The sequence below is a fragment of the Puccinia triticina genome, chromosome 11A, assembly GCF_026914185.1.
Source record: "Puccinia triticina chromosome 11A, complete sequence".
In the NCBI taxonomy this organism is placed as follows: domain Eukaryota; kingdom Fungi; phylum Basidiomycota; class Pucciniomycetes; order Pucciniales; family Pucciniaceae; genus Puccinia; species Puccinia triticina.
The window spans coordinates 192,157-262,662 of record NC_070568.1 but is presented as its reverse complement, the minus strand read 5'-3'; the positions used below and the strand labels follow the sequence as shown (position 1 = coordinate 262,662).

The 70,506-nt window shown below is 45.8% G+C and overlaps 8 protein-coding genes across 8 annotated transcripts; 6 read left to right on the top strand and 2 right to left on the bottom strand.

Annotated features, from left to right (window-relative positions):
- Positions 1–911: 911 nt before the first annotated feature.
- Positions 912–2,504, top strand: PtA15_11A16 (uncharacterized protein; the record flags this gene model as incomplete). Its single annotated transcript, XM_053161050.1, has 9 exons — positions 912–960; positions 1,032–1,112; positions 1,188–1,226; positions 1,304–1,335; positions 1,411–1,453; positions 1,653–1,687; positions 1,757–2,005; positions 2,111–2,149; positions 2,238–2,504. 9 exons carry the CDS (start codon positions 912–914, stop codon positions 2,502–2,504), a joined length of 834 nt encoding a protein of 277 aa, XP_053024884.1.
- A 10,703-nt stretch (positions 2,505–13,207) lies between these two features.
- On the top strand, positions 13,208–15,929 carry PtA15_11A15 (uncharacterized protein; the record flags this gene model as incomplete). The annotated part of the gene is made up of 14 exons (XM_053161039.1): positions 13,208–13,281; positions 13,379–13,389; positions 13,458–13,515; positions 13,602–13,611; positions 13,705–13,852; positions 13,937–13,959; positions 14,041–14,163; positions 14,240–14,376; positions 14,456–14,863; positions 14,932–15,139; positions 15,239–15,315; positions 15,398–15,524; positions 15,613–15,716; positions 15,788–15,929. The coding sequence occupies 14 exons, from the start codon at positions 13,208–13,210 to the stop codon at positions 15,927–15,929; spliced, it is 1,650 nt and encodes a 549-aa protein (XP_053024883.1).
- An 11,223-nt stretch (positions 15,930–27,152) lies between these two features.
- PtA15_11A14 (uncharacterized protein) lies at positions 27,153–28,808 on the top strand (the record flags this gene model as incomplete). Its single annotated transcript, XM_053161029.1, has 4 exons — positions 27,153–27,201; positions 27,325–27,740; positions 27,862–28,146; positions 28,242–28,808. 4 exons carry the CDS (start codon positions 27,153–27,155, stop codon positions 28,806–28,808), a joined length of 1,317 nt encoding a protein of 438 aa, XP_053024882.1.
- A 780-nt stretch (positions 28,809–29,588) lies between these two features.
- PtA15_11A13 (uncharacterized protein) lies at positions 29,589–31,690 on the top strand (the record flags this gene model as incomplete). Its single annotated transcript, XM_053161018.1, has 9 exons — positions 29,589–29,681; positions 29,760–29,826; positions 29,902–30,071; positions 30,161–30,336; positions 30,419–30,620; positions 30,704–30,956; positions 31,026–31,147; positions 31,231–31,294; positions 31,413–31,690. 9 exons carry the CDS (start codon positions 29,589–29,591, stop codon positions 31,688–31,690), a joined length of 1,425 nt encoding a protein of 474 aa, XP_053024881.1.
- An 11,616-nt stretch (positions 31,691–43,306) lies between these two features.
- On the bottom strand, positions 43,307–43,718 carry PtA15_11A12 (uncharacterized protein; the record flags this gene model as incomplete). The annotated part of the gene is made up of 2 exons (XM_053161007.1): positions 43,307–43,426; positions 43,572–43,718. 2 exons carry the CDS (start codon positions 43,716–43,718, stop codon positions 43,307–43,309), a joined length of 267 nt encoding a protein of 88 aa, XP_053024880.1.
- Positions 43,719–47,683: 3,965 nt separating this feature from the next.
- Positions 47,684–48,004, bottom strand: PtA15_11A11 (uncharacterized protein; the record flags this gene model as incomplete). Its single annotated transcript, XM_053160996.1, has 2 exons — positions 47,684–47,917; positions 48,002–48,004. The coding sequence occupies 2 exons, from the start codon at positions 48,002–48,004 to the stop codon at positions 47,684–47,686; spliced, it is 237 nt and encodes a 78-aa protein (XP_053024879.1).
- Positions 48,005–51,986: 3,982 nt separating this feature from the next.
- PtA15_11A10 (uncharacterized protein) lies at positions 51,987–54,664 on the top strand (the record flags this gene model as incomplete). The annotated part of the gene is made up of 13 exons (XM_053160985.1): positions 51,987–52,037; positions 52,137–52,204; positions 52,297–52,306; positions 52,453–52,600; positions 52,680–52,702; positions 52,790–52,912; positions 52,995–53,131; positions 53,209–53,598; positions 53,675–53,876; positions 53,960–54,036; positions 54,126–54,252; positions 54,329–54,432; positions 54,517–54,664. The coding sequence occupies 13 exons, from the start codon at positions 51,987–51,989 to the stop codon at positions 54,662–54,664; spliced, it is 1,608 nt and encodes a 535-aa protein (XP_053024878.1).
- Positions 54,665–60,722: 6,058 nt separating this feature from the next.
- On the top strand, positions 60,723–61,344 carry PtA15_11A9 (uncharacterized protein; the record flags this gene model as incomplete). The annotated part of the gene is made up of 4 exons (XM_053161676.1): positions 60,723–60,814; positions 60,926–61,010; positions 61,153–61,229; positions 61,329–61,344. 4 exons carry the CDS (start codon positions 60,723–60,725, stop codon positions 61,342–61,344), a joined length of 270 nt encoding a protein of 89 aa, XP_053024877.1.
- Positions 61,345–70,506: the final 9,162 nt, after the last annotated feature.

Here is a 70,506-nt window from a genome sequence, read left to right as displayed (position 1 = left end):
ACGCCTTGGATGAATTTTTGCATCCATAGTGAGCCTTCCTTCGCACCTGAGGCGTATTTCAATAGCCCCTTCGATATATCTTGCCTGCAACTGACATATATTCGGTCCACATAAGTTTGATCTCTTCTCAGTAAAACCCATTGGATCAATCTCACTTACAGTCTCACTGCAACCTTCCTTGACCCTTATTATCAAAATTAGAAATAAGCAGTTAGAATCCGAAAACCGACTCCTCTTTCACGATTTTCACCACATAAACAGTCCATTTATTATCTTGAGGGGAAAAGTATGACTGGCATTTTAAACACTCTATGCATAGCTTTGGCATGCTTCAATGTCGAAAGCGTTGGGGGGTACGCAGCGCATACAAATCATGACCCTCGGGTGGCTAAACTTTTCACTCGCCAAGGTTTAACAAACAAGTATCCACCCCCAGACGTTCCAGGTCCCAGTCCTCGAGCAGAGTGGATAGAGGCGCTAAATAGAGAAAAAAAAGCAGGCCACATTCCCAACTTCAAGCCCTCCATCAAGACAGCCGATCAAAACGTGAAATACGAGGCCGGAGTTGATGGTTCTGATCCGAGCATTTGCAGTTGGACAATTGGCTGTCGTTCACCCACTGAGTATGCTTTCTATACAATTTTCATTTTTATTTTTCTACGTAGATGCATTTTGATAACTTTTGACTTATGCGGCGCCGTATGCTAATATTTTTCTTTGTGTAGTATTACTGATGCCCCTGCTGGGATGATGGGAATAAGCTTGTAAGGTTACTTTTCACTCGACATATTTGTGTGCTAGTTTGTGGATCACCAGTGACTATAGAAGTCTTGGGGTCTTACACGTTCTTTTTGTGTTCATCTCGCATAATGTGAAGTGACGACGGGCCAGAACCAGCTTCATCACAGTTGATGAAATTCCTGAAATCAGCTAATCTAAGCGCTACTCATTTCATGATTGGTAATATCGAGTTGCCCTTCTCATTTATGATGGGATGAAATGTACTAATCAACTTCTGTCACCCGTTGCAGGCAGCCGAATTCAGCAATCGCCCGGCGACTTTGCGGTTGCACTGGATCAAGGGGGACATGTCGGCGTCCATACATGGAGTCGTAAGTCAAGTTACAAATTGACGTGGTCTTGTGGGAACAAGTTTTTCTCATTGCCAAAACGTCCAAAACACAAAGATCCTCTCATGACAACCCTGAACGACACCGCTGTTTTGGGTGAGTCATCCATGAATGTCTCTCCTACCCTTCAAAATGATGACACCTAACCGATGGCTTGGTTTTTCAATGTAAAGGTGAACTCGGTTGGACTCTTCAAATCATATTTGTAAGTATCCCTGCGGCCTAATCACACCTTTGCAGTAATAACTTGGACCTTGATGGGAATCCATGTGCTTGGCAGGATTTGAGTGGCGGAAGGTTGCCCGCTTTTTGGAGACCTCCATGTTGGTATTGCTGGATGGACCCTTCTACAGATCTGTCACAGATTAATTAATTTTCCTTTATAATTGTCTTTTTTTTCTTACCCAATATCGATCCTACAATTGTGAACCATCTCGACATCTGTTCCTAAGTTGGTAAGCAACACCTACAAAAAACAAAAAGACCCTAATCTAATCAGGTTGAGTTCTTTCATTCCATAAGGGGACGTTGATAACCGAGTTCGGGCTATTGCAAAAGTAAGCCAAGGATTCCAAGCTTTCTTATCAAAAGGGAAATTCAAATAACACTCACCTTCATCATGGCAGAACGTTTTTGGCTTGCAGACGGTCATCTGGAATCAAGACACTAATGACTGGTGTTTAACTCCTCAAAACACAAACACATGTGGAGCCGAAGGACCTTCGAATGAAGCAGCTCTTGATCTTGAGATGTCACGTTTTGTAAACATGCCAAAGAACCCAGGATTGATAATACTAGAGCACGAGTTGACTATCCATTCAGTCCGCGGATTTACACATGCATGGCCAGCGATTCAAAAGGCCGGGTGGGATACGGTAAGCAGACACAATTTTGTGATCACGGATACCATAGAAGTGTGGAAGTTATGCATCATTCTCTGATCAGCCATCACTTTCTGATTCCGGATGCACCTCGCACAGCGACCCATCCCATCACTTTTTAACATGTCCTGGTATCAAGTAGGTCTATTTACAATCACCAACGTTTTTATAAAATCAACACAAGTGCAAGGGTCTGATCTTCGTACAAACTGACTGGATTTCGAAGAATGCGAACGGGGCTTTTGATGAGGCCATTCACCTCAACAGTTTATTGAACGCATCTGAAGTCGTGGCGTTCGCCCGGGCACGGTTGACGGACGCTTCTAATAACACATCTTCAAACTCTCAAATGAACTCCACCGTACCAGTTTCCGCTGGCACAAACCCTCCACAAGTTCGAGGAAGTATATCCGGGACATCGCATGAAGAATCGGCCTTTAGAATTCTACCATTGATAGTCTTACAAGCCGGCCTGATCCTTATCTTGATTTAGATTGTTGTAACCTCTATTTTCTTCCATTTATACATTACCTCTGCTTCCCATGTGTTCAATTCTTTGAATCTATATAGAATTCCACTCAACTGAGTGACTTAATCAAATGCAACAATTCCTCCCAGGTTTTTCCTGTAATTTGTCCTTTTGGTCTTATACTGGTGGAACCTTGAGGTCCTGCCTTGTCAATGGCCACATTTTCACCTCAAATCATCTTTGAAAAGATCATTAATAGTTCATGGTTAGTCTCATCTGGCATCTACTCTAGTGCTCCTACCAGCGTTGGATCTAAACTTATCTTGGTCAGTGACTCCTCAGTGGTGCCAAATCTTTTTCTCAACCCACATTTGACTTCTTTTAATGTGAATTTCAAAAACTTAGGGTGTTCAAAGTTGTCTTGCATAAAATCATAACACCATAAAATCATAAAAGTCTAAGCTGAAAAAATATGTTCCACACAAGCACTCACATTAGAGCAATATTTTTAGAATGGTACATATGAAATCATCACTTGGAAGTTTTATGATTTTATGGATTGAAAATTTATGATTTCAACTTTGAACACCATAACTAAATTATATATATATGTTGCATGTCTTGAGTTACAAGACTTATTGATGTCAATTTAGAATACTGGATTCTTTAACAAGTTTGTGTCCTACCTGATTCACTGAAAAACAGAACAGAAAAACTTATATGAAAAAAATTGATATGTACAGAGGTGCTAGCTAGTAGAGGGACAAAAATAACCAAAATAATGTTTTTATTTGTTAAATGACAACAAAGCCACACCAAAATGGACAGATGGAGCAATAATTTGGCCATTAAAAGGCTTTTGGAGCAAAAATCTGGAGATTTACAATGTTTCTCTGATGGCTTGTCTGGCCAGAAAAAATAGCCACCATGGCTCTGAGCCAACATTCCTCACAAATCATGGCCCCTGAGCCACCATTCCTGGCTAATCATGGCTCCTGAATCAACATTCCTAGACAGAAATGGCTCCGAAACAAGCAAAAAGGTCATTCATGACATCACGGATTGTGTTTCTACTCTAGCAATTTTGAATCAGTTCCCCTTTCAGCCCCCTCCAAAGATTTGGATCAGTATAAGGCTTTGTAAAGTATGATATGTTATAAAAAATGTGCGAGGGATTGGTTATACATGTAGGAGTATAATTAGTGCATAAGGCTGTAGGGAATTTCAATCCATCAAGTCTATCAGATGCCTCCCACTATAAGGAAAACTCTAGAAACTGCCAGCAGTTTAAATGTGGCATACTCAGTGTAACTTCCATTGTAACTCCACATAATTACATCTTGCCCTTTCATGCAAATTCACTATGAAATTTTCACAGTGAGTGTGCATTCAATATTGGTTGAAATAACTTTTGAGAAAGGCTTGAGTATCAACTCAAGCTTCTGTTGCGCGAGACAGAGGGTGAATAACCTGAATTTTACAGACTGACAGTCAAGTGACACTTGAGAGTGAAAGCTCTTTGATTTATGACTGCAGAACCATTGATCCCAAGTTGTTTTGAAGTATCAACACCAAAAAAGATTAGACAGCCCCACATTTATTACTTTTTGCTGTGATACATTCTCCCAAAATTATATGAGGTCAGCTTTTCAAGCACCTTTCTCCTCCGTGTGAATTCCCACACCGCACACCACTGTTGTGAGCCTTGAAGGACCCCATCTTTCTTCATTTGTCTCGGGTGGCCATGGAATCCATCAAGTGTGTCCTCCCGACAAGAGCAATTTGCTCTGGTTGGGCCATTGTCACAGACAGATTAGAACAACCTTGTTTCACCTCAAGATGGAGTCCAAGTTGTTCAAGAATGAAGACAAAGAGTCCAATTGTCTCTTGTTTCAGGTCTCACTCCAAAATAAGAGTAAACTTAAAACTAACCAGCTGCTGGATGGAGGCAGAGGGAGGAGCAGTGGAATTTTGGATTTTGCAGAGGGATTGGAGACTCAAGTAAGTTTTCTCCAATGTGCACCTCCATGAGATACCCACCGGTGTTTAAAAACTCTACAACCTGTCACTGTTGTGAGCAACCCCCCACTTTCTATTTGAGGACCCTTTGGAGTTGCAGACATGGAGCCTCCTTCAACATGGGCTCCAATCTTGGTCTCAGCTATCCCTGTTAAACACTTGTAAGAACAGGAGTTCTTGGCTCTGGCAGCCAAGTATGAAGTTGTTGCTTGAAAGATCCAGCCGGTAAAAACTTCAATGCTGCAAGGGCTCAACCCCTCCCCCCCCCCCCCCCCCCCCCCCTCCCCCCTGAAGCGGCAGCTCCTTTCTCAATACCCATACACTGCAAGAAAAATTCAGGCAAGTGACAGAAGTAAACATGAGGGATTCTCCTGTGTAACCTCCATCCTCCATTCTAGCTCCGCTCAAGTAGACATCAGTTTTTTTGGCACAGTCACTGTGCATCATGCACAGTGACTGTGAATTGAAGCTTAGTCAAAGGCTGAAGTTCTGTCAGACACTGAGACACTAAGTCCATGTGTCTACAATGCTTAGTACATGTCACTACAGGCATGTAGCTGTTGCTGCGGGATGCAGCGTTGGATATTCACTATGGGCGTGTAGAGTTTAGGATATTCACTATGAGTGTGAGAATTGGAAATGCTTGCTGCGTATTCACAATCGGAAGACGCAGTATTTCAACAAATGAAGGCCTGCTTCTTGTCTTTCTTTTGGTGTTATGTATCATGTTGTACTGGTCCTCACTGATTTTATAATGATTTTTGAAAACTGTCTGTTTTCAGCTACCTAGGTTTTGGTGTGCGCGGGGTGCTTGAACCACTCGTTTGAGCAAAAAAAAGTTTGAAGTGTGATTTCATAAAAATCATTATAAAATCACAAGATTATGTACTTGTTCTGAGTTTGGGTGGGATGAACAGGAAGATGCAGCTCTTCCACAAACCCTGACCAAACATCCTCAAAGTTTTGAGGAAAGTGAGCAACTTGAGGATGAAGTTTCCTCCCACCAAAAGGTGGGAAACTCATCACGCGGGCAAGCCGGCGTGACTGCGCAAGTAGGCGCAGTCACTGCGGCCGCGACCCCAAATGCAACGTCAGGTGACGCTGCGGGCCGCAACAACACCTATTTGCCCTTAGTGTGTCTTATAGCCTAATGGTTAAAGACTGCTTTAATGATTGACTCATGTACATAAAGTCAAGAGTTCAATTCCCTGTCATTACATTAATCATGTACCTTTTATTTCAATGTACTATTATTATGTATTTACTACATATTTCACACTTGTAATTAAACTTATTTCACATTGATTACATATTTGTTTATACAGAGAGAGATAATCTTATCTCTCTATCTTATCTCTCTATGTATTTGTCCTGATTAAGCCTAATATATGTACAAATAGGGAGATTACATACACATTTATGTAAATCCCCTTCTGAATTCCGTGATCACTCCTCTCCTTGAAGTTAAGGATCCCTCAGATCCTTGACTCGAAGGAGGGAGCTGATCCCTGCAATATAAAAGGGGAGGTCTCTCACCTGTAGAGATTCTCCCATCCAGATTATTGCCATACAAACCCGTGTACCTTACTGAAAATACAGTGAGTGGGGTTTTACATAATCTACTAACCTTCTTCTTCTTTTACAGTTCTTCTCCTCTCCTTGTGTATCCTTCCCCTACACCACAAGAGCGATTTGGGCTCCCTCAGACCGACAACCCAACGACAAAGGGGCCCACGTCGGGCTACCGTGTGAAAACAGGGCAGCCCGTTGTTGGGGTGTCGAGACAGTCAGTCCGCCGTACCTCTTGACGTCAAGAGGTACGGCGGACTGACTTTGGTCAATCCGCCGCCTGTCTGCCCAGGTGTTGCCGGCAGGACCCACGGTGGCTTGACCAAGGTTGATCCACCGCCGGTCTGCCGGTCTGTTGCTGGGCCGACAATTGCTGGCTCGATCGGACGGTCTGCTGCCCACTGGCTGACCTGGTCCGCACCCGGCAGACTGCCGCCAGGTGTTTCCCAGGCCTTTGACGGTCACCCGCCGGTTAACCAACGCCCAAGATTGTCGGCAGCCCGACAATCTCACAGGCTGTCGGTCAGCTGCCCAACATGCAAGCTGGCAGCCCGACCGTAAGAGTCCCTAAGGACAGCCGCTCGGTCATTGACCAGCTGAACCACGAAGCCTTGCATGGTCAGCTGCTGGGAAATTGAATCAAAGCAGTCCGCAGCACCCACTTTTTTCCCCCTTTGATCGGGACTTTATAATTTATGTCCCCCTGGTTTGCTCCCACCCTTGTCTCCTCCCCTTCATCTTACCTCATCTTCACCTCCCGAGGCTCCACTCATCTCCGAGAGAGCACTCACCCGTGCCCACGAGGCCGCACCAGCAACAAACGAGCAGCCGTGGATCAACCGCCGCACGGTCAAGGTACAATCTACAATGTTGTGAATCCTAAGGATTCAAGCTCCCAACCCCTGATGAGGTTGCGGCTGAGGTCGAACCGCACACCCGCCGCTTAACTCCCTCGCCAACATATCACTCAAGTCGTGCGAACTGGACCTGTCTGTTACCCCAACCAAATGTTGGGGTGTTGTATCTCTCTCTTTCCTTCTCGTTGTTACGCCTCTATATCACACAACTCAGGTCCCCATCCGGGGTCGTTTCTTTATCTCTTTTGTCCTGCCCTGTTATTTGACGGGGGTTGCTCACTTGTATATAGACATGGCCATAGCCTATGAAATGATTATCTGTCCGACCAAACGTTCAGCAGCAAGCAATCCGGACTGTTGAGCCGTATGGCATGCTCTGGTAGTCCGTCGGACATGAGTGAACGGTCCTCTAATCCTTGGACACTGGATCAGTCAAGCAGTTCCCCCATCTGTCCTATAATCCTCGGACAGCGGATCGGTCGAGCAGCACCCCCATCCGGTCAAGCTGTCTGGTTGGCTTGACGGCAAGCCCTGGGCGCCCCGACCGCAGGTCCCCATCTCACGGCCGTGTGAACAGGCCCCTCGGGATGGCGGCCTGACGATTGCCTGCCCATCCCATCGGGCGGGGTGACGCCATGGGCGGGGCAGCCCGACCGCAGGACGCCATCTCACAATGTCTCAGGCATCGCGAGATGGTATCTCACGAGGGTCGGGACATCGGCGGGCTGCCCCTGCTGCCGTCAGATATGCGGCAGCGCTTTTGGTCGGCCCAACACTGTGGCTGCAAACCGCGACACCACAACGGCGGCCAGCAGGAAGGTTTGGCCGGGTCGGGGAGGGTCAGGTTGCCGGCAGAAACAATCAGCAAACCGACGTCGGCGCACTCCCGTGGTGTAGGTACAGGTGTTGTTATCACACCTGTAACCTAGAAGATAAGTGATCTAATCCTTATACGCAACGGCGCTTGGCTGATTTTTGCCGCGTCCCCTTACATACGTAAGGGTGCCAGTCCCTCCGCCTTCCGGCGTCAAGTAGGACTTCTTTCCACTGGCCTTTAGGCTATAGTGTGACCCACTAAACCTGCTTCCGCTACATAACCGCAGCGGACCGCAACCAAAATCCCATCAGCACTGAGTCACATAAGAGACCGGCGCTGACAAGTTCCATGACCAGATTCCTCAGATCTCTCACATGTCAACTGGTGGCACTGGCTTGACTTTTTCTTGTAGTGATATCAGTGTCTTTCCCAATCACTGGTAGGGCCTTTTGTTCCTAAAGGCAGAGTTACCAAAGAGTGGCTGACAGTGATGAATTTCAGGTTCAAATGCTGGTTGTGGCCAGACAAGCTGAATGGCATCAAGAACTTCCTATCCAAACAGAACCGGTCCATTGCATTATACAAGGGCTTTTGAAGGAGACTTACGTACTTCTGTATATAATCATACCCTTTGTTGAGTGCAAACCATGGCAGAAAAAGAAAATCCTGATCCCTGCCACCAAGATGGAAGAATAAACAGAACATTCAATGTCATCATACTCTAGCCTGGTGATTTGTGTACTCAAGGGTAACAGTAAAATTTAAATTTTCCAAGATCTACAGCTGCTGAACAAAGTAACTGTGAAAGATGCTGGGATTCCTCCAGCCACTGAAGATTTCATAGAATTTTTTTCTGGGCAAGCATGCTGTGGCCTTGGCAACATTATGGGTGGCTACAACAAGCGCGCTCTAGATCCCATTTCTTGTCCCCTGACTACCTTCAATACTCCCTTTAGCGGTTTTCAGCTCACTTGTCTCCCGCAGGGTCAACAGTGGGCCAGCTACGCTAACATTAGCGCTAGCGTAGTGCAGTTTTAGCTTTTTTAAGCTACACTACGGCGGCGCTAGTGTTAGCGGCCGGATTTTCCCGCTAACACTACAAGATAAAAAAAGCGCTTGTGTAGCGTAGTTGCTCGGGGAATCCTTATTGTGAAACCCCCTTCAAATCACAATCATGTATGTAGTTGGTGACAGGGATGAAACCTAACCATGTCACAACCGTGCACGTAAATACACTACGGCTCTAGTTGTTGAGCGGTGCCAACATTGTTTTTGCCCTGGCGTCGGATTATGGTCAGGCCGACCGGGCGCGACGTCGGACATGCCAAAGGGTCAGCCTGACCTGTCCGGCTGGGGTAAATTGACGCCAAAGTACCTTTGCCGACGGGAAGGTCAGTCCGACTCCGACCATGCCAATGCGCTGGTCATGAGGGTCGGCCCAGCGCATAGATTGAGCCAACAGTCCCAACGGGTGGGGCACAAGCGTCGGCTCGCCCAAAAGGTTGTCAGACAGTCGGCGGTCTGAGTAGACAAGCCAACCTGTCTGACAAGGCCCTCAGGCAGCTCAATTTGACTGGTTCCTGCTCAACCTGTCCGTCAGCAAGGTCAAGAAATCACCTGAAAAAAGTGACCCTTGACCTATACCAAAATGATCTGCAAGAGTATTGGCAGATCATACACAGATAGAAAAAATAAAAATAAAAAATAAACCAGCTGGTTTAACTTTACCACAAATTTCAGGAAGGTTTTTCTTGGTAAGGGGTTGGAGTGCGATTGTATAGGATTGTACAAGCTGACACTTTAAAGTGTCATTGGTGCAGTGGTATCCATTCATGTGATGTGACCATCCCTTGCTTCAGGCAGGTAGTTCAACCCCTGTGGGTAGCCGTCCTTTTTGCTTGATGAGGATGGGATTGGCTCCCATCGCTGCCGTCGGGGTCAGTACAGCCCAAACGGTTGGGTACACATCACACTTGACGTCAACATCAAACCAACTGCTCAGTTCAACACTGGGAGCCATCCGACTACCCCTTCAGACGCCGGGATCATGCTGATGCGTCCGACAAATTTCACCCCAACGTCAATCCCACGTTGGCTTAGTGCGGGGCCGGCAGGGTGTACACCGACGCAAGCGCCGACGTTGGCTAGACGTCAGAGTGCACCCATAGTGTACAGAACCGGCTCTGACGTTCCAGGGCTCTTTTTCCTCATTGAGAATGGTTGAGATCCGGGAGCAATACGAGCTTAGCGTCATGGGACTGTACTGTGCAGGTTAGTCAACTGTGTTTTATCAATAGCACTGTTCACGTAAGAAATCTATGACCATGTGAGAGATATACATCAGCATACTTTCCCAGCCAAATTGGCTGGCACAATGGGATAAACTTTATTTCAATCTTGCTGATGTTTAGCTTACGCGAACAGTGCTAATGTATCAATATTGCAGATCCAGGACCAATGCATGGAGAGCTTACCGTCATCGGACTGTACTGTGCAGCTTCCGTGACCTTTATACCAAGCTTATTGATCCCCAATTTCGTGATTCATTCTCATTAGATCCCCTAACTTAACACAAGACCCTCTTCGGAGGGCCTGGTGCAGCCTGGCTGGCACAGAGCGCCCCTCGCAAAGCAAGCCTCCAAAGGAGGGACTTGCGCCGTATACCCCCCTACCTGCCCTACTCTTTTTGGCATTTGGCAGGGCATTATTTTAGAAACACTATCAAATTTGATCCACTCAACCTTTTTTTTTCTTGTTCAGTGTGCCATGACCGCCTGCTTCTTCTCTACAAGCATGCCAAAAGTCAAGTGTCCCACTCACTTCAAAATTGGTCTTTTTCCTTGTTTTCCATGGGCAATACATCCGCAGGCTGCTTATGTAATGTAAAGCCACCAGTCAGAGTACAGGGAGTGGTGCCATCAAACCTGAGCACTTTGAAAGTCTTATTAGCACTCTTCACATAAGCTAAACATCAGCAAGATTGAAATAAAGTTTATCCCGCTGTGCCAGCCAATTTGGCTGGGAAAGTATGCTGATGTATATCTCTCACCATGGCCATAGATTTCTTACGTGAACAGTGCTATTATGACAGTAAAAAATGGTGAGAAGGTCCAAAAAAAATGTTACATATCCTACAAGATGCAGGAGAAGGAAGGGGTCATTTGGCTCAGCGGAACCTTCATGCTATTCCTCACGACTGAGGAGGTACCAGCAATAGAATGGAAAACAGCAAAAAAACAAGAAAGACTAGGGCAAGCACTGGCGCATAGTGTATAAGTCCCTCCTTCGGAGGGTCCCCGCGGGACGGCGTCCCCCCTCCACAAAGAGAGGGTCTTAGTTAAGTTAGTTAGAGCATTTCTACCGCGGGCGGTATTTTTGGGGCGCTAAAATTTGATCTCTGGCAGTGCGCAGCCAGTTTTAGCGCCCCAAACTGCTGCGGCATACACCGCAAGAGTCTGTAAAAAGTCATGAAAGGCATGCGTCGCCCCCGGTCCACTCCCCCGTCAAATCCACCCGGTTATCGAAGGGAGTTCTCTTGTTGATGATCGGAACAAAGCGGGTCGTTCCGGTCATCGTGCAGAGTATATACCCCTCTTGATAACTGGAACAAACCAGCCATCAAGGGGAGTAAATATGTACCTCCCTCAATGAGGTCGGAACAATCCGGGTTGTTCCGGTCATCGTGGGGAGTATATACTCCCCTCAATAATTGGAACGAACCAGCCAACTCCCCTCGATGATCAGAACAGACCAGTTTGTTCCGGTCATCATGGGGAGTATCCTCTTGATGACCAAAAGGAACCGGACATCAAGGGGAGTATGTACTCCTCTCAATGACCGGAGGAACCGGCCATCAAAGGGAGTATGTACCCCTCTCGATGACCGGAAGGAACCGGCCATTGAGGGGAGAATGTACTCCTCTCGATGACCAGAACAAACGGGCCATTGAGGGGAGTACCTCTTGATGGCCGGCCTGCCTTGGCCTGTGAAGGGATTGTACATTTGGGGGTGTGAGCTGTAGTTTCACGAGGAGTTTGGTGCTAACTTAACAAAGTCCCTCTATTTGAGGGGGGATGCTGTCCCGCAGGGACCCTCCAAAGGAGGGACTTACACCCAATGTCCAAGTTTGGGCTGACAGAATCAGAATTATGTCGTTTTTCAAACGTTTCTGGCTTCACCCTTTCCCATTGGGCAGCAAAGGTTTGGGGGAACAAAAGATTCCCAAGATCAAGGAGAATCTCTCCAAATTTTTCTTAATTTTTTGAGGCCTTCAGAATCCCTCATATCTATTTCTTGTGACTATCTGTGGTCTGCTTCATCCTATATTACAAAGTTCACACTGTACAGAATCCAAAACTCATGATGTTACAAGGGACATTGCACATCAAGAGGACAGGTTGGGGATAGGTGGGTATAGTACATGGATAAAGAAGACTTTGGTCATCATGGAAATCTAAACAAGAATGAAATTGGACAGGAAATGGATGGGTGAGAGCAGTTTTAAAAAAGTCCCCACCAAAAAACCAAATGCTGTCAGCCTGTAAGTCCGTTTAGCGCGTAAGTCCCTCCCTCCGGTCGGCGCAATGCGACCAGTGTTTTACCACTCCACCTGTAGGAGGGTGAGACTTAGTTAAGTTAGAGTTTGGTGTGTGAAAGGGAGTTGAGGTGGGGATGAATGAGTCCCTAGTGAGTCCCTCGGAGTCCCTACATGTAGGGACTCGAGGTCGATATTTAGGGACGGCCGTAAATTTTCAACACAAATAGCGCCCGCGGTGGGTCGGGTTGAGGCGGTAAACTCCTGAAATTTCCAACTAGGGCCCCGATTTAGGGCCCGCGGTGGAAATGCTCTTAGATCCTGTTAGATCCCCGCCTTTTGGCGCCAGCTCTTCTTCGCATACATCCTCAGAACAGCTCAGAACCCTCTTGACCTTCGGCTCGCTTTGAAAACTCAACTCAGAATATGCCGCTCCTCGGGCGTCGATCACCCTCTTCCCCTCTCTTTTCGATCACACCTCCGGCGCTATTGCCGACAATCTCCCTCTTTTCTTTCCAAACTAAAACCACCGCCTACGCGCTTCCGACGCCGTCGTAAAACTCGAAACAGATAACGAAGCAAACAGGACTGAAACATGGGCCCACCTGGGCTGGGCCGTTGTACTGACAACCAGGGGGAGCTAATGGTCCTGGACTATGCGAGGCCAACCAGGTTACCAGCCACAAAGTAGTGGTAGGGTATATAAGACAGCCCGACGGCTATACAAGACTAACCATATTCGGGCGATTAATATTTTATTTCTCTTTTTGCAGACAAATACTTAATTGCACTCACATCACTTCCTGCTCAACTCTCGAATATACTCAGGGAACCTATTTAACTTCAGTTAACCCAATCCAAGGCGTTTGACTTTTTCAACCTTCCCGCCGCAAAGCCCTTCATTCATCCCTCTCCCGGATCACCGTGCAAGATGATAACTAGTATTGTACTCCAAATCATCATCTTCGGCGGATTTGCCTACCTGGCCTATCTCCTACTTGAATTGTAAGTCACGTTCATTCTTATTCAATTTACGCTGGTGATATCTTTGAGCTGACATTCCATAGGAATTTTCTTGACAAAAAAACTTATCCTTTCACAGTCGTGACCGAGGTAAGTTTTATTAATCCCGACGCTAGCGGGAGGAGTGAATCCTTACAACTTTGCTTTCCTTTATCAAGCGATTGGGACCACCAAACGCAAAGATCCACTATTCAAAGACGTCCCTGGATGGCCATTGTACGTCTTTATGAATGTGAACTCTACCCAATCTGCAGCCAAAAGTTAAAACAACGTTCGATGCTTTGTATGCGTCCCTTGTAAAGAATTGGACAGGTGCGTGTTGGGCCGTATTTCCAAACAATTTCAACTGCTGAAGCGGATTCCAAATTCCGTTAACCCTTTACGTGTTTTGTTTATTCCATCAAGCTTGTTCAAGGTTTAGCAGACTCGTCCAACCATCTAGAGGCGTCGACACGCATGGCGCTAAAGCTTCGCCCAGGGTACAGCACCACGGTGCCAGGCGTCAGGATGATTGATGTCAGCAAACCGGAATGGCTTGAATATATCCAGAAGAGTCAGTCATTCAATTCGTTCTGCGAAATCAACAAAAATTGATATTGCTCATCTGCCTGGTGCCCTGTCCAAAATAAACGTACAGCCAACTTTGATAACTACGAAAAGGTGAGGCGGGACTCCAGCTGAACTAGCAAACGCACCCCAACTTTACTTTTTCTATAAACTCATACATGTTATTCTTGACAGGGTCCTTTGTATCGAGAGCTTATGGGCGATTTGTTTGGTAATGGTATTATCGTATTGGATGGTGCACAATGGAAAAGAGCCCGAACGGTCAACTCGAGAGTATTTCACACGCAAACCTTCAAGGTAAGAAAGCTGTTTTTTTTTTCTCCATTCAATGTCACGCGTACTCAATTGACCCGTTTCCCTTTGTTTTTATCAGACTGTGATAGAACCCAGTGTTGATCAAAGTTTGGATGGGCTTCTCAAAGTCTTACAAAGTGCGAGTGACGAGAGTCGAGGCGTTGACTTTTGCAATCTATTCACTCGCTTCACTCTGGCCTCCTTCGTCAAGATGACGTGAGTTCAGATTGCAGCAGCTCAACATCAAACCACAAAAGAGAGCAGCGGTGTACTAATTGGGTATCACATCGTAAAGTTTTGGAAGAGCTTTAGGTATCTATGGAGAGCAGTCTACAGCCGAGGCAGAAGCTCAAGCATCCAACAAGCATCTCTGTTCTCCCGAAGTTTTTGCAGAGGCGCTTGATTTTTCACAAAAGCAGATAGATTTCAGGTTTAATGTGATGATTGGATGGGAATTGTATGAAAAAATTATCCCCAGCGTCGGACAAAGAATGAAGCGCTCGTGCGATACGATCCACAACTACGCTTACACGTTAATCGATGAAAGAATGTCGAAACTCTCAAGCGATGGCGACTCTACCAACGGCAATGATTTTCAAAATGACTTTTTGGGGTTAATGATGGATTTCCATCGGCAGCAGGGACACACTATGGACCGTGAGGAGCTGAAGGATGCTACATTTGGCTTTCTTCTGGCTGGTCGGTAAGTTACTTTCCTTTTTGGGACCGTATCATAATAATTGCTGAAATTTTTGCTCTTTATTTCTCTAGTGATGCAACAGCACAATCGCTATCATGGTGCCTCTTCCATCTTTTGATGAACAAAGATATGATTTCTAAAATTCGGGAGGAAGTGGCTCAGCTTTTGGGCACAAACCCTTCCGACGAAAGCCGTGTAACTTACGAGAACTATAAGCAATTTACGATCACCTATGCAGCAATCCTTGAAGCAGTCAGATTACATCCTCCGGTACCCAAGGTTATTCACAATCCCAACTTTTGCTGCTAGGGAGTATTGAGAAGGCGTAAAAGCTAACATGATCGAATTTACCTATTGCTTTGCCCTCTTTCACATCAGAGCCTGAAATTTGCCAAGACTGATGACGTAATTCCCGGCGGACCAACTGTTGAGGCAGGTGACTGCGTTATTTGGAGGTGAGGCGCAGAGTTCAACTTGCGACGTCTTCGGGGTCCGTTAAAATGAGTAGCGTTTTTGAAACCTTCTTCTCACTTGCAGTGATTGGCAAATGGCCCGTGATCCTGAAACGTGGGGCTCAGATTGTGGGCAATTTAAACCGGACCGCTGGATTGATGAAGATGGGAAGATTCGAAACTTCGGGAATTTCATATACCACGCTTTCAACGTAAGTTCTCGTTGCGTTCTGTAAATTGCGGAATTCTGGAAAGCAACAAAACTTTCACAAACTTTTACAAATCTCATCGTGCGGATAGGGTGGGCCAAGACGCTGTGTGGGGATGACCATGGCGATCTTTGTCATGGTCAAAACTATCGTTGAGATGCTACAAAAATATGATCTGGAGTTTTCCGAAGGGTGGTCAGTTAAAAAGCGAAGCTTGCGAGGCGAAAGTTGATTACGCAGTACTAATCAATTGTGCTGCCTTTCAGGTTAGAAAACGTTCCAAAAAGCGCGGATATAGAAGGCATCAGAACAAACTATCCTACTCCGCAATATTTGGCCTCGATGACGCTCCCGATGGAAAATCCTATGATGGTCGCGGTGAAGCCCCGCCTAAATCAAGATAAGTAAACCCAAGTTGATGAAAGCGCGAGATGCCCTTTGATACCACAGATTGAAGTTGTGACATTGGTTCCAGCATCCAAATATCTCGTATCACTCCATGTTAATAATACTTATCACATATGCGTGAACATGTTAATAGTCCTTTGCATAGATCAACCTTTTATGTGTTCGGCATACATATTTATGTTTATCCTTCCAGAGCACACAACCACAACCCCCATTTGAGTGACATTACCCACTCCAGTTCTGTTCACAAAGAGTTCCAGAGCCCCTGGCATTTAGAGAGTATGCAAAAGTCTTCAGAGTCCAATAAAAGTGGGTTAACACGTAACCATGTGGAGCGGCCCACAGTGACAGAACAGGCATTCAAGCTATCAAGACCAATTGGTCTCATCAGAGTCAGTCAAATGAATCCCATTTCTGCACCCCTTGCATTCTGACACCACTCATGCACCCCTTGCATCAGGTACCCCTGTATTTGATGTTTCCCCACTTTGTTTATGCACTCCTTGCATTAGTATAACATCATCTTTCATTTCTCACCCCACTTTTTTGCCTGTATTTAGTATCTTCTGACACCACTTGTACGCAGCCCACCAGCTAAAATCCCTCATCCAGGGTCCCCCTTGTAGCCAAAATACCTCACATTTGTCTATATAAGGAGCTCTCTTCCCCCAGTTGTTTTTCCCTCAGTTCAGTACCCACCAGTTATTCAGACATCACCCATCAGCCATTATCTTTATCCTTATACTTTATATCATATAACATACCATATCATCCCTCTCATCTGCAATAACCACTGAACTCACTCTCATATTCTCAACTCTCATCTCTCTTGGTTGACATATCACATACCTGTCACAAGTCACCCGGTTCTCAGTATTCCCCAGTTATTTACACACCACCCATAGCTTTACCATTACCCTTATAAATACCCTTATGACACCTCATAACAGCCCTTACATTTGCAGATAACCACTGAGCTCACTCTCATAACTCTCACATCTCTTGCTTGACATATCACGTGCCTGTCACGAGTTACCTGGTTCCTGTTTCAACTCCCGACTGAGACATATACACTTCTCAGCCCAGGCACTCCTCTCAACTTTTTATATCACCCTCTTGAGGACCCGTGTTCAACCCCCACCGGAAACATCAAGTCAACTTTCACCCTTCCCACCCCTCATAAACTCTCTCATCTTTCACATACCTGTTGTCAGTCAACTTCATCTGGAACTAGACCAGACCTATCACTTGATTAAAACTTGCCAATCTTAGCTTGGTGGGTCTTGTTATCTGATAGTATAGAAGGGCAGAGTTTGCACCTCCATCATCCCCTTCTCCATTCAGCAAAAGGGTTTCACAACCGCTTTTGATTCTTACAACGGGTCCCACTGGCAATCTCTATTAATTAACCAGAAAAGGGGGTGGCTTGGGCATTAAAGGGGGGATAATGTTATGAGCCGTAGCGCGGGCTCCGCAGCGCAGACTCACATTTACATAGACTACAAGTACATGTCACAGACCATACTCAAGGTTTGAGAGGCTGGAGATCCAAGCCTCTTCCTCATCCTGCAATCTACCATCTTGGATCCAGAACCCCCAGAACCCCAGAAACCAGACTCCATCTTCCTCTTCCCAGAACAGACCATAACATGATTCTTATCTTCCCCATGTGAATAGTAATCACTCTGTTTTTATTAACTCCAAATATACCAATGGGGTCAAACCAATCCCCCCTCTGATTCAAGTTTAGTTCAAAAGATGTTAAAGGTTCACCACCCCAAAAAGGAAATGTACACACATTGTCATGATCAATACGTTGCTATTACATAGGTCTTACCTGGTCTTACCACCAAGTATAACCTTGTGATACAATCATTTAACTGAGATTTAAACTTGTTGTTACTTGGTTAACTGATCCCATCCCTCCATACTCATATTGCACATACATCCTGGAAGTGATTTTTGATGATTGTCCAAAATCCCTACTGAGCAGCCTGGCTCTACACTGGAATTATCCAAGTAAGAGAAGCTTTAGAGCATGGCAATAAGCACACATTACTGGGGTGGTGCCAGGTGTTTGAGGAAAGTAAGAGGTTTTTTTGAGGAAAGAAAGAGGTGTCTTTGAGGGAAGTAAGATACATGTAAGAGTTGTGTTAGATGAATGTTAGAGCATGGCAATGTGCACTCATTGCCATCCTTTTTGGGGTGGTGGTTGGTTTATTCAAATACAGAAGGGCCTGGAAATCTGTAACCAAGGTTTAATGGCTCAAATTAACTGTGGGACTTACCGTGCAACCTGGGACCCACACGGATGTTGGTTTAGACCCAAAAAGTTTAGCTTTTTGCAGGGAAATGTAGCTTTTTGGGCTCTAGATCACTTCTGGGAGGCATCCAAATCTTGATGGGAAGTCATCCACTGAGCTGCAGATAGATGATGTTATTTCTTTCTTTCTTTCTATCCTTCCTTCCAAGTAATACATGATTATTAAGCTCATTGATTTCTCTCATTTTGTACAGGGCTCTATATAGAGCTCTTCTTGGAGTATAATATTGCACACTCAACATACACCCCAATTCCTCTTAAAAAATGTAGTGCATGGAATTATTTTGGAGTGCACAAATGTGCAATCTAAGGCCCTGTTTGGAGCCAAAATAATCAGTGAAATAATCACTAGTGAAATAATCTGTGAAACTTCAATTATATCACATGAAATAAAAAATAATAGATATACCACCCAGCGTTTGACACATTATTAATGATACTTACAGTGCAGCCTGGCCAGCCAACCAACAACCAAAAAGCAACCCAGACAAAATTCTCAATACTCACTCAGCCAACAGTTTTGATGGACAAACCCAAACACGACATTGAAGATGAAGATTTCTTGCTTGAACAAGAACCTCTTGTTCTCATCATGGTGGCCCTTCTGCTAACGAGTGTGACTCGCGACACAACAATTCAAAGGCCCTACAACAACTTACTGCTCTTGGGTTCAGACTATACCTTGGCTATTCTTCAGGGTAATCCTTGCCGGACAGTCAATGTGTTTCAAGTATCAACATCAACTTTTCTTTTCTTAAGCAACGAGATCCTTAAAGTCCAAACTGAACAAGTCTCAAAACTGCTTCCAATCAAAGAACAACTTGCAATTTTTCTCTACATTGTTGGGCATAACAACTCCAATCAACAGGCTCAGGACCGCTTTCAGCATTCTGGGGAAAAAATATTGAGGTGAGTTCTTATCCTGTAGGACCTCAGCTTATTTGGAATGGAAACTAAGACAGTGGTTTTCCTCAGGGTGTTCCGAAACATACTCAAACTCATAGTGCAGCTGGCTGAGGAATACGTGACTCCTCCGTTGCCCAACCACACACATCACCACATTGAATCAAATCCAAAATATTCGCCTTTCTTCAACCAATGTCTTGGAGCAATTGATGGTGTGCATATCCTGGCCAGTGTAACTGTAGAAAGAGCAGCAGCCCATAGGAATCAAAAAGGATTCCTCTCGCAAAATGTGATGGGTGTTTGTGTTGAATTCTTGGCTGTCATTCTGTTGAATTCTTGGCTGTCATTCTGTTGAATTCTTGGCTGTCATTCTGTTGAATTCTTGGCTGTCATTCTCTTGAATTCTTGGCTGTCATTCTGTTGAATTCTTGGCTGTCATTCTGTTGAATTCTTGGCTGTCATTCTGTTGAATTCTTGGCTGTCATTCACCGGAAAGCGCACAGCGCGCACCTCGCAGCACAGAAAAACCGGTTAGGGTAATCACCAAACCTAAAAATTGGATGTCTAAAACTTGCTCCGTATCATCATTCAGTTTTCATCATCACTCTTCAACTTTATCAAAACGTTCAAACCCTTTCAATCAATCAATAACTTCCAACAAATCAAGATCAAGACACTCCTTGGCCCTCACGGTCAGATCTATCTCTTGCACGCTCAGCAAAGCCTTAACTCTGGACAGCCTTTGTGGCTTCCAACTTGGTGAGAAATGCATTCACATTTCCTTGTCATTCATCCTCTTGGTCTTGCTCCTCCTCCTCAATCAACAACACTAACACTCTCTTGCTCCAACTTTCCATCAGTCTTAGATCCTTGTTGTCTTTCCTTCTTTCTTCCCAATATTCTATTCCAGTTAACTTCGTTACAGTGTTTGTTGTTCCGCTCTCTTTATCATTCTCACTCACAAAATTCACTAACTCTTATCACCTCCATCTCAGTCTCTGGCCTGTTCTCCTCAGTGTCCTCAAGCCTATTGTCCATTAAAAATTTTCCACAGCAGCTCAGGGTTTGTTTGATCTACTCATCTTTCTGTTCCTAGTTCATCATTCTTACCTTCATTTGTTAGCTTCTGGTTTTTGGTTCTTAGAAATAAAGTCATAGATTTCTCAGTTTGTGACTTCAGCATGAAGTTCACTCACTTGCGAGTTGGTTGGGAGGGTAGTGCTCACAATGCCCGAGTTTTTCAAGACGCACAGGCTCATGATTTTGCAATTGATCCTGGCCACTTTTATCTTGCGGATGCGGGCTACTCCCTTGAACAAAATATACTGGTACCATACCGGGGCACACGTTATCATTTGCGAGAGCAAGCAGTCGTTGGAAAAAGGTGATTTTCCTTTCACTCTTATTTCATAAGCACTAGGTTTGCTTATGCTTTGATTTGTTTCTTTTCTACCTCGGCTTCTAGACCAGCAAACCAAGAGGAGATTTTTAATCTGCAACATTCTAGTCTCCGGAATGTCATAAAACGAGCTTTTGGTGTCTTAAAAAGACGATTCAAGATCATGATGCAGACAAGCGAGTACCGTCCAGAGCAGCAATATGACTTTGTCTTTGCATGCTGTTGTATTCAAAACATCAATATCATGCAGAAAGGTTGCACCAATGATATTTTCCAACAGGCGGACCTGGATACCAGCAAAAGTTATTTCCATGACCAAGAGGTGATTGATCCTCCACCCAAGGGCGTGTACACTAGAAATTGTGAAGGAGAAGAATGTGAAAACTGGAGAGACTCAATTGCTGAGGTTCTATGGCAACAATACACTTCAACTTCAGAAAGAAGGACTCAACAAATCTCTCTTGCTTGTTTGTAATATATACTCACATTTATCTCACATTTCATAGAAAACAACATTCATTTAATTGAGACAAACAACCTCTTCAGTGAGTAAGAGAAGTGAGATGAGTCATATTCCATTGGGCTTAAGTTTTTTTATGTCTCTTGTTCAGTGAAACAGGTGAGATAAGTTAGATTTGATCAGGGTTCAGTACAAGTGAGAAACTGTTTTTATGCATCTGGTGGAGCAAGAATAGTGTGCAATGTTAGACACCTCAGGTTTCAGTACGAGTGAGAATATGTTATTTATTGTCACCACGGATGTTTGCTCAGCACTTGCGTGCAAGTGCCTTCACCCCTCTCTTTAGGAACACCTTAAGATTTCTTGCAGAAATTGACACCAATTTATGCATAATTTTGGATTGAATTTATGCTCAAGTGTGTCTGAATTGATGCTGAATCTTGTATGAATTCATGTTGGACATGGTTTCATATCAACCTGATATCCACCCCAACTGGACTATTTGAGTAATTGTATCTTTTACAGAACCTGTGTTCAACTGCATTGCAAAGCAATCTCCATTTCTTGGCAGAAACCAGATTTTTCTTGATGTAATAATATATTTTCATTGATCATGTGCTTATTATGCCGTCCACACCACTCAAAATGTGTTTTCATATATGAAAAACAAAACTTTTAGCTTGGTAGATATACCTTTGTGATGAAAGTGTATAAATTCAATGAATCTTCTTTCTGTTTTTATCACTCAAGATATTTATAGACTTGTGGAAAAAAATTAACATAGTGGATACTTATATCTTTTGTATTGATTGATGCTATAAGCATCACATACTTTGAGAGAAAAGGTGATTTCCTTCTGAACTGAGCTAGCTTCACTCACTGGCTATCCCCTTGATGCTTTATTTTTGCATCAAATGATGAAAAATTGCTAACTGATCAATCACCATAACCACCTTGTGATCTTGCAGGTGGCAGATAGGCATCTGGGCTGCAAGCATTCTCACATAATTTTTTTTAGCAAATTTTATGATTTTTTTCACAAGAGAGTTGGAAGTCTTGGCTAAGTTCAGGGGAGCCCCAGATTATCCCGGGTTTCTTAATCACTTCAGAAAATCCTGACAAAAGAATGTGTGTACATATAGGTGAAAATATATATAACTCTTTTAAATATTTCATCTAATATTCCAGTGTTGTGTGGGCACTCAGCTCAGCATTGCTTGGCTGTGTGGTAATATAGGTGTCACACAAATGTACGGGCGTACAGTTTTGTGACAAATCCTTCCAGCTAGCCCCTCAGAAAATGCACACCAAATTCAAACCAGATTAAAATCATGATTTAAGAAAAACTGGCATATTTTTGGCAAGGATAATATACCTTCTCCATATTATACCTTGGCCCAAGGGGACCAAGTTCAAGCAGCATTGATAATTGCTCTGTCACCTCACACACCTCCTTTTGAATTCTGTGTGCGCTTAAAATTATAAAAAGAATTTTCCAGAGCAACCTGTAGGGTATGGGTTTACACAGAGGTTAAAAATTATCATGGTAAAAAAATTCTTATCTTTGGTCAAAATTATAGATTGAGTACAACTGATCATAAAGTTGGGCTGGGTTTCAACATAGTTATGGTGTACATTATACAGTTACATTACACAAAACATCTGGCATGATTCCAGGTAACATCAGTATAGATTGTGCATTACATGACCTGGTCTTCAAACCAAGATCAGACCAACTTCAAACCGACTTCAAACCAGTAACTAACAAGGATTGGACCAAACCTTGGCATGAATTGTGCAAAGGCACTCGTAAACAGGTTCTGAGCAAACATCCGTGGTGTGTGTTTCAGCAGCATGTTTTGATAGATGAGTAAAAGAGATTGGCATGTTTTGATAGAAAGACAAGCAAAGAGATTGATTTGGGAAAATCAAAGGCCGCACAAATGATCAATCTGCTGATCAAGCCATTGGGCTCTGAGGTCTTTATCGAGGATGCTGACAAACATTTGAGCGTTTGTGTCATCTCGGAATACCGCAAAAGCATCCAATTGCTCCATTTGACTTGCTTTGGGTGCATTGACCTCCTGATACAACGCCATCACATCCTGAAGATGAGTTGTAACAGCCACTTGCCTTTGTTCGAGTCGTTGAGAGTGCTGTTTGCGTTGATTATTCATGTAGCCAACCAAACCATGAATAGCTGTTGCAATCGAGTCTTGCTTAGTGTGACTGTGTGAAATGTAGTTGGTTGGGCTGTTTGATGGGCTGTTTTGACAAATGATTTCACCGGAAGTGTCTGGATCGGCCGGTTGGGACTGAGGTTTCAAGCGTTGTGAGAGCAAGCAAGCTGATTCACCAGTAGCCAAAAAAGTGCCAAAGATGTTGTCTAGGTTCCGATACTCCGGATATGGGACTCCCCAGAATTTCCTCGCAATCAGATGTGCCTATACAACAAAGAAAAAACAGCACTTAAAAAATGGAGAGAGAAAAATGAGATGAGCAAATAGAATCACCTACAGCAACATATCTCTCCAAAAACTCATTGGAAGCAGTGACTTCACACATAGTCTCATCCCAGCCAAATCTGCTGGCTTCTTTACATGCAACAAAAGAATTGTACTCGCGTTTGAAGGACTGGTTAAGTTTGGCTTTGCACTTGGTGTAGTCAAGTAGGTGCTTGGTTGCTGGGAATGCTTCCCTCAGCTGTTGGGCCACGTTGCGGTGAGAAGTGTTTTGAAAACCGTTATCTGACCGTTTTCATTTCTCTACCTCTTGGACGTAGAGCTCTAACATCATGAACTCCATCGGTCCGGTCCAGCGTAATTTTTTGGGGCCTTGCTGGGTGGCCGTTTGAGTTGTAAGCAACCGATCATCTTCATCAAGCGGTCTGGAATCAAGTATGCTGCTTGCTTGAGATCCTTGCGGTGAATTGTTTGATTGCTGGAGTGCTCAAATGGTAGCTGCACGATTACCGGTGTGCCAAATAACTCCTCTGGCACGCGATCCTCTAGGACGGCCTCTTCTGCGGCCCCGATTGATAGGAGTGCGCAGTGATTGCTTGGTGTCTCCTTCTTCAAGTTGAGTTGGATTGGGTGGATGTAGGTTGTTGTCCATTGATGATGTGAAGGTGTGGGGTGTTGGTCTGAAGGTGTTGGGAAGGTGCTGATATATCAAGGGCCAATATATCAAGGAGTACGGAGGAATCTACATACTGGTTGGCCAAACACCACCGGCATTTCACTGATATAATTGTGAAATATTTGTGAAATATATCACTAATTATATCTAACTTAGCTAAGTCCCTCCTCCTTGGGGGAGCAAAGCGACCTCTGAAGGAGGGACTTACGGGCTATGTCACCCCCGCGGCCTGTGAGGATTAAGCAAATGGCTGGGGAAAATTTTAAAACTCAACCTACTCATGCTTTTCTGAACATTTTGCTTCCTTGTTTTGACTTAAATGATGGCCTCACTTGTGCGCATCTGCTCACCTTGACCGCTTCCCTTCAGCTCTCAAGGTTGGGTCACAATGCTGCCATGAAGTTTTGTGCCCATCTGGAATATGTGTTATGGCATCTGCCTGTAGTCCAGCGTCTTCCATGCATTGGCACTGCATCAAACAATACACAAATACCATGGTGTTTGGGTCTGTTATTATGGTGCAAGCTTCTGATTTCACCAGCTGTATTCTATGCAGTTGATGTCGAGTCAGAGTGCCAGATGTGGTGGATGATACAGACTGAACATGAAAAAGCCAAATGTTGCTTGCAATCAAAAAGAGTCAGCTGGGAGGACCTGCTGAGCATTTCCAACATCATGAAGCGCACGGCTTGATTCTCCCAGATAAGCCGCTTATTTTGGTGGGCAACTTGGTAACTGCCGAGGGCGTGAGGGTAGCTGTAGAGAGCTTCAAAAAAAAAGCCACTTTTTCCTAATCCTCATACGCAAGCCAAGTGACTTAGCGCTGTGAGAACTCCTTTGGGACAGGTGGCAGTTCTGCGAGGGGGAAATACCAGTTGTAATATTTCAAAGATGTAAGAAGCTATTACAACTGTTACGGGTGGTTTGAAAGACCTGCCCCTCTATGATACTACACAAGAGCTATCACAACAAGTTTATTTATTGTTGTGGCAAACTAATGATAGAGAAAACTATGTGCAGCAGTCTCTTATCAGACCTAGATCAAACTTGAATTCAGCAGAAAGTGGATTTTGTATGGGGAATGGAGTTAGAGTGGTTTACAGCAGCCTTGAGTCAGATAATGGAAATGAGTCTCAACATAAGATATGTTTTATGTGGTTTGATATGTTTATGATATGAAAGTGGAGATAAACTGATACAAGACTTCTGAGAGAACTGATGTTATATGTGAACTATTCAAAGTGTCTTTGCCCTCTTCCTTAACCTTCAGTTAAGAGCACAATGGGTTAAGATCACTTTGACTTGTTAAGAGCACAAGTGGGTGATGCTAGCTACTTGACTACTTAGAACTACTCTGAGGCATGAAAGATGTTGATGGGCAACTTGATTGAGATCACACTGCTGGATTTATGTGGATGAGGCTTGTAACTCTGAGTGAGATGTGTGTTCTGGTTAGGATTGCCTGAGTGGCATGCTCAAACTGAGGAGGGGAAAGGTCCTCCTTTTATAGTAAAATGTGAGGGATTTTTGCTGGTGGGGATCCTTGTGAGGAATTTTTGCTGGTGTGACCACCATACAGGTGTCCATGTGGTGATGGTATCCACGTGGTTGTGGTGGTGGTGCCCATATGGTGTCCACGTGGTTGTGGTAGTGGTGTCCATGTGGTGTCCACGTGGTGGTGTCCATGGAGCCTACACAATTATGGAGGTGTTCACAGGTGGAGCCATGCTGTGGTACGTGGGTGGAGCCAAACAACAACCCTGGAGGTGTCCACAGGTGGAACCATGCCATGGTGCGTGGGTGGAGCCAAACAACAATCATTGAGTTGTCCACAGGTGGAACCATGCCATGGGCAGAGCCAAACCACGCCACTACATACACTATAAATATGTCCTTGAGTCTAATTCTATAATATGTACTATCAAAATATCTCTACAGTATGTAATTATGCTTATGAACACAGTATAATACTAGTAACTTTTGACTGAGTGCAGCTAGCCTAGTGGTTCCAGTGAGTGACTAAGGGTTAAATGACCTGTAGAATCCAATTATGCAATAATACATCTAGAAATATGTCTCCTTCTCAATAGTAAACTGTGACTTTATGTGATTTGATACTTGAAACACATTTGGCACACCACAGCGCATAAGTCCCTCCTTCGGAGGGTCCCTGTGGGACAGCGTCCCCCCTCCACATAGAGAGGGACTTAGTTAAGTTAGAATTATATTGGCTCCAAACGGGCTTAAGAAACTTAGTGTGTGGTGATCTACTCCAAGTTTGTGCACTCCTAGATTTCTCTCAACTTTGATTTGTTGGTGACAGTGTGCAGCAATAGATTTTTGGTGTGCATAAAGGCTGACCTTATATGATGCAATTGAACTGTCTTTTTCTATTCATAATCATTCTGACAGGACACATCCCCATGAGCTCCCAAATTTACAAGCAGTGAAGTGTGCTGCTATTTGAGTTATGATTTTTTTTTGTATTAACGAAAAAAATTCTTCCGGCCACTGGAGATCAATTTTTGCCCAAGCTTCAATTTTTTGGAGTCCATCGGTATACACTCCAACTATTTTGGAGTGCACATCAAAAATGGTGTTGTTTCTTGGGAGTGCATAAAGGTTGGCCCTTCCAAAATCATCCGACAAGTTCTTTCCGAGAAGCATATCGAGCTCGTCCAAGTTCAACAGTCCTTCGGGCGTTCACCTCAAAGAACTTAAGATCACGCGCAATGTGGCCGAAATCAATCAGTCTATCAGTTCCGAAATTGTAGAAGTAAACATCGAAGGCTATCAGGAAGACTGACCTGGTAGATGATGATGAAGAAAACGGATAGGACACCCAATGTGTTAGAAATCGACATCAGCGTTGTATCGCTGATCATTTTTGAATGATCGTGTCGATCGAACAACAATCTATGGAAACGAAGAAGATCCAATGTTTAATATGTGTGCCTTCAACGGTGTAAGATAGCTGGAGGACTCACAAAATAGCTGATGCTTGGAGTTGTCGAATCGCCGGCCCTTATAGGTCTGGTGCAGCCGAGTGAGTTTGCTTGGGTGAAATCCCGATGATGTGTCTCGAAGATTACAGCATCAGGCGAGGGATGACGTGCAAGTCGGACAAGCTGATCCGACGGGCCGTCGGATAGTCTCTGTATCTGACCAGCTCCGCAGCCTGGACCTGCAGCGGGGTATGAAAGTTCAGATGTGCAAACCGAGCTGGAAAGCTGGCATCGAATCCTACTGAACGACCTCCAACTCGATTCACAATCACCGATCGTTACGATGGCTTCGAACCGAGACTCGCTGATATCTTCCGCCGTTGGCTTCCTCCAGGACCCCACGGTAGCAAGCTCACCGCTCGCCAAGCGGATTGCCTTTCTAGAATCCAAAGGCCTAACTTCTTCTGAAATTGAGGAAGCCCTCCGGCGTGCTTCGAGTCTCGGTACAACCCAAAACGCATTCGCTGCTGGATATCGGGGACCCTATCAAGCTGATCGTGATGCTACAGACTGGCGAGATTGGTTTGTGATGACTGTGATTGGTGGTGGTGTGGGCTACTTACTCATCAACCTTGCGAAAGTAAGCATCTCCATATATTCGACTTCTCGCCCACCTTGAAGCCCAAGCTTCCGCTCGGGGGAGAATTTTGCAAGGAACTGACTGCTTGACTTGATTTTTCTTTTCTATCCAACTCGACCAGAAATTTCTCATTCCGGCTTTGAAACCTCCGACACAAACAGAGCTCGAAGAGGCACAAGCTAGACTTGAACAGAAATACGATGAAGTCACTGGGATCTTGCAGACGATCCAATCCGATACGGAGATTGTGAAGAAGGAAATGACGGAACAGGCGGAGAAGCTCGGTCTAGCGATGAAGGAGGTTGAATCGGCAGTCGAGGAATGCTTGTCAGGGGAAATTCAGAGAGATCAAGAGCTACATAGCGTTCAACAGGAGGTCGAAGGGCTGCGGACATCTGTTCAACAGGTTTGCTATACCTAGCTCACTCTCATCAACACCCAGATCAAGAAACAGTGGACTAACTGGCTTTGGCTTGGCTGATCTTTTTTTTTTTTTTACAGATGATCCAATCGAATAAAGAAGCGCAGACAGCTGCTATCGTTGATTTGCAAACGGAGCTCAAGTCGCTGAAATCGATTATGATGACTGCCCGGCCTGTAGGTTCCTCGAACCTTCCAGGATCTCCAACCAATGGGATCTCGTCTCGCTCGCCCCAGAACGGAACAGGGCTGAACTCATTCGGCATCCAGCCTCAAGCCAACTCGCTCTCTAAATTCAATACGACCCGACCCGTTGGAATTCCTGCATGGCAGCTAGCCTCCGGATACAACACCACCCCGACTAGCCAGACTGCCAATGGGGATCCTATCTCTGGCTCGACTACGACACCCTCAGCATCTGGGTCGTCTCCCCAGACCAAGACGCTTAGCTACAGCAATGGAAACGCGACAGTGAACCTGGATGATCCCAACCGATCAGGGGCGGCGACACCGGAACTCAGTAGTAGTCGGCAGAGCTTGGTGGATGATGATGAGGGCCACATTATCAATAGTAAATATACAACAGATGATAAGAATCAGTCTCATACTGAGTCGGTCAAGGCTCCAGTAGATGGTCTTCTGAGCTAGGACTTGTATCTCTAACGACTGTTGAACCGGTCTGACTAAGTAGATGGCCGGATGTACTAAGATTAACTTACCATGCTTGACTTTGAGCCTCACCCCTTAATAAAAGTGTCAGCCGCATAAAACGTTTTCCATTTCCATTTTGTTTTCATATAATCTACCAGCAGCGTCAATTTCCGCTTTTGGTGGTACTTCTGAACGGACAAAGTCAAGTGGTTCCTTTGATTGCCCAATTATTACTGTTTGATTTTTGGTTGAGAAAGCAGGTAGGATACGGAATCAGTCAGCCCGACGATGGTTTGTGCAGCCCTAGATACAGCGCTGGCTGGCTGAAAATGAGCTTGCCAACTATTCCCGGTATCTGTTGTGATAAGAGGTACATAAATATGTAATGTAGATACGCCGAAAGCTGGATAAAGCTTTTGTCCAAGATGCAAGTCCGTCTGGACAAGGGCCAAGGCGGTGTATGATATCTGTGTTGAAATCGATTGCGGTGTTTCTTGTTCTTTTTTTTTTGTTTAATTAAAAGCTTATTTCAGTTTATTCCCTAATCCGATCGATCGCTCGATCGATCGCCAATCACCCCTCACCCGATGAGATCATCGTCTCTCCAGAAGACCACCCCGGAGTTGTGCAGTCCCAGTCGCCCCGAGTCCTCCAGACCATACATAAGACTGAAACCCCTCCGTCTCTCTTCCCCCCGCCCCTCCCTCAAGAAACAACATATTTATTCATTAGAGCTGACTAGATACTTTCATCCGAGCGCGTTCCCCACCTGCGAGTATGTCCGACTTGCCCAGCTCTAATCCCCCCCAGCGGACCCTGCTCAACTTGGGGTCTCTGCCACCCAAGCAGGCCGGGTTCGGCCAAGGCCAAGTGGGTTCTTCCTCGCCCGATTGACTTGGATCTCTCGGATGTTGATTGTCTTCTCTCTTGGTACCCCCCTCCCCCCAGTTCCCGCGTACCCCCTCTCGTGTCGATCCCAACAATCCACCTTGGCCGGCGTACCGAGGTTATCATGGTAAACGCGCACTGCTATCTTGGCAAGACCTTCTTCAGCCCTTCTGACCCTGATCTTTCTTGCCGACTTCATTAGAGTACTCCTTTGCTCATGCCACCATGGGCCAGCGTTTACCCACCATCCTGGGTAAAGCGATCGACGATACCGTCCAGACTCTCAATCAAGAGACCGAAGAAGACCGTATTGTTGACCTGGTTAGTTGCATCGAGCGTATGGAGAACCTCATGGACGATCTTCATCAGAACGTCAGTCAACCCCCATCCCTTTGTGCAGACCATCGTGTAGCCTATCCATTACATACTCATCCGCCACCCCGTCTCCCTCGGGCCCTTAGGCTAAATTACGCCCCATAATCGATGACGGCGAAGGTGATATCTCTTTGTGGAACAAGGAGATTGCCAGATACTTTCGCGGGAAAGATTTCATGAACGCGCCCTGGTTGTTTGCCGAGGCTTACAAGTACCGCCGGTTACACGAGTGCTTCAGCATGTCCAAGTACTGGGGCTCATAGTCAGTAGTCTGCATCTCCACCACGGTTTGCAAACAAACGGGGCTTTCGCAGCAAGCTTACAGCCTCTGCCGACTATTACAGTGATGTATTCTTTCGTCAAAAATCAGACACTTTTTCAAGATCGGGAGATGCGGTATTCGAATTATCCACCCGGTTTGCGGACCCACCCAAGATGATCCAAGCAGAAGGCCAAGCCAAGCAAGAGCAACTCAAATTGTTGTTTATGGAGTTGACTCAAGTCTGTCTTTGGGGAAACGCAACCGATCTTTCTCTTTTGATCAATGCAGGTCACCTTTGTCTTTGTTCGATTTGTTTTGTCTGCGTAAGTATGGCTCACTGCTGATTTACATTACACTTCTTCTCCAGATGACCGAAGATGATATCAAGAAGTTACAATCGACCGGCGGGGCTCATCTAGCAGACAGCGAAAAGAATATCTTAGGCAACGATCTCCTCAAATTGTGGGAACATTTCTCCCAACTTAAGGGTGGAAGAGTTGATTTCGTCCTTGACAATGCCGGATTCGAGCTATACTGCGATTGTGTTTACGCAGACTTCCTCCTACAATCTGGCTTGGTGAACCAAGTGAGGTTCCATGGCAAGCGATTTGCTTGGTTTGGTACGTGAGTCATACTAGCATTTTCCTAAAACGCGTCGTTGACCATCAAGGTCTTCATTTATGGTTCAGTTTCCGACGTGACCAGACAGGATTGGAGCTGGCTCTTAAACTCCATGGTGTATGGACATCTGTTTACTGATAGGACTGAGGACGAACTGGCTAGTCTCAAGAGACTCGGGGACAGATGGAAGGTTAGTTTGAGCTACTGGTCGTCATTCCAACCGCAAGCGGCCCTCTAAGTGTATTGTTTTTCTGTGGTCAACTTATCAATTAGCAATACGAGAAGGAAGGAAAATGGATATATGAGCAGCATCCCTTTTGGTGCACAGGATACACTTGTATGTACTGCCAAGCTCATGTGTACGCTCATTGCGCTGAAGTCGATTTGTTTTGTAGTCTGGGATTTGAAAAACGAGGCTCCTGATCTCTTTCTCCACCTCTCCGAGTCGGACTTAGTTATTTTCAAGGGGGACTTGAATCATCGCAAATTGACTTACGATTGCCACGCCCCCGTGGCAACTCCGTTCGACGTGGCCATCGGGCCTTTGGCTTCCGAGGCCGGCGCCCCGCCGGTTGCCAGCCTCAGGACAATCAAGTCAGATGTAGTTGTAGGAATTACCGACGCTGATGCCTCTCGCTTAGACAAGGAAGAACCAGGCTGGAAGATCAGTGGCAAATATGCCGTTGTGTTGTTGTCTGCAGGGCAGCCTGGCCAGCCCGTCCAATTCTCATGATGTCATCGGCCCTCTTTGCTTGTTACGTCAACTTCCTGGAGGCCTGTATCAATTTATCATTCCCAAGCACTTTCAAGTCAAAGTATCAAAGCTATCCTATAGTTTCGTTCAGTTTTCATTACAAGCGTGTTGTTTTCATTGTAAGATTTGACATCCTCCATATCAGTGTACTTTATACTAGAATCGAAACGTAGGCCCATTCTCCGAAACCACGTCTCTGGATCAGGAGAGTTTCTGGAACATGCAACCGGGGGAGCTTGCTTACTATGTGTGCATATCCAATATCTTTCGGTCATATTATTATTACGTCATGTTATAAGTGAAGATGTCGCCTCAAACCGAGTGTTACTGAGTGTTAGCAGGTGTTAGCAATATGTACTCTGTACTAGATTTCAAACACATCTCCATCTTCTTAAAATCATACCCGTGATCAGTCAACATGTTCCAATACGGTGCCCCGGAGCCGGATTTGACCTATCTCGCACCCCGACCCTGGTAATATCCTGTCCGGCCGGATTCCACCGGATCTTTGACGGAATGAACAACCCAAGCTCCCAGGGTGAGTTGGGACACTCAGAGCATCCGCATTGGGGCCTAGGGATTACACGGCGGGGGTGCTTCCTCGAACTTAACACAAGTCCCTCCCTGTGCTCGCGGGGCGCGAGCACCCTCCCGCTTGCGGGAGGGACTTGTGCCTAATGTCCGATATTTGGCCTGAGGCTGCCCAGCCAAACATCTAAAAATTCCTTATATCCCCCATATCACCGTATACTCATTGGATTTCTTCACAGCCTCTGGCATCATTAGAATCAGATTTTCTTTCTACATATTCTGGTGTGTTTAACACAACACCTACCCCCATCCCTTGAAAGAAAAATTGTTGTAAAAGCATGGCTTGCAAGGCCTTGCAAGGCTGAAACCGTGAGAAAGTGTCTGTACTTGACCTGCAAATGGCCCGGCGGGTCTGTCACATTGCTCAGAAAATGCCCTTACAAGAATGGCTGCTGAGCGGCCAGTTCTTGATGAATTTACTTGAAAAAACATGTACAAGACAGCTGAGATCAAGGGCTAGACATGGCCAACTGGGATTTGGATTATGAGGTGATACCAAGTTGTAGGAGAGTTGTAAACACAAAATCGCACATTTTCATTGAAAAAACCCGTCAGCCTCAGGCCAAATATGGGACATTAGTCCTAAGCCTCTCCTTTGGAGACGCTTTGCGCCTCCTCGGAGAGGCTTAGTTAAGCTCGGTGCTTCCTGGCCCGCGCGTTTGTGGAGACGACGGGATCACCGGCTCTGTGAAATCCACGTGGATTTCACTGCTCCCCCCGTCGTCTCCACCCTCCCGTGGAAAATGCGTGGAGACGACGGGCTTTCCCGTTGTCTCCACCCACCTGGGATTTCCACGTCAAGAATCACAAGGATTCCACAGCTGCCTGTGGGATCGCGGTGGATCCCACGAGAACACAACATGCAGGGGCAGCCGTGGATTCCCTGTCGTTCTCAACAACGGGGAACCCACGGCTGCCCCTGCATTGCCGGTGGAACCGACACGAACGCAGCTCATTGGGATATTAGGGCTAAATAGGGCTGATTTGATGACAACCACCCCGGCTCGAACTTCCAGTCCGGCTTGATTATGTACTCCGGATGACCCAGGGCAACAAGGGACTTGTGCCTCCCATCTGCGGCCAACAGCAACTCCACCTCCCACCGAGTCCAGCCCGACTTTTGACGATCAACACAATGGTACACTTAGTTGTTATTTTTTCTCAATAGGTTTGCTGATTGTTGCACCTACCATACTTTTGAAGAACAGATTAGAGTCATCAAGCTCCATCTGATCAAGGAAAAATGACATCTCCTCTACAATATTGTAGATAAATCCAACACAGTAACAGTCAGTCACTCCAGCCTCAGCGGCATACATACACTCCACATTCAAGACCCTTTCTTGGATAAAATAGCTGAACTGATAAACAGGGGTCAAGCAGAAATCTTCAATTCAATATTGTGGTCCATCGATCCTGTATCCCTCCAACCGATTCTGGCCGCTGGAGGTGTCAGAGGATTCATTAAACTGTTTGATGCACGTACTGCTAACCAATTAGGTATGCTTTATGGACATGGTCGAGTGAGTTAGTCCGTTTGAATAGATACCAAAATGTTCTTCAAAAAGCAGGAAACAAAGCGTAACTATCCTAACTTGTCCCCGCTATCCTTGCTGCCCGTTCTCTAGGTTGTGACCAGAATGCAAACAAGATTGAAGAGGGTTGAAATAGATCTCAAAGAATAAAAGGCCTGGCTTCAATTGAATGTTGTCATTAGCATGAGTTCTCGACCACGTCTGCTGGTACATCGATCAAGTAATCCAAGGGTTACAAGACATTGTTAGGATCATTCCGGACAATCATACTATCAGAAAACCGCTTGCCAAACTTGATTCTCAAGTTCTATGACGGCGTCCTTGTTGACTCAGTGGCCGCATCAATTAATAGTTTTATCTACCGTCGCCGCAGACACCGTCTGATTCCCCCGTTTCTCATTTCTCTCGCTTTTCTCTCATTTCCTTGCTTTTTTTTTACTTCTTGTTTCTCTTTGTGATTTTTTTTCTCTATCAATCCCTTTTGTTGTATGTTTTTACGATGGCTACTTGATATGCAATGCAGCGTGTGGTACCCTGGTGGTACCACGTTGTGCAATATTACCCGCGGTTTTGATCCGCTCCGCCCCCCCCCCCCCCCCGGGTTACCTGGCTGAACCACATCTCGTGGGCCAAACCCGCGCGTGGGTTTCACGGTGATTCCTCGGGGAGCCCACGGTTGAAGGACCCGTGATCCACCCGGGGGCCCAACCTTCACGTCATGATCACAGGGAATCCACGGGGATTCCACGCAGAGCCAAAAGCTGCCGTGGAATCCACGGGTGATCCTCCCGGTGGTGACCCCGTGATTCCCTGGACCTCCAGCCGCTGGTCCGACCTCGCGCGCGGCTACCACGTGGAGTCCTCGTGGAATCCGCGTGATTTCCCTGTGGATGGACTCCCCGGGTGTAGCTTAACTTAAGCCCGCAACTAAGTCCGGACTAGCACTAATCCGCATGGTCAGCCACATTGGTTTCAGACTAAATGTTGGATGATCTTGAGGTCCTCCCAGTTCTGGTTCCTGTAAGCCTCCATTTGTTCCACTTCTTCCTTGATGGCCTCCCCTTTGAGAAAAGAAACAACCTGTCTGACCAAATCTATAGAAGAAGCTCCATCAGTTGATCCTACATTTTCATACCTGTTAATAAAGTTTTCAATGCTGAGGTTGGTTCCATCAAAGCAGAGTTCTTTGTCCAAGGGCTTGATTTTGACTCCTTTGACTGGTCCTTTGTAGATTGGCATCCTGGTTTCCTTCTCCAAAAAGTAGACCACAGAATTCTTGGAAGATACAGATGGGGCTGGAGGTGTGATCCTTTGCCTGAGTCCTAGGTGAGGGCTTTCAGAAGGTCCTGGTATGTTGTCCCTGTACTGATTGAAGGCATTGGTAGATTGAAACGGAGGATTTTTGGGGCCAGTGCTGCCTCTGTACTGCTTGAAGGTGTTGGTAAGTTGAGGTAAAGGGTTGATAGGAGCTGGCTCTTCAGGATGGGGGTTGGCTGGTCCAGCAGGGTGAGTGTTGGTATCTTCTGAAGCAGTTGGGATGGGGTTGTTGTTGCTGAAAGTCTCTCCTAGGTTGTTGTTGATAGGATGAGCAGTATCTTGGGAGTCTTCAGACATGTTGAAGGGTAACTATAGAGGAATGAAGTAGTCCAGCTGGATGGTTGGGATAAATGAGAGTCTTTCCAGAAGGGTGAAGTTGAGGATTTTTTCTTTTGTGAAGGAATAAAAGGGGTTGAAGGAGTGACTGGTTAAGGTGTAAAGGAGGAAAGAATTCAAATGAATGACTATGGTGGGAAAATATGTTTTTTTTTTGTAGTTTTTATGTTTTCTGCACTTGAAGAGGAATGGAATGGAAGGGATTTGTGTAGGTGATAGGACTATAAACTGGTAGTGAAAAAGGTAACTAGGACTAAAATCTAAAGGTAATCAGGCCACTGTTGGGACACCACTTGTGGAACTCCTAAATGATCTGGAAAGAGCTGTGAGGGGAAATAGTCAACTACACTACTAATAATGTAGAAGAGGCTACAGGTGCTGGTGAGGCTGCCCTCTTGACTAATGCTGATGGAGAGAGGGTTACACTAAGAAAAAGAAAAGGGTGTGGCTGATGATTCTCTTTGACTTAGATGACTTAAATTTAACACTTTTATGAGTTTGAGGTGTATCAATCCTACTGAGTGAGAGAGGAGAAGTGAGATGGGGAGAAAAGCAGAAGCCCTTGGGGAGTCACTCTGAGATGTGAAATGAGATATATGCTGGGAGATACATTTCTATGGTGATGAAAAGTTTATCTAAGTGTGATGTGTAAAGGTGCTACAGAGAGTATGGGGGGGGAGAGGTGCATACAAAGTGTAGTGGGTGAAAAGTGCATATAAGGGTGATGTTAAAAAGTGCTACAGAGGGGATGTAGTAGAAAGTGCATATAAGGGTGATGTTTAAAAGTTGCTACAGAGGGGATGTAGTAGAAAGTGCATGATGGGGACACAACATCTAGAGGGGTGTTTATATATGTGAGAAGTACTACAGGGGGGTGATACATGATGAGCACATAGTAACAATATCTGAAGATGAGCAGTAATGATGGAGGTGCAATGACCAAGGAGTGTACATGAAAGGTAACTATGTAGAATATGAAATAATGATGAGCATTTGATAATAACTACAAGAGCTATGAAGGAATGTACTGCTGATATCATATGAAGAGGAAAATGAGTAATGCAGTTTATGTAAGATCTGCAGTCCTATGTAGCTATGATACTAATGAATGATGTATGTAATAATGCTAAGGATATGTATGAAGAAAATACCTGCCAAAACTATACATGCCAATAACTGCTGATCCATTTGGAAATCCTAGGTGAAATGAGTGGGTGACTAGGGGTAAAATGGGGTGTAGAATCTGAATATGAAGTAATAATGAAGTATTTATGAAGGGTTTTGGTGATATGAGGGTGATAGTATGAACAGGAACAGGGTTACCACACCGAGGCCGACAAACTCATGGCCGGCTTCCAAACCCTCCTCAACCACACCTTTGTCAACAATAATCCCGCGCTGAAGTTCTGTCCCGCCCCGAGCTGCGTCTACACCATTGAGTGTCATGTCTCCAAGAAGAGCCTCGACACTGTTGTCCCCAGGGTCACCTGTCTCTGCGGCCAAAGGTATGCTCATGCATCACTCACCCAGCTCTCTGGCCAAACTACTAACCATCACACCTCCAGATTCTGCTTTGGTTGTTTTCTGGCAGATCACCAGCCCTGCATATACCCCATTGTCAAGCTCTGGTTGTGTGACGGAGATGGGACTGATCGTGCTTTCTTAGCTTTGCGGGTCAGCATCTTGCTCAGCCCTTCTTTATCGAGCCTCAGTTGGGACATCGACTCCTTCAGGTCGTCTGTCTGTTGGTTGAGACTCTCCACTGCCTGCTGGCTCAGCCTGAGTTGCGACTTGGACTGGTCCAGTGCGGAGCGGCGTCAAGAGTCATTTGGAGGGCTGAAAGAGAGACGTGAGCACTCTCAAGCAAGATATCAGTCAATTAGAGGAGAAGCACCGCAAAGAGATGGAAGACGGTCGTCTGAAATACAACTCCCGTCATTCCCCTCTCTCTCATCCTCCCTCTCCTGTATGCACTGGCTGATGTGTGGTTGTTTTAGTGGTCAAACTGCATGCGTCTTGGTCCGACGCGCTGTCGCAAATCAAGACGGATCCGACAAACCTGCAGAGCTCAAAGGAGGGCTTCATCACCCAATACATGAGGTGGAGATCTTCAACATCTCCAAGGTCTTTGTGCTAACGGACTGCACCTGATTCACTGATATCAATTGCATGCATCTCAGCATTTGATTCATAATTTGTTTCCAAAATTCTTTGTATTGATAAATCTGACAATAAATAGATGAATTTCTGTGTGGATTTTCACAATTTTGCCCTGGGTATTGTGTGGAAAGATTTGCAATTTTAAATTTAAATAACTTTCAAATATTGTACTATTACTAATTAGAGATAATTAGGCAGCAGATTTATTGTCAAACAGAAGGATGGATTGTTACCCTGCAGCGGCGGAGCCGCCTTGGTCTCTAGTCTTCACTTTAAAATCCAGATACATTTTTGCTGTGTTTATGGTACAGAAGGTGAAAGTGGCCCATTATAGCACCGTATTTACAGGGGCTCAATGGAAACATCTGTAACATGGTCCAAGCTTGTCTTCTGTACCATAAACACAGTGAAAAAATGTATGAATTTGAAAGTGAGATATTTAAATCACATATTCATAAACTACACAATTAACTACTGAATATTATATATAAATGGATAGATGAATGAAAACCCCATGATGGCATTTCATGATCAGTAATTAGACTTCCATTCTCATTTTATCCAACCACTGTTAAGGGTCCCTGTTTTCCATCTGACTTGGCATGGGCTTACTGATTTTTGTTGAGTTCACCAGGAAAAAAAAATAGTCACTTGATGACAAGTGACATCATGCCAGCTCCAGCGGGCTACCCACCATCTACCCACCATCTACCCATCATCTACCCACCATCTACCCACCATCTAACCAGTTTAAGAATTTCCACAGGAGATCCTCAGTTTTTGCTGGGCACCACTGATCCCCATTTCTGGTCAGCTGATACTCAGCTTTAGCTCCCAGCTTATGCTCAGCTTTGGTGCCCAGCCCATGCTCAGCTTTGTTGCCCAGATCAGAACCAGTCCTGTCCCAGCTTATTTTCAGCTTTATTCCAGTCATGGCTCAGCTTAGACTCAGATTAGGAATATCATTGGCCCAGCCAATGCTCAGCTTTGGACCAGTATTGGCTCAGCTGATTTTCAGCTTTGGATAAATCTTGGCCCAGCCAATGCTCAGATTCTGAGTCTGACCACTCCTGTAACAGCTTATGCTCATCTGTGGACCAGCCTTGGCTCAGCTGATGCTCAGCTGTGGACCAACCTTGGCTAAGACAATGCTCAGCTGTGGACCAGCCTTGGCTCAGCTGATGCTCAGCTGTGGACCAGCCTTGGCTCAGCTGATGCTCAGCTGTGGACCAGCCTTGGCTCAGCTGATTCTCAGCTGTGGAACAGCCTTGGCTCAGGTGATATTAATCTTTTGAATAGTCTCAAAAAATCTGATACTCAGCTTTGGAACAGCCCTGGCTCAGCCAATGCTCAGCTTTGTACCAGCATTGGCTCAGCCAATGCTCAGCTTTTAAAAATCTTTGGCCCAGCTGGTGTTAATCTTTGGAACAGTATTGTCCCAGCTGATCCTAAGCTCTGCAAAAGCCTTTTCCAAGATGAGGCTCAGCTTTGGACCATTGTTGGCTAAGCTGATGCTCAGATTTGGAATATTCTTGGTCCAGCTGACACTTGGATTTGTTTCAGGCTTGGAATATCCAATGCTCAGCTGTGGCCCAGGCTCAGCTAATGCTCAGCTTTGGCCTAGGCTCAGTCAATGCTTACTGCTCAGCTTATGATGAGCATCAGCTGTTCCTGGGAAAAAATTAGGATCAGTTGACTGTGCCACATTGAGTGCTCTGGTACAGTCCTGCAAGCTCTACAAGTGCTGGTGGAGCAGACTTGGAGCAGCGCTGGAGTAGCTCTGGAGCAGAAACCCAAGCTGCATCATGTCACTTGCCATCAAGTGACTATTTTTTCTTCCTGGTGGTTGAGTCAAATAGATTTCTTGCTGCCTAGAGCTGGGATTTGATAAATGGAAATCCTACATTCAGTGAGCTTGAAAAATCTCAATGCCTCCCCCTCATGTCTCATGCAGAATCATTATATTAGTATCTGATGAAAAAACCTGTCATCCTGCAATCACAATTTTTTCTAAAATCTGAAGGGATATTTTATAAAGCTTTCATTCTACCTAGCTAGTTGGAAAGTGTCAAAGAAAGATACTTTATGTCTGTTTTTTACTAATCCAGGCCCAGGTGTGTGTTTGAAATTTTTGATTCAAATTTTAGACTGGTGGTATGTATGGCATCAGGAATTAATCAAAAATTAAACTGTCAGATTTATAAACCAAATGAGGCAAACTACCACACTTGGTTCCTGAGTGCAATATTGCCCAAACAATGTCAAAAAATGAGGAAGAAAGAAGTACGGATTTACTTCGTGCACGGCGGAAAACTCGTTGCGCACGGAAATTCCGGTCAATTTGACGTAGTCTCCCAGGGAGCCCCCCTACGTGCGCAAGCAACCAAAAAGCTCTTTTGATGTTTGCGCACGGACAGTTTGACATAAAGAATATTGTATTTTATTCACAAAATCAATAGCTGAGCCCATGTCGGCACTCAGAAAATAACTTCACATCAATAATATGAAGAAACAACCACATGATTGTGTATTGAAAAAAGTCAAAAAAAAAAATGAAAACAACTTGAGAATGAATCTACAGGGCAGTCTTCCACTTCAATATAATGAATATTTCTTGCAGAAATCAACAACCAGGCCCTTGTGGGCTCTGGGACAAACAGGTTTTGCAAAAAAATCAATAAACAATTTTTTATTGGAAAAAAAAGTGAAAAACAAGCAAGACATCATTGTTCTATTCTACATCAATGAATAACTTTCTACCAGTTCTTCTGGGTACTTTTGCAATCCATTGGTCGCGGTTTGATTTGATTAAAGCTTCCCACCCTTTGGAATCTTCAGTTCTGTACTTGTACCACAAAGTTGATATGTCAGGAGCTGGATAGATGCTACCATTGAATAAAAAGGTGTTATAGTGCACTTCTTCCTCTAACAACAACATAAGGATTGGGGGGTTTGTAGTTGGGGGATGTGATAGTGGGAGGAAGGTTACTTGCATTTGGTGAGAGATGTGAATTACCGGCCTGCAATAAGTATCTGCCAGGAGATCCCCATGTCGTGGGAAGGTAAAATCCAGTAGGCAATTGGTGCTGGCAACTTCAAGAAGTTCAGTTTGGCCTTCAATTTATTGTGTGAGATCCCATTGGCAATCATATCAAGGTACTTTGTGTTTTTATAAATTGGTTTGTTTTCCATCTTGGTTATCATTTCCCTTCAAATATTGTCCCACTTGCAGCTCTCGCGGCCTATGCTCAGCGCTGCTGCTCAAAAACCACATTGTCCATTGCCTGCAACATTATGTAGTTTTTCATTGAGTGGTCTTACAGTAACTGGCACCATTCTCCAGTATCTGTGTGCCTGATTGAGTTTGGTCCACTCAAAAGTTGAATTTGCTTTGGAATCAATTTCATCTTTGGGTGGCGTGTTGGGATCCCTCTCCAACAGGGCCGGTGATCCCTCCTTTTTGATGGAGGAAGCTTCAATTGTTGTCTTATTTGTGTAGTTGTTCAGTTCTTTGGGATTGGGAAGACTTGCCGTAGAGATGCATTCATCCTTGGTTGATTCCGCGGTGCTTTTGTCTTTGGATGAATCAAATTGAACCTTCTTCTTTGAGTTGCCCTTTGCTGGCCTCCCTCTCTTCTTTTGTGGAAGAGGTTTGGAATGGTTGTTCAGGTCTTCGAGATCAGGAAGACTTGCCTTAGAGGTGTATTCATTGTTGGTTGATTTCGCGGTGCTTTCATCTTCAGATGAATCTACTTGAAGCTTCTTCTTTGGGGCTTTCTGAATCCACAGATATATACAACAGTATGGTTCAGCAAAGAGAGACAAATGTGTGCATAGATAAATGAACGGAGGGCTTGACCTTTGAGTTTCCCTTTGCCGGCCTCCCTCTCTTCTTTTTTGGAAGAGGGTTAACTGGCTTGGCCTTTGGGGGCCAACCTTGTCGCTTTGGGGGTAGCAGGTGCTCCCATGCCGAGGGATCACGCTTCATTGATTTTTCAGGGTGTTTCCGTTTGTTTTTGCTGCCTTTTGGATGTCCCTTGTGAGGTTGTTTGACTGGATCTTCGAGTTGTTTGAGCACGTGGCTCTGATCAAGAAGCTTTCCAAACATAGAAATGTAGCTCGCTTTCTCGCTTGTTGAAAGCTTCTGGAATTGTTTGAATATATTCTTGAGAAAATTGGTCTCATAATCTTCATCACAGGGCTGGCCTAGGTCCGGCGAGCTTAATTGTGTCAGAGGTGCAATGCCCTAGAAGGAAAAAACAATAGTTTGCACTTATTAGCATTGGAAAAAAAAGGATAGCACCCTTTAGCCAAGATAAGAAAAATCAAACAAAGCTCACTGGAATGTTGATGAGATGCCACTGTAAGTGAAAGTCTTCTTTCTTTACAACATCTCCAGCAGCTTCGAGCACCTTCAACTTGTGGGCACATGGTATTCCCATGTACGACTCGTAGCTGCAGTTGACACATTCCTTTGTCTTTGTCGGCGATAGGTAATTGCAAAAAGCTTCCTTCAATGCATGATGAGAGATCTGGCCCAAAAGTTGTCCCAAGACATCGAGCAGGTTGTTGAGGTACACAGTCTTCTGTGTTGCAGTGCTGATCATCATTTCATGAAGCTGGTGTCAAACTGCACCATACATATCCGAGATTGTTGTTGACATTGCTTGGGCTGAACCTTGGAGGAATCTCTTGATGGCTTCATGTAAGCTCTTGCATCGAGAAGTGTTCAGGTTTCCGAAGTACAGAGTATTGTCAAGCAGATATTGCACAAATTCGTTCTTCAAAGGGATCCAGTTCTCTGTTAAATAATCCATGACCTCGGGAGGACATAACTTTGCCAGATTGGCAAAGTTATGTTGATATTGCGCCGCTGACTTTGACGCGAGTAGGAAGTTCCAGGCTTTGGTGAATGCTGGGTAAACTTTGTCGCCAAGGTTGGATTGAAAGTTGGTTCGCGAGTTCTTTCCAATATGCCACTGACAAAGAAGGTTCCTTGCAGTGGGGAATACGTCTTTGATCGCAGTCATCAAAGCTTGTTCTTTGTCCGTCAGAATAACCGATGGGGTATGCGGCGCCAGGGAAATTTTCAATTGCTGCATTGCCCAGAAGTAATTGTCCTCTTGCTCTTGGGAAACAAAACAGAAAGCAAATGTGAAGGTTTTGTTTGATGAGTTGATGCCAACAATGTGCAACAAAGGCATCTTGTACCAGTTCGTTTTGTACGTAGCGTCCATTTGAATCATCCACGGATGCTTCTTAGCAAGCTCAATTGATTCTGGAAGCGCGAAGAATAGCGCATTGAGGTGACCATCTTTATCGGCTTTCACTCGGTATTCAAACTCCTTCTTCTAGAGGCACTCAATCACAGCTTCCATTGCAGGTTTGGATCCAAGAGCTGCTTTATTGTCACGGTAATTTTTGTTATAGATTGCGGTCAAGGGGACGTGAAGCGGAGTTTTGCTGCTGTTGCAAAGAGTGGTCTGTATTTTCAGAGGCCTGACACCGGCGGCGGTAAGCTTTGAGATCTCGGCGGCCTGTTCTTTGGTGTAACAGCGATGGAGTCGATGGACGGCAGGGGTATCAGAGGGACTGTGGTTGTGCTCCGGGTTCTTCATTTTCAACGTCCATGAGCCAGACAAATCTTGAGTTGCATTCAATCGGAAAGGACAGCCAATCTTTGTTGAGCTTGTAGTTTGGGCCTTGGCAGGAACGTTTGCGCGATGACCACGGTACTTTCCTGAGAGATCGCATTGGAACGTGATTTTCCCCTTGCCTCGTGAAAAAGAAGAGTTAGCAGTAGCAATCGCATAACCATGATGAAAGGCCCAGTCTTGTATTGCTTCCTTCAGTTTTTCCTTGCTCTTGTAGGTTTTTTCGGGAGGAGGAGGGATTGGGATGATTGGGCAAGCTGGCTCGACAATAGTAGTAGTCGGGACCGCCGTGAGAGTAGCTGAAACCACCGGGACAGCTGTGAGAGTAGCTGAAACCACCGGGACCACCGTGAGAGTTGCTGAAACCACCGTCGGAGTCACTGGGAGAGCTGATGTGGCATCCAGAGGGGCCATGGGGGATTGTGATTTTTCCTGGTTGGGCATTTTTGGGTGGGATGGCTGTCTTTGGATTTGTTTATGAAGTTAGTGATAAAAAGATTGGATCTACTACAGGGGACATGATCATCTGCACACACTGGAAATTGTCACAGGGGAACCCGTGTGCAAAGTGTTTTTTGGGGGAGCTTCTGGTGCGCACGGAGGGGGGCTCCCTGGGAGACGACGTCAGATTGACCGGAATTTCCGTGCGCAACGAGTTTTCCGCCGTGTGCGAAGTAAATCCAAAGAAATATAGGGTTTTGAGGGAGATCTTTGGATTGAAAGGCAAAAGAAAGGATGAATAGTACAAGATTTGAAAACTTTGAGTTTCAACTGATACATCAATGGGTACATAAACTCTTTCAGCTGTTATGGATCATGATTTCCTTCCCAGCCAGCCGCAGCGCCAGCAGCATGTTGTGGTGCACCAAATGGTACAGGCGGTGATTCAGATCAAATCAGCAGCGCGCGGAGTGTATCCAGTCCTCAAGATATTCAGCTTTCATCCCCCAGTCTCAAGAACTCAGTCCTCAAGATCCTCAAGGCGTTTCAGGATCTTCTCCCCCCCTCTTTCCCTTCTTTTTGTCTGTTTTGTCTCTTCCTTCTCTTTCTTGGTTTGTTTTGTTTGTCTTTTCTCTTTTCTTATATGCACACTTTTGGATGGAGATGTATGTGGTGGGTTGGTGTGTTGTTGTGGGTTTTCTTTGTTTTTGTGTTGTTTTCTTTTCCTTCTTGTTTTGTTGTTGGGCGCATGGTGTATGATGACCTGTCCATACATGTCACAGTCCCCAGAGTCCAAGTTCAGCTCAAACTCAGATGATGGGGCAGCATGGACTTTGTCTGAACCCTTTTCTTTTGGCCTTTCAGATCATCCATCCAGAATCTTAATCTTATTGATCCCTCTCTGAGTCCACGTGTCTTCTGAGTTCAAACTCTCAGCACCTTGAGTCCCATTTCCCCAAATCCCTTCTTTAGATCACATCTTCCGGCCCTCTTTTCCAGACTCCTTTCCTCTTCAGATCCTCAACAACAAACTACCGCCAACGGGAATCTACACCTCATTGTCTCTCAACAAATCCCCCCTCCAACTTTCGCTATCTCGATTCCCCTACATCTCTTTTCTGGACCACCGCAAAGGCAGCGCACAGCGCACTCTCCCTTCCAGTAACTGCCGACAGCCCAGCACCTGTCGGAGTTCCACAACGTCAAGGAAAGCAAAAAGCAGCCACTCTATGTAGATCTTCCTTGAATATCCAATAGACACCCTCCACCCGGACCATTGCCTGCACCGGTTTGCAAAAAAAAGAAGAAAAAACCCCCGCAGGCCAGATACCGCTCAGTTGGTGTCAGCCTTAGAGTCAACACAACTGACCTAAAAGCTGCCTTTTCTACCTTTTTACATATGAATTACTTCATATCTTTTCCATCTTAAGAGATAACCTTGTTTAGACTTCATATTCTGTTTTCTCATGCAATTTTCACCCTAGTTACAACTTATCATTTCTTTGTAACTCTACTCATTCCCTAAGTTCTTGTGTCAGCCTTAGAGTCAGCGCAGCTAACCTAAAAGTCTGCCTTTTCTACATCTCAAATTATTTGAGCAAGATAACTCTAAACTAAAAGTTGATCTGCAAGCTCTAATTTCCTCCAATAGGGTCCTGCAACTCAATGAATTACAATTGAGTCCCGCAACTCAATGAATTGTGATTGAGTCCCGCAACACAATGAATTACAATTGAGTCCCCCAACTCAATGAGAGTTGTCAGCCACAGAGTACGTGTCACAGTACCTTACACGTACCAAGTACCTGCAATTGTTCACATTACATATAGTACATTCCTTTTACACCTTTATTACATATGTATATCATTTGACACAAGCTTAAGAATGTACTCCTGTTATACATTACATTACAGATAACCATAGTTAAATACAGTTACCATAATGTACTGTTGTTATGAGAGTTAAGTTACGTGCAACAGTAAGATTACAATACATTGTAATATTACTGTACACGTGAAATACCCCAAGACAGGTATCACTCATTTATCCCCTGTTACGCCTCAGTCCCCATTTACATAATATATTGGTTATGATATAATTACATAAACAATACATGATGTAATCCAATTCAAAGAGCACTGAATGGAATCCATGATTGGTTATGATCAGCTAGTGTGCACAGCTACTGATCCAGGATCAGTACTGATCATTACACTGCCCTGATCATTTCCAATGTTGATCCTCATGAGGATCTGCTTCCCTTGAGCGCTTCCAGTTCCCCCCTGGTTCTGAAGCGCCTCCAAGCGCCTCATATTCCCTTCTGCTCTTTCCCCTCTATATAAACACGCCCCTCAGGACTGTTTATCCCTCAGAATATATTATAGCAAGGTTTAACACATACATAGTTAAACAGTGCCTTCATTCTCAACCATCATTCAATTCAGGAATACTCTCAACTCTTGATTACCCTTACCTTTCTGTAGGTAAAACCACGAACCCAAGTTGAGTTATTACTTGGATGCCTATCAACACCCTGTGTTGATCTGGATGCGCCTTAATTGAGCAAGCCTCTCAGTCAAGATTACTGATAGAGTGAAACCTTTTACAGGTCTTACCACGAACCCATTGGCCCATCCTTGGCAAATTACACTATCATCTTGCTAGTAACAACCCTCTCAGACACGGTTAGTTACCTACAGGCTGACAAGAGTTATGGCGCGCATGCGCAGTTTTGACGTGGCAGCGCTACCAGGTGCGCCAACCATTCTTACATGTGTAATTATGTAAGCAAACTGTGAAAATTTTTGAAGTCAGGATCTCCCTTGCCTGAGGAGGATTGAGAGAAATCAGACAACCAGAACCACACCCCCAGATAGCCCAGGATCATCACCAAAGAGGATACCATGCTCCCAGTATACCTACCGTCACAGGCACCTAGGATATTGACAGTAAGTATCACTCTTTCACTGAACCTTGACTATCTCAGAGGTAGAACTCTGTGTCTCTTGATTCCTCTCTCCTTCTGCTTGCTTTTGCCCAATCTTTGATCATAGGTCTGCACCTATCTTGAAATCATCAACCAAAGGATTCTGCTGCATCATATCCTTCTTTTTCTGTGGTTTTTGGAAGAAACAAACCACATAGGTTTCCTGAACCTTGATTATCCAGAAGGAAGCTAAAAAATTGTGGCTGGATTAAACTTGTCTAATCCAGGAGCCCTCCACGTTTCTTTGGTGAGAGGAGGCTGTTGCACTCTCTAGCACAGCTTGGCAGCACTCCCTTAAAGAGGTAGAATTGCCAATGGAAGTTAGTACCCACCAGAATAACCTTGAATATCTGCTTATCTTGAATCTGCTCAGTTTCTCTCTCTCTTTGTCTCTCTCTTGTTCATTTGTATTTTCTTTATCCCAAGAAATCCAAATATTGCCCCCCCCCTTTTTCTTGTGTCCTGTTGGCACTATAGAGACTCAGGCTCACAGTTGGGCCCTCCAGCCCTCCGCTTACATGTCTGAAAAGGGGCCATGGAAGACATCAGTGCCATTGATAAGCGTTGGCATGCTTGTTTTGATCTTCTTGATGTTGTTGGCTTGGTAGTACAATCCACAATCACAGCCTTCATTTCCGTAAGAATATCTAACAAGGAGAGAGAGGAGGGGGGACAAACTTGTCCAATCATGATAGGAGTCATTGGCCAGTGCAAAGATCGCGATGGGGTCCCACAATCTTTGAAGGATATTTGGATTCGTTGCCATGAGGAGAAGCCGTCGAGGTTGGCAAGTTGGAAGGCGAAAAACTTTGCAAAGGTCTCGACCTTTGCTTTGACATTCACCAGCCGGGCTGTGAATGTCGCCTCGGCGAACGAGACGTTCTTAAGGCTCTCGGCGCGCCCGAAGCCGCTTATCCAACCTTCACTCGCTATGTAATTACAGCTTGGCGCGTTATTTGCACATGATTCCTGCGTATATCGATAGGTTATCTGGATCCTCCTTTGCGCTGATGGGGGCTGCGAGCGCTGCCGTCTGGGTGGCCTCCATGTCCCGGATCCACGCGAACCCGTAATCCACATGGCTTTCTAAGCAACACGGCTCCGCGGACACCTGTTTCTGCCGTGTATCAGATGCACGCTGAGCCCTTGTCCTCATCGCTGGGTTGGCATTGTCGAGCAGACAAGACTGGCGGACAACGCTACCACAAATCAGCTGAAAGAAAAGTAAGCTTGAATATGCACATACACTGGAGCTCTGGGGCCAACTCACCATTGATAATGATCCCAAGCCCTCTCCCCAAAGTTCCTTCCAAAGATGATTCAAAGTGAAGGGGGTTGGGCCAAATAGCCCAAAGTTCCCTGGAGTCCTTGGAGATTTTGACACATTGAGATGATGCTCCGCAGCCAGGAAAGCAGTCAATTGGCTTCTGGGAGACAATGGTTGGTCAAAAAATGCGGGGAATGATTTGATTGTGGATGGGGGAGCTTGCAATAGACAAATCCGTCGAGCTGGAGCCGGCCGAGATTGGTTGCAATCAGTGAACAAGTGAGGAGCAAGAGACGGGCGGATGCAGAGTGGCATGGCAGAGGCGAGGAAGCACATGGTTGTGATGGGCGTGTGGGCTGGTAGCTGGTGTCCATGAGAGTGGTAACTGGTCCCTTACCTGGTTAGGACCATTGTGAAAGGGGGAGGTTACTCTTGGCTTGTGAGCGGTGGCGCGGTGATTATTGCCTTGAAAATAGTGTGGGTTGGGATGGGGCGCGGTGATGACAGATTGCGGTGTCGTGCTTGAGGCGAGGCCAGATTGTCTATAAAAGGTGGGCTGGTGTGCGGGGAGATTGTTCCTCAGTCAAACCGCTGTGCTGCACTTCCAGCCAGGGGTTCTGCTCATGCCCCTCCGCTGTTGCATTTGCGCAGTTTGGGGGGCTTATTTGGTGCCCCCCCCCCCCTTTGCATAATGCCCTTGCGGCGCGCTGGGGGTCATCTTCCAACTACTTTTTAATTTTAACCCCGCTAGACAGGGATGGGTAGTGGGGCGTCTCTGTTGGTTTTTTGATTTTTTTGTGTTTGCTGCCACTATTTTGTGTCAATTTTATTTGTTGGATAGGCCCATACTTTTTTTCTTGTGACAGAATAGGAGGAACCCTTGACTTTTTTTTTGTAATTTGTGGGAATTGTGGGGGAAACCCTTGATCTTTGGTTTTGTGTTTCCCTGTCTTTAATAAACTTGGATTTCAGCACAAAATTACGCAGAACTTGGGGGTCAAGTTCTGCAAGAGACCTTATGGGGTTCCTAAAGAGAGGGGTGATGGCACTTGCAATATGCAAGGGCTGAGCAAACTCCTGTGGTGTTTGGTGGTATCTTGAGGCCTGGTATGAGTAAAAACAGGAAAAAAAAATGATTTTTCACATTTCTGTATACCACACTGCTAGTTTTGAGAGGAAAATGTCAGTACTTCCAGGGCTGGAGTTTATCCAGCAGATATTGTAAACAATGTCATTGACCGTCACTGTCTTGAAGTACTGCCAGACCCAGCTCTTCTTGATTGTCAAGTTGGGTGTTTCATGTGGTGTAGGGATCAATGTTTCAAGGTCTGAGCTTCAAGGGATCTCAACTCATTATTTGAACCTTTCAAAGCCATCTTGATTGAGCGTAAAAAAGACTTTGAACAACCAAGACAAAGGATGAGGGTGCTATAATTTTTGGCACATCATTTTTTAATTTTTGAGGGACAAGGATGATCACTGAAGCTCCATTTTTTTCTAGGGGGTCAACAAGAAAGATGAAAAAGACATTTATGTAATTACACCGCAAGCAGAAGAAAAGATAAAAAATGAAAGTTGTTTTGATTTCCAAGGAACACCCAAATGTGGACAGTTTTTTTGAAATTATATTGTGAACCCCCCTATTAATTAAGTGTTTTAGCTCTTAATTCTACTGAGACTAGACGTGTAGATCTAGCAAAATAATTTTGTGTTTGAGAAATGTAGTTTCTCAATTGTGTTTATTAATGTTTACTATAGCTGAGATGTTTATTTTCTCAGTTATATCTGCCTGTCACAAGTGTGAAATTGCTTTCTAGTTTTTATGGTCTCTGGCGTCATTGTAATTCAAGCATTGAGTCAGAGCAATCCATCTTGTTGACCACCCTCAAGATATCATTCAAAATACCCAAGCTCTTCTTTCATCATTTCTTCCTCATCATCTCCTTGATCAAATAATGAGTCTGAAAGGTTGGTTTGGCATTCTGGATCTCATGTTGCAATACCTGGTACCCAACCCAACTTGCTCAATGACATCCTTAGTTTACAGAACTGGATTGATAATGATGTGATCAGCACTTGCAATACCGCCAACATTGAGTAGTACTAGCTCTTCATATTACCCATTTCTCATTGTTTTCCTTCTTCTGATGTGGTCTCTGGCGGCGGCCTCATTGAGTCCTAATCATAATACAATTAATGTGGCCCTACCCCCTGCTTTCCAGCACCAAATTGAGAAAGAGGTCATAATAGGTCAAAACAAAGCTTTTTGCAAGCTTTGAACTAGCCTATTGCAGCCTCTACATTGGGGTAAACTGAGGAACCCTGCTGGATACCAGATTTCAAGCGGCCCATCCCAAAAACTGATCCGGTCCGCGGAGTTTCCGGATTCCTCCGGATGTGCAAGGTCCGGATCAGAGCCTTGTAGTCATCAGAATAAACCTGGAAGCATCTGCCCAGGAAAGATGTAAGATTAAGGTGATTTCATAGTTTGAAGTGTTTCTTGTTGAATTCTGCTGAGATTCATACAGCTCAACATGAATGTCAAAGAGTATGGATCACTAGTTGTTATTTGCGTAAGCAACTTTTGCAGAGCTCATGGCCTACAATGTATCGTATAAGAAAGTGAGATACGGCCCCCGCAGCTCTGAAAGCTCAATACATAGATTACACAGGATTACACAGAAACTTCAGGGCGGCTGCGTATGTAAGCAGCTTCTGCAGCAACATATTTAATCAATCTACAAGAGCAGTGCACTGCCAGTGCAGGGCATAATATAGCTCTTGGTATCGGGACTTGACACTAGAATGCCCGCTTTTGCGTTCACAAGGTTCTTGAGGTCCTCGGGCTCTCCGCGGAGGACCCGGTTTCATGAAGGGTTTCGAAAACTGTCACAATCGTGGCCACAATTGTAAGGTCTTACCTGATGCTGTTTGACCACTCCTATGTACATACATACCAACTTGTTTAATGCGTCAGCAACTGTTTATGATGTGACTTGACGGGACGCGGGTGGGTTCGGCACCAAATATCAGAGATCAGGGTGCCTCCACTATCAGCCGCCTGCGCCTTTACCATGAAGTTTTGGTTGAAATCCCCTCAACACCCGTCGGGCAGCGAGCTGTAAGTTTTGAATCCTCGATAGGGGAAAAGTTTCAACCGTGGCTGGGTTCCAAACTTTCCAAACTTCACTTCTGAGACAGTCGAAGAAGCTTCAGCCAAGCTTCATTTCGGCGCGGCTGAGCGTCAAAGTGCGTTTCTTCGAGACGTCAGCCGTCTTACAAGTTACCAAAGTGACAAAGCCCACTTCAGGCCACCGACATCATTTCATCAGCTGTATAATGGTAAATTGTAGGCCGTACGGAAGCAAAGTCAAGGACCATGTTGGTGTTTTGTTCCATCTTCTCCTTATAACAAGGTCGTTTCTTCCTGTGGCTTCAATCGAAAACTTGGAGCTCTATACACGCCTTCACTTGCAGCGCAGAATTAATTCCAAAGAAAGAAATTCAAAGGGTGAGTCCTTGGCATTTATTTCGGAGGCATTTCGAACTCCGGTGCACGGAGGCAGTTTTGGGATGTAATGATGACAATCGGAGTCTTAGCTAGAATATAAAACTCAGATTAACCAAAATCAGGATCCTCCTCTCAAAAACTCGCGCAGTGATCGGTCAGTACGTAAAGACCTCGTCATGTCGCTGGGATTGTTGTGTTGTGATGAGGAGTAATATCAAGCGATCGAGTCGTCAAACCTTCATGAAATCTTTGAGCTGCAGCAGTACCGCTTGTGCATCTGGGGTACTGATCTATGTATTCTCTTTTTGCAGATTTGAAAAAGATCAAGCCGTAATATAATATCACAAATTAAGGAGATGCCTTCTGATTTTGTTGGACACTTCTCCCTATGCGCTATAGCATACTTCACGTACCTTCTTCTTAGATAGTGCGTTGGCTTTTTAACCTTATACGTGTGCCACCGGTTTTTCCGCTCACATGAACAATTTTGCTGACATGATTTTCGCTACCTGGGCAGCCACAACAGGGGTAAGCTGGGCTGGGATCAGATTACATCAATCTTCTGAGTGAGATTATTGCGGCTTATCGGTAGCTCATTTTCTATTATCTTTTCCGCGTTACCATGAGCCTATCATAGCCATCGGAACCAGCAAGAGAAAGGACTCGAAGTTCACCGACATCCCGGGATGGCCTATGTACGTGACAATCTGATACCAATCTACTTCTCCAGATTTTTATTGGACGACGAGACTTATTACTCCTTGTATTCCCCGTTTTCTCTGCTCAGAATCGGACAGGTATGTGAATCACTAATGATCATCAACTTCTGCCCTATATGAAATCAAAATAAATTCGAACTGTGTGGCCCAAACCATCGACTGGCTGAGAGAGACTTCGGGAGGTAAAGCATTAGCTGATCTAAAAATATCCCTAAATATGTTAGATTCCCGCAGTGATTTCGAATTTCTCACATCCTCTCGAATTGGGGATGAAGAGACACTTGAGGTTTGGACCAGGCTGGAGTGTGACGATGCCTGGGCTGAGGCTGGTAGATGTCAGCAAGCCTGAATGGCTCGAGCACATCCAGAAAAGTAAGTCCTGAAGGTGTTTCTGCTTCTTGTCGCTTTTTTGGAGCCAAAACAACGCTAATCAACAAAATGTATATTCCAGCAAATTTTAACAATTATGTCAAGGTAAGTGTTGGTCATCGCCTCCCTCCGGAAATTTATCTTGATTATTCACGCTCAATTTAACGATACCTATCCGCCATTCCTTCAAAGGGTACTCGTTTCCACTCGGTAATGACTGATGTCTTTGGAAATGGCATCTTTGTCACTGACGGCCCGCAATGGAAAAGCAGTCGGCAAATTTTAGCACCTCTTTTTACTGTCAAAGCTTTCAAGGTAAGTGCCTCTTTTCCCTCTATTGTTATTGAAGCGATCTTGCGCTGACAGATGTTTTGTTTACTTCTTTTGAGAAAAACAGGCTTGCATATCACCGACCCTCAGAGTCAATCTTGACAGCTTACTCGAAGGCATGGAGCTTGCTTCCGAGGTTCGGCCGACAGTGGATCTTTGTGACTTCCTGTTCAAGTTCACATTGAACTTCATTGTATACGCGACGTGAGTCGTTTCATCAGCCGAAATTGACGAGGAGTGATGTAAATATATAACTATGTGCTCTGTATAACGTACTGCAGCTTGGGGAAAGATATGGGTCAACTCGACCATCTTCATATTCCTTCGATCCGGCCTTCAGCCCCCTCGCCAGATTCCATGTTTGTTGATGCATTCGATTTCGCTCAAAACCAGCTCGACTTTCGATTTTCGATCATCACTCTTTGGAAAGTCTTCGAAAAAGTTAATGTACGCTTAGGAAGGAAGATTAGGTCTGCATGTGAGACTCTTCACCAATACGCCTCCTCGTTAATCGACGAACGGCTGGCCAGCTATGATCAAGACGCCCAAAGGTATCACGAGACCCCAACCGATCTCCTGGGATTTTCCATCAAAATTCGCAAGGAGATGGGTGGTGAGTTGGGTCAGGAAGAGTTGAAAGATGCCTTCTTGAACCTCATTATTGCTGGTCGGTGAGTCTGAAGCTTTCCGCACTATGGGGCCATAAACTGGGGAACGTTTCTGAGACAGCTTGGATTCTTCTCACAGAGATAGTACTGGGGAAGCTCTTACATGGGCGTTTTACCACCTACTGATGAACAAGGATCTTGTGGCTAAGATAAGGGAGGAAGCCAGTGAAATCACCGGTAAAGATAGAGCCGGTCAGGTCACGTATGCGAATAACAAGGAATTCAAATGGGCGCATGCAGTTGTCCTGGAAACTCTTAGGCTACATCCAAGTATACCCAAAGTGGGTTTCTTCATGTCTTCTCATGTTAAAAATTTTCAAAATCTTAACCGGATGGGCTCTCTTTTTGCGGTGGGCGGTCATAGAATGTTAGATTCGCTCTCAAGGCAGATCGAATCCCCGGAGGGCCAGTAATCGAGGCAGGTGATGCTGTTAGGTGGAGGTGGGTCGGCCACCTTAATGCTGCTTCTAATTGCAGCCAATTGCCAGCTGATTTTCTTTAATCCTTTTTTGGAGGGACTCTATGTGCAGTGATTGGGCAATTGGTCGAGATCCTGAGGTTTGGGGAGAAGATTGCCTGGAGTTTCGGCCGGCTAGATGGATCGATGAGAATGGAAATATCAAGCAGTTCAGCCAGTTCAAGTTCCACACCTTCAACGTCAGTTTACCCTATCTCTTTGTATTTATTCTGTGTAACCCGTAGAGATTAACCATACTCTTATCAACCTTTACAGGGAGGTCCAAGGGTTTGCTTGGGTATGAACTTTGCCATCTTTCAGTGTGTCTCTCTGATCGTGGAGGTTTTCCATAACTTTGAACTCGAGTTCGCCTCAGACTGGTAGGCATCTTACCCAGAAATCAATCAATCAAGCTCTTTATCCTGGGTCCGTATACTGACCATCGCGGGTGATAAATTATGCAGGCTACAGCAGGTCCAGAAATCACCTATCATCGGTGACTTTTCCACTTCATCTAATCTATACCAGACACCCCATTATAAGCCCTCACTTACGCTGCCAATGTCACAGCCAATGATAGTGACCATCAAGTCCTACCATGGTGACAACTAAGACAGGCGTCGGCTCTTCCGAAGATGATCGCCGACAAGCAGCAACCGGTTCCTATCCAAAATAACTTACATTTACTTCCTTCTCGTTGGCCTTTTGATTTCTTTGCTTTTTAGTCTTCTACTATTACTTTTGGAGTTCCATCACAATTGTTTGAACCGACTCCTTTGAATCTATACGAGTCTGACACTGTATTGGTAGTTTTCCTGATTATGGATGTATGTATACACAGAGAATTTATCAAATACAATTTTTTTGGAGCTCAAGGTCTATTTTTCTCTCTCATCCTAATTTGGTCTCATGATAATGTCCAGTCTTATTTCATTTGGGGCTTGGTTAATATATAGAAAATAATGTCAGAAGGTCTTTTTTTACACTGTAAGTTATGGTTCCTGCTGCTTGGCTGGTTATCTTTCCAGCTGTGAGACAAACTTGGAGTACTAGTCTGCCCAGTGCCATGGCAAAAGGCACCGTGTTTACTCTTACTTCCACCAAAAGGGGGTGAAAAACTTGGGTTTTGAAATGCATGAAAATTGGGTTTTTTGGTTGGGGCAAAACAACTATGTAGCACAAAAATTTGGCCTACAACGTTGAGGATCAGTCGCTCAGGGGCCCCTTCTCAACAGGCTTTTTGGCCACTGTCTTTGTTCCCATCTCTGTTTGAAGGGCGTGTGGCCTCCAGATGGCCTAGCAGTAACCATCACCCATGGAAGCTTGGTGTCTCCCCTGCAACAACATAGTACAATCACTTTGAAGAGAGTGACAAGTCCGGTGTGGTATGCTTTATGGTATCCCGTATGCCAAAATGAAAATTTGCTGTGTTTCTTTCTTATTTCTATTAGTTTCACTCTTAATCTCCCTTTTCCTCTCATAAATCACTTAATACTCCTCAAGATTCAGCTTCTAGGGACATATTCACCCCAAGTCTTGCCTTACAGAACACTCATAAGGGCACTCACTCAGAAGTTACATACTCTTATACACTCACAACACCCCTTACAACCCCAACCAGTTACACAAGCCACATTTACAACACTTAGTCTACACACACAGCTACATACATATTTACATACAGCTACATCATCACTTACATACATACAGTGTACATACACATGCAGGCACTCATGCATGTGCTAGCTGCATGTGATAGCTGCATGTGATGGCTGCATGCGCTAGTGGATTTTTGTTGCATGACAACAGCAGGTGACCTGGTTACAGCATGACTACACTAACATCCTGTCCTGACCAATCACACCCCCCTGATTCAGCCTGCAGATCACAACCCATAATCACATGTACAGTCCTGACCAATCACATTCACCCATTCAGTATATGTACTAGCCAAAAACTCTATTTTACCTAGCTAAAATATCTCATGCGGAGCTCCTCTGGAGCTAAAATCCCTCATCTTTATCTATAAAAGGAGGCTCTCCTCCCCTGTTGTAACTTTCCCCCAGCAGACTACCTGCACTCAGTTTCCCCTATAACAAAGTACACAACTGCTCACTCCACAATATATCAGTCACTCTATATTTTGGTTTTACACACATTACAAACACTTACACACAAAATAACAACTCAACACAACACTTACATTACATGAAACAACTCTCTGAGGGGCGCAAGTCCTACAGGATTTGGGTGAACAACTAGTTTACGGCCAAAGATTGCCAGTCAAATAGCAGTATCGGTGCCTGGCCAGCCGCGGGTGTCTTTCTTGAGTATATCTGACTCCTCTTGAGCTCAAGCTGTTGGTTAAAACACCAATAACAGTCAGACTAGTTTTGACTTAGGCACCATGATTTGCTGACTGACTGTACAGCTTTTCCAGTTCTTGGCTAATGTATTTTTGATTAAGCGCTAGCGAGCCTATTGGTCAAAGCTTATTAAGTTATTGGGATTTAAGCACCAAATGAAAACAATAGCAATACTAACCTTGGCAAACCTCGCGGTTCTCAAAAGCTTCAAGTGATTTTTGAGTACTCTTTTTAAGTGGCTTGGAAGCAACTCTTGTTCCTAGCAGTGTACCATCTCCACAATTGCCTTTTCTCTTCACCGTATTGGTCCCCGCCATCCAGACTGCAAAATTTTGCATTGGATCACCCTCTTCAATTAGAATACGCAGATACTCGTCACCTAAAATACTTCTGCCTTGAAAGAAGAAGGGCTTTTGGTGGTCTTGTGCAGCAAGCACAAGATACCCTTCAACTCCAAAGGAGTTGCTGAGCTCCTTAAGCTAATTAAAATTGTGTCTAAAGTGTTAACATGAACAGAGGGGCAGGAGTTTGGAGAAACAAAACTGACCTTGAGTTGTACTCCTCCAGCTCAAGCTTTAACTTCCTCTCAAAGAGTCTTCTCCAATTTAAAGATCTTGCAAAATTGGCCTTGCTCCTCCGCGTTTGGATTGTTTAATTGAGTTGAAGCTGAATTGTTGGTTGCTGAGCTGTGATCCAAATTCATTTGGCTGTGCTGCTTGTATAATTTGGAGGCATCCTTGTTGTGCTGGCCAATGTTTTTATTCGCTGATTAACAAGGAATCAGGCCGGGTTCAATTAGAATCATAATATGATAAGAAATCAGATCAATGAGAACATACTGTTGTGTAAAACCTTCTGCGCATCTGGATTATTCTTTCAGAACCTGTGCCAGTTGCTTTTTTTATGTTGGGTGCGGCGCTGTCCAAGATACTTGGTGAGAAGTCTGAATGGCCGGGAGCACTTTAACAATAATAAGTGCTGCTTCCTCAGATAGTCAAAGTAAAGGTTCTGTGCTTCTATCTTGATTGCTTGGTTTAGCTTCTTATAAGAGATGTGCGTTTGTTGAAGGTCGTGGAGCTCTTTCAGGGTTTTCTTTTCATATTCTGCCATGACGTTGTCGGGGGTCAATAATGTCTTCTTGTTGGGATGGGGGCTAGAGAAATCTGGATCAGGCAGGGAACCAGACAAGTTGGTGTGGTTTGTTGTAGCAGTGTGAGAATTGTTGCTTGCTTGCTGAGGTTCTGATTGGCTAGGATACGGGACGCGTTGGAGGTTACAATTGACAAGGCTGCTGGCAGGCTGTCTAGGATTTGGGACGCGTCCAACATTACCATCTGGTGTACCGAGTTGACTGAAGACTGTTTCAATGGGGATATCAGCTTGCTGGTGGATGTGAAGCGCTGGGGTACGGCTTGGGTTGAGTTGAAAAATTGAGGGTCTATCAAACCGCTTCCCTGATACGAGTTATTCACTAGTTGTTTGGCCGGTACGCCATTGGTGTCCTGGTGAGATTGCATTATATTTCTGCCTGTGATTTGGAATGAGATATGAAGGTGAATGTGAGCTGAGCAATTGGTTTAGAGGGGAGCCGGAGGGAACTGGAAGGAGAAATATTTTGACTTATTATGATTCCGCTTAAGCTTGGACCGTTCAAGTTTTTCATCCGGCTAAATTTATGGGTTTGGAGTGTACAGCAAAGCACAGCACAAGTTTTGTTTTGGTTTTCTGCCCCACCCCCTATCCCGGCGATCCTTCCTGCCCTCTCCCTCTCCTCATTCTTGATAACCACGCCCAACCCGACCCAGCTCCTTCCCCATAATGGTGTTTGTACCCTATCCGCCAGCGATCAAGGTTGTGGCTGTCCGGATGGCGCTCGAGGGGTTTTCCAAATCACACACCTGTCAAACCCTTGGCAAGACGATCTCCAGGCAGTCCTTCCAGCGATGGATGCTGCTTTACCAAGAAACCAAGGCAATTGTTCGCAGTCCTGAATCTTACAAAACTCGCGGACAGCCTCCAACACTCTCAAGCGAGGAATGTCGATTTATGGTCGAGTTGGTTTGTTCTGAACCGGGGTTGTTCCTTGAAGAGATGCAACAGCGACTGTTCGACTCAACCGGCACCCTTCTTAGCATCCAAGCGATACACGAGAACCTAGTCAACAGATTGTCAATCACCTTGAAGAAGCCTTCAACGGTGAACTCCAGGAAGTCGCGGGTTGCAAAGTTTGCATTTGTTGAGCGAATGGAATTCTTTCCTGCCAACTTTCTTGTTTTCACCGGTGAGTGTGTTTCTTTTTCCTTTGTGTTATGAAATCTTGGACTAATAGAGGTGTGCTCTTTTCTATCCAAGATGAGAGCTTCTTCTGTGACAAAGACATTCTCTGATTGTTTGCGAGGTCAAAGCAAGGAACCCCAGCTCAGCGCTTAATCATCAACCAGAACCCCAAACGTTGGAGTCTCTTGCCAGCAATATCGCTCAACGGGTTGGTTGCGCTCACCACGACTAGCGAAACGTTCCAAGGAGAAAAATTCGAGAATTTCCTTGAATTCGACTTGGTGAGTACAGGACCCAGGAAACCCTCTGTAAATGACCGTAACGAAAATGTATGAATTTTTTGGCAAAAACCCAAAATGGTAGGCACAAAAATGGTATGAATGGGCTTTTTTGGCCTCAATGGTAAGCACTTCAAGTGTATGAAATTTTTCCTGGGTACAAGAGGGTAGTAACTAAGATGTATGAGATTCCTGAGAGTGCAGCAGAAAAACCCGTAGCCCTCCCCCTCAGCAGCACAGCTTGGCTTATTTTTGGTACCCCAGTGCCCCACCTTGGCAGGGCACCCCATCTGGTGCAAGGGGGTGCCAGCGGGGCGGGGGGCCTGTATGGCCTGGTGTTTTGTAAACACATAGCTCAGCACGACAACATCGGGGCTGAGGATAACTTAGATTAGCGCACAAGGGCGTGCAGCTGCTCTGTGTGGTTTCACGCTAAATACGTGTGGTTCAATTGCTTTACTTTTTCAGCTCTGGTTGGTTCCAGAAGCCTAGGCTATCCCGGAAGGGTGAGTACACTGCTTCCCAAGCTAGCCGAGTGAGGGTCGGGGGTAAGGTGCCTCACTCCGGAAGACGAGTTCAGGACGTCGACTCGACCTCGAGACGAGGAATGAGTCGCGCCGCTTGGCTTCGTGGCGGAGGGAGAGGAAACCTTTACAAAAACAAAAGTTCTCGCCACAAGGGCGAGGGGGGTACGACCTCAGACCCAAGGGTGGGTGGGTGGTGTCGAAAAAATTAGGGGCTAATTTCTTAAGCGACACTTACTAAAGCGCCAAGAAGCTAAGGGAGACGGGGTTCGCTTTGGTAACGGTGCAATGGGGGAAACATTGGGAGAGGCGCTCCCGTATTTATAGAGGGACCAGTACCTGGGGACTGGCTGGAGCGGTTAACTCCTTTGGTCTTCCCTAAGCGGGTGGCCCTTTAAGGGGCCTCTGGGAACGGAAGGGTTTCGGGGTGGTTCCTACTTTTAGCCATGTATGGTTTCATCACAAGGCCTGATGGGGGTTTCCCATCCTCTACGGTCGGCGGTAGCATAAACGTGTTGTTCTGCGCCACCGGCGCTTGGGGGGGATGACGCGTTCTAGAGCATCCACGGAACTAAACACTTCACGCTACGCTTCCAGTAATGGGCAAGGTTTTTTTTTTACACCCCCCCCCCCCCCCTCGGCAGGAATGGTAGGCATGGAAAATGTATGAAAATTTGGGAAATCCTCAAAGCATACGCACAAAACGTGTATGAATGAGGTCAAAAAATGTATGAATTTTGTCGAAATTCTGGATTTTAGGTTACGGTCATTTATAAGGGGTTTCCTGGGTCCTGATGGCAGGCTATTTGAGTTGACATGTGTATTGAAATGTACAATTATGGAGTGCGCCCGGTTTGGAGTTGCGTTGTAATGTGTGAAAGTCGAGGGACTTGTAAAAGTTGGCTCGAGTTCGGGGGGATTCCAGCGGGATTGATTTGAGCGGGATTACAGGCCTCGCATGCATCTGCAAGCGCAGTCGTTTACTGGGTGGATAGGGACAGCGCGGCCCAACGCGTCAACTTCCTCTGGTTGAGTGACACCTGTATTAACCCTGCGTAGTACGTCATCGATGTCTGTGAAAGTCCACCCAACGGTCTCAGGGGCAATATCGCACATGCTGGGGATCATCAGGGATCATCTATTGCTCAAGAAACCCATTCACAACCAAAACCAAGAGACGTCGTCAAAAGCCATATCCTGATCAATCAGTTTCAAGTCTCAAGCCATGTCGCTCTCATCGATTCGCCATCATTCTTCCAGATTATCTCGTCCATGTGTCCAGAAGCAGTTCAGCACCCATGTCAACCCAGTCTTCCGGTAAGTCTGGCAGTCGTGTCATGCGACGCAAATGTGTTTGCATTTCTGATCGACATTCGCCGTTCACCACTTTTCCTGCTACTTACTGATCTGGCTCTATTTCCGAAACAGGCCCGATAATGCTGTTCCGACGACTGATGCCAAAGGCTTCCAAAAGCGTGAACGTAGCGAAGAAGGTCGATACGCTCGAGAAAAGGCAAGTACACTTCTAACCAAGGGGGCGAGGGGGAAAGCACCTATCCTCGCTGTCCTATTTTCTGTTTTTATTCTTAAGCAGAGGGCGCAGATGGATCTAATCGCTTCTCTCCGTCGCCTGAATTATCTCCCCCATCACTTAGGAAGTAGCGGAAATCAAAGAGTTACGGGATGAACTGGCGAGACAAAAAGCTAAGATCGAAAAGCTCGAAAACAGCGTGTACGTTTACGGACTGGTTTGATTGCCCATGTCTCTTTCAGGCGCGCCGATTGTGATTTATTGATTGATTTTTCTGATTTCTGTCCACATGTTGTTTAGGAACTCGAAGAAATGATAGATAGTCCTCGGCGGATCGCTGATTGATTATAAGTGGATCAGTGATCGAAGACTATTATAACGCTATCCAGAAAATCAGAAAGATTTGTGTATCTGGTATATTGCTCCTGTATACTTTAAATAACCAAACGTTTATGTAGCGACCTCCATCGGTGTTTTCCATTTATTTACAAGGGGAAGCCCCCAAATTTGGGGTTCCAGGGGGTGTTAAAGTCATAGGGGTTTGTAAATCACAGCAAGGGCATAGCCCCCAAATTTGGGGTTACAGGGGGTGTGAAAGTCACAGGATGTGAAAGGTGTTGTGACACAGCAGGCTAGAGTGACTCTGAAAGGTAATGGATTACAACCTCGGCATCCAGGATCTGATCCTGGATGCTGAATATCCCGCTACTGCGGCAAGGTTGAGCATGTGTAGCCCCTTGGGCTACAACACTCCCTCTCTCGCCGTAGTAGCCGTACTACATACAACTAGAACATGGAAGTAGAGAAAACGATTTTGAAAGAACGGCAGAACAATGGATATAAGATGAAGGGAGCAGGCAAGGAAAGAAGAAAAAAATATATACCCCAATCACCCAGCCATTATTTTCTCCTTCAGCGTGGCAAAACTTTCCGGCGGCATGCACTTCGTGAAGATGTCTGCAAGCTGTTCTTTTGTACTGACCCACTCTAGCGCTGTCTTTTTCTGGAATAAAGACTCATTAGTGATATAAGAATCTCGGTCAGTGTGCCTCGTCCTCTTGTTGGATGCATCATCAGTAGACACCTTTATGGCGGATTGGTTATCACAAAATAAGAAACCTACAAAATCCTTCTTTAGGACATCTTGGAGCAGGTGTCTGACCCATAAAGTTTGCCTAGTTGCCACACCCAGAGCCATGTACTCTGCGTGACAGGTCGACGACGCCACCGATTTCTGGCATTGCAACACCCAGAGAACGGGGCAGTTCAGAAAGGTGATCAAGACGCCATAGGGAGAACGTGAAAACTCTCCTCCCCACAACGCGTCTGCAAAAGTCTTAAGAGGCTTACTGTCAGTACAAGGGAAGAGACATAGCCTTACATCTTTACTGCCGGCAAGATAGTTTACCAGGTGCTTAATACCTTTCCAGTGGGTAACCCCCGGTTTTGCCGCAAAACGAGCTAGGTAATTAACCGCAAAGCAAATGTCTGGCCGCGTACCTACTGCCAGGTAGCTGAAAGAGCCAATCACAGACAGGTAGCAACCAGAATCCGCTTCAACCCCCTCTTCATCCGTTGTTGCATTGAAACCTGTCGGCAGTGGTGTTGTGACCGTTGTAGTCCCATCCCAGTGTTTGTCCAGGATTCCATTCACGAGCTCCCGCTGAAAGAGTTCAAAACCTTTATCGGACCTCTTCACATTGAGCCCGACAATTGAATCTAAGCCTGCCGACCACTTTATCTTGAGAATGTCCTTCAGGTTGTGTTCCAGGCGTTTCAGGAGCGCGGGACTTGATGCCGTGACGACGCCATTGTCTACATGTAACCACACTACGCCGGCCTCATCCGAATGTCTGAGAATGTACAGACTGTTGTCATACTGGGATGGAGAATACCCAAACTTGTCGAGAACAGCCTTCAAGTGTAGCCACCAGCATCTGGCCGCCTGGCGAGTGCCGTAGAAGGCCTTCTTGAGTAGTAGCGCATGACCCGGCGGCGTCTTCATTCCCTCCGGCGGCTTTACCCAAACTTCCTTGTCAATAGGTGAGTTCAGGTACGCCGCCACGAAGTCAAAGCTTTGAACAGGACCCAGGAAACCCCTTATAAATGACCGTAACCTAAAATCCAGAATTTCGACAAAATTCATACATTTTTTGACCTCATTCATACACGTTTTGTGCGTATGCTTTGAGGATTTCCCAAATTTTCATACATTTTCCATGCCTACCATTCCTGCCGAGGGAGGGGGGGGGGTGTAAAAAAAAACAACCTTGCCCATTACTGAAAGCGTAGCGTGAAGTGTTTAGTTCCGTGGATGCTCTAGAACGCGTCATCCCCCCCAAGCGCCGGTGGCGCAGAACAACACGTTTATGCTACCGCCGACCGTAGAGGATGGGAAACCCCCATCAGGCCTTGTGATGAAACCATACATGGCTAAAAGTAGGAACCACCCCGAAACCCTTCCGTTCCCAGAGGCCCCTTAAAGGGCCACCCGCTTAGGGAAGACCAAAGGAGTTAACCGCTCCAGCCAGTCCCCAGGTACTGGTCCCTCTATAAATACGGGAGCGCCTCTCCCAATGTTTCCCCCATTGCACCGTTACCAAAGCGAACCCCGTCTCCCTTAGCTTCTTGGCGCTTTAGTAAGTGTCGCTTGAGAAATTAGCCCCTAATTTTTTCGACACCACCCACCCACCCTTGGGTCTGAGGTCGTACCCCCCTCGCCCTTGTGGCGAGAACTTTTGTTTTTGTAAAGGTTTCCTCTCCCTCCGCCACGAAGCCAAGCGGCGCGACTCATTCCTCGTCTCGAGGTCGAGTCGACGTCCTGAACTCGTCTTCCGGAGTGAGGCACCTTACCCCCGACCCTCACTCGGCTAGCTTGGGAAGCAGTGTACTCACCCTTCCGGGATAGCCTAGGCTTCTGGAACCAACCAGAGCTGAAAAAGTAAAGCAATTGAACCACACGTATTTAGCGTGAAACCACACAGAGCAGCTGCACGCCCTTGTGCGCTAATCTAAGTTATCCTCAGCCCCGATGTTGTCGTGCTGAGCTATGTGTTTACAAAACACCAGGCCATACAGGCCCCCCGCCCCGCTGGCACCCCCTTGCACCAGATGGGGTGCCCTGCCAAGGTGGGGCACTGGGGTACCAAAAATAAGCCAAGCTGTGCTGCTGAGGGGGAGGGCTACGGGTTTTTCTGCTGCACTCTCAGGAATCTCATACATCTTAGTTACTACCCTCTTGTACCCAGGAAAAATTTCATACACTTGAAGTGCTTACCATTGAGGCCAAAAAAGCCCATTCATACCATTTTTGTGCCTACCATTTTGGTTTTTTGCCAAAAAATTCATACATTTTTGTTACGGTCATTTACAGGGGATTTCCTGGGTCCTCTTTGAACCAGCCATCCGTATGCCGCAGCGACCACCAGTAAAAGACGCAGTGGAACAAATGTTGCTGTCGGCGCAAATGTTGTGTTGAAATCATCTCCTTTGACTTGTGTGAAACCCTTCACAACATATCGCGCCTTGAAGCGTATCCCATCGCCGTCTGCAGCCGGTTTCGTGGCAAAAACCCATCTCCCTCCTAGAGCCTTCTTGTCCTCAGGCTTCAGTTTCAGAACCCACACCCTCATCTCCTCGAGGTTCAACAGTTTGGTGGCAATTGCTTTTGACCAGGACTCCTTCTCCGGAGAGTTCATTGCTTGACAGAAGGTCTTTGGGACTAAGATAGCGTAGAACTGACACAGACTCAGGATCTTATCTACAATTAACTCCTGATTGGTGAATTCAATTTCTTGAGAAAAATCGCCAAGTTGTAACAGATTCATAATGTAATCAACCAAAAGTTTCTCAGACGGCCCCGCTAGTGATAATTGTGGATTGTCTGACACTGAGATGGCGTTGGCAACTACTTCCCGTGGTAGGTCTTCATCCGGGAACTGGACCATCGCTGACAACACAAAACGCTTTTGATTGGGTATCCAGAACGACCATCCTTTGCCCTGCTCTAAATGTGCTATAACGAGACCTTTTACCGCCCGTTCATCTAGCTTTTTTTGTTTTTCTTGAGGTATATGAATGTATCCCACACTTCCAAATACCTGGAAGCCCTCATATTGAGGTTTCCATCCAAATAGGCATTCATATGGTGTCAGATCCTTACTAGCTTTGTTGGGCAGGCGATTGAGAACGTAAGTTGCCCAGAGGAAGGCATAACCCCAAAACTCCTTGGGCAGGGGACTGTCGATGAGGACCGTCCTTCCAGTATCTGCAACAGTCCGGTTGAACCTCTCAATCACTCCGCTTTGGTAGTGATGGTACGGGAGCGCCTTCTCCGCCCCTATCCCTTTCTCCGCCAGAAAATCGGATAGTTTCTTGTTGGCAAAATCTCCGCCGTTATCGCTCCGGAGTGTTTGGACCCGTTTCCCAATTGCCTGTTCTAGACAATTGATCATGTCGATGATGTGCTGATTGGCCTCCAATTTCTGTTTGAGAACCTTCACAAAAGCATAGCCCGATGCAACGTCCCGCATAGTGAGCAGGTATCTGCCGCCATCAATCAAATCTACCTGAAAAGGGCCCATCAAATCCGTGACCAGAACATCCAAACGCTCAACTGTCCTAAGGGTAGAAGCTAAAGAGTTAATTTGTGTGCTTTTGCTGATTGCACAAACAGGGCAGTGATTTTTTCCTCTTGGAATCTCATCAGGTAGGCCATTCCCAAATTTTAGCTTAACAACTCTCCTTATGTGTTGGAGACTGGCGTGCCCAAAAACTCTGTGATAGTACAGAAGTTTCTTTTCATCTTTGGTCAGATCATCTGGCTTCCAAGAAAATTTAGTCGCCTTTGCCAGCGGTTCTTTGAACACCTCATCTGAGGGGGGCACCTTAGCTTTAGAAGCAAGAACAGAAATTTCATTGTCATCGGTAGCAGAAATAGGATTAGACACAGAGAGTTGGACGGAAGGAAGAGACTGAGGTGAAGAAGCGTGAGTTGGAGTATTGGAGAATAGAGACTGAGATGGAGAAGAAGAAAGAAGACAAGTATGGGAGATCAGTTCCTTCGCCGGTGTGGAAACAGAAAGCAGCATATGGCAGTTGTGGGGTTGAGTAGTTCTTGAGCTATCTGCTCTTATCAGCGGGTAGGGCATACACCACCTGTTTTTTGCGGACTCAAAAACACAATCAAAGAGATGTTCCCCTGTGGAGCAGGAGATATGGAACATATCTGTGGCTTTGTCATAAGCAACAAGCGCGTTAGCTTTTCGCAGAGCTGCCATTGATATCAACATGGTTTTAGCCTGCTCACAATACAGGACTTGTTGAATAACAATGACTGAGCCATCAGGCGTCAGGAACTTCAGGGCTCCCACACCCGTGATTGCTGATCCTGGCCCACTGGTAGCTACAGAAACCGCAATAGGTTTTGGGAGAAGCCGAAAATCATGCAATAATGATTTAGAACCTGTGAAACCGTGGGATGCCCCAGTATCGAAAATAGCAGTCTCACTCACTGAATCCTCTCCAAGAGCCATCAAATGGAAGCTGAGAGTATCCAGGTTGTCAGGAAGACCATTGACCTCCACCATGTTGGCAGTCACCCCCCCTTTTGCCGAAGTTGAAACAGCTGCTCCTTGATCGGAGTTGTGATGACCGGCCACCCAATGATTTGGTTGATACCGCGGGCAATATTAGTCGGCCAGATTGCGCGCGTGTTCTTGATTCTTGGTGGGGGGGGTGGAAGGGCCGTCAAAAATTGGTCCATGGGAAACGGCTGGAAGCCATCGCTGTGCCGCTTGGGAGATGTCCGTAGATTGTCCCTACAATGGTGCCAATTGCTCTTCCATTGCCTTTACCAGCTTGGCCTGTTGCTGGCCTGTCCGGACAATTCTTTGCATAGTGATTCTCGCCCCCGCACTGCCAACACTTGTGCGCTGTCACCGCATAGAAGTCAAGAGCATCAACCCACTCATCTTTGGGTACTTCTGCCAAGAAAGCAGAGACATCGAAGTCGGTCGTGTTGCTGGTCAAAGTTGCCAGAGCTGTTGGAGGACTGGGTGAGGTAAATGATGGGCTGGGATCTGCTTCTAGTTCGGTGGCATGTTTGTGTTGGTCCTTGCAGATGGTGAGGGCCAGCATTATTGACTCAAAAGATGGGCATCGGCCTCTTTTGTCATCTTGTACCAGTTGTTTGACTTGCAACTCAAACACCTTTTTGTAATTGGCATTTGAGTCCATTAACGCCGCTGTGGTGATTTATATAGGCAAGCGCGGTAGAATGTCCACGCGGGGATAGCGTGGGTGGGAATGCACAAAGCCGCTCAGGCAGAGAGCATTTTGGTGACAGAAGCACTGGGGATGAGGTCAGGAAAGCACGCTAAGAAAGCTTACGTAAATTCACGCGCGGACTGGAATGCACGGATTGCGGATCGCGGATTCCAGATTGGGTATTCAGATCGGAGCGGAAAAGACAGGGCTGGACTGCGGCGGGACTACACACGTGGACTGGTAGCAGCGGCGCGTCAGCGGGTGAACCACGACAGCCGAAGCGGGTGGAACTGGGGTGGAGGTGGTGGCAAGAGAACGACTGACGGGGGCTAGACAGAGGACGGTGGGAGGAAAAGCGTTGGAGAGGAGCGGAGTCTGGGAAAGTGATGAGCAGGAAAGCGGGCGGAGCTGGAGGACTAGTGCGGGAAAGTGTCAGACGTGCGGGATCGGGTGGGAACGGCAATGTGCGTGGAGGGAAGGACGGGGGGGACGGATTTTCTCTCTCTTCTGGGGGGGGGAGACATCTGATTATTATCACTCTTACGGATTGGACTCATCATTGTACTTACAACTACGGAGGTACTAGAGTTATTAGAGGATTATTGCAGAGCTTTATTCACTTGCGGATTATTACGCTATAGATCAGGCTCAGTAGAGGAGCACTGAAGGCTAGCGGAAAATAGCAGTGCGGAGCCGAGTGACCAACAATCACACAGCCCAGACAATAATATTCTTGAAGGAGGCGGTCAGCGGACATTTCCACCGACTAACCAGCTATCATTCTCACAAGTGGGGGTCTGGCCAGGAACCCAACTTTGTGTCGTTATTGGATACTCGGGAACTAGACTTGTGCGGAAACGTTGAATGAACCCTTTGGAAGGCAAATTCTTTACTCCAGGCAACGAAGAAGCTCAGATCGGATCAGGCGGCTCGGATAGCGGAGACACAGTAGTTGCGGAAAACGGAGAAGGTTCTTCTTCAAGACCAGCCAAAACACAATTGTGGTTGGGATTAGCGGGAGGACCAAGACTAGGACACTCATCTTTCTTGTCAGTGCAGATTCAGTTTCCACCTAATCAGTCACTCGCGGCGAGAAGGCGACAGCTGTACCAGCGGAGTACTCTGAACAATTGACCAGCGGTGTCAACTGGAGGAACGACGAGCGGAACTTACGGAGTTCGACCAGAGGAGACTGAAGACGAGACCATGGAAGAAGCACTAGGTGGACAACGGCCTGCTGCTCCTGCGCCAAGCGGAGCAAAGATATGGCCCAGGGATTATCCGCACCTTAAGTTTTCAGAGGCGGAGGTGGAGCGCTTTGTCGATTGGTTTGAAAGAGCAGCCCTTCAGGAAGGTCTGACGGATGCGGATAAAGCGTACCAGGTGGTCAACTTCTTTCCGGAGGGCAAGGACTTGCGGGAAGTGGAGGACATGAAGGGGTTTGAAAATAAGGATTGGACCAAGCTCAAGGAGGAGATACTTGAGAGGTGGGAAGATTGTGGACCTAGGTATTGGGAGAGTGACCTGGAGAAAGTGGCCTTGGAGCGCGCGGAAAAAGGCGGCGTTCGGACAAGAGCGGAGTATGTGTCCTACATTACCAGTTTCGACCAGGTTCTATGGTATTTGGAGCGGAACGAGATTGTGACAGCCGATATGGGCACGACAAAGCGGATTTTCTTGAAGGGATTCAATCGGACCTTCACAGAGAAGGTGCTTCGGGGACTCAATGAGCGGGGGCTGATGGTCAAACCACAACTTGGAGGGCCGAAACTGTTGTCCAGCATGAAGGAGTTGCGGTCCGCTGTTAAGGCCAAGCTCGAAGTATTGGAGCTCATGAATGACAGCCAAGGAGATGCGGTTGTGAGGGCAGAATCGGCTGCGCAGGCGCTGGTGACGGTCAAAGACGTGAGTGACCTGGCGGATACGCTGAAGGAGCTAAAACTGTTCATGCAGAAAACGGCGCACAAGCAACCAAAGGAGCAACAGGCGGCCGTGGCACCAGCAGCCTCTCCCGCGGCTTCTCAGGCGGACGGTGCTCCGCAGGCTGGGTGAATGCCGCCATGGAGGGGAGGACCCCCGGTGTGCGACTACTGCAAGGAAACCGGCCATATGCTGAATCAGTGCAAGTACTTTGAGACGGATTGGGCTGCGGGAAAGGTTTCCTTTTGGGGGTGCGCTTTCTTTTGGCCAAATCGTACACCAGTGGACGGACCGATTCCAAGGGATGTGGTGCGGGACGGACAACCTGCGGCGAAAGGGAAAGTGAATATTGGGATGGTCAAGGGTATGGTGTGGAAACCGCCGGCAGTGGCCAGCAGTGTGAAGTGTGTGCAAACGGGGGGAGTCTTCTTGGGGGAGCGTTTGGAAAAAATGGATTTGGATCCTGCTCCCGTGCCTAAAGCCAGACCGGAGCCGGTCAAGCAACTTCCGGTAGCTCCAGTGGCGGGGGGCAACAAGAAGAAGGCCGCAGAGGTTGCACAACGAGAAATGGGCGCGGAAACCACAGTAGCCCTTACCTTGAGGGAGCTGGCGGCAATTTCCCCGGTGATGGCGGTGTGGTGAGCCTCATCAAAAGCACCTTCACTCTCCGCAGGCTCCAGGAATCAACTATCAAGGCAACCAACCACTCAGGACAACAACACAGAACACCAGACACAGGACCCAGACGCCTCAACATCAAACACTCCATCATCACCAAATCCAGACATGCGTCAAACATCAATCCACATTGGTCATTAACTCAACAGCCCTTTCCTTGTCTCTTGGTTTCACACTAATGCACCTACTTTGGGATTAGTACTTGTCTCATCTTCATGCGCCTCATCCCTTTTGTTCATTTCTCTTACACTTCTCTTTGGTTGAAGTTTTTCACTGTTTCATATTTCCCACAACCACAGGTCAACCGCCCCCCCAGATTGTCTATATAAACTGCCCCTTTGTCCACACTTTTGTCCCCGATCAGCTCATCAGACAGTAGTTGGTCAATAGTTATATAGTCTCATAGTTACCTTATAGTCAATTACAGTAGCCATTCTGCCTTGACAATTATATCATCTTGCCTGCTCAACATCCAGTAACCATTCTGTGGGAGAGCATTACTTACTTCGCCATTTCATCACCTTACCCTGATATCTTCTTGATCTTCTGCGCCACACCTTTTCTTGAGTTTCATTACTCTATTGGTGTCCTCTACTCTTTAGCATTTCACCCG